We start from the raw sequence: 72,089 nt of genomic DNA, 5'->3' as shown, positions 1-72,089 counted from the left end.
TTTGTTTAAATCAATGGGAACTGAGTCCAACGCACAGGTATTTTAAAATAAGTCATCCAATCTTTGCAGAATCCTATTTGCCCATCCTTTACCACCTTTCAGGGTGTTAAACAGGGTGGGAGACTGAGAAAAAGGTAGAAAGGAATTTCCTTTAAAGAGGATACAGGTATGTATGTATGTATGTATGTATGTATGTATGTATGTATTTATTTATTTATTTATTTATTTATTTATTTATTTATTTATTTATTTATTCCCTCTTCTGCAAATATGAATCAAGGCAAAAATAATCCCTCTTACAGAATTCATGGATTCCTTTTTTTAATCAAGCCAACAGATCACACAAACAGCATTTATCATAAATAAATCTAGGTTTATACCGAATAATCTATTTTCACCACAAGATGAGACCTCAACTCTAAGCAAGGTCACATGCCTGGATGCAGTTGTAAGTTAAATACCACTGCTGCAGTATCAAACAATAAACCATTTTGGCAGGGGTCTATTCTCCAAGCTTGCTATTTAGTTTCCAGATGTTTCATTACCAAACTAGGTAACAAAATCCTGCTGAAGATGTTGAACCCCACTGTAGATGTTACCTAGTTTGGTAAAAAAATGTCCAGGAGCTAAACAGCAAGTTTGGATAAAAGACCCCTGCCAAAACCTAGAACCTAAGCTACAAATATTCTCAACAATTTCTAATGAACCATTTATTTACTTATTATTTATATTGCTTTTTAATTAATAACAAGAAAAAAAGCAAAATACAAAACATGATAGTGATACATTGTCAAAAAGTATAAAAGTGCTATAAAAAGTGAAAAAATATGATACACCAAAAATATGATGTCATTATAACAATAAAGTTACAATTCTATATATACTTGCATAATGCAAATATTATTCAAAATAAGCAAACATCATACTTAAAAGTATGTTATCAGATCAGATTTAGGCTTTAGTTAGCATTAACAGTGATTTATCACCATTGTTTGCTTCATAAAAGAATCATCTTTTAGAAAATTGTTTAAAAAATGAGCAGTATTAAAACATCTGTAGAAACATCAAAGATGGAAATAGGCATGTCAAAACAAGAAAAGTCTTCCAAAGTTTCTTTGTACTTCGAAGGTTTTCCAGCCACAAATTGACATGCTAAAAAATGGCAATGAAAAAGCTAGTGGTTGATTTAATGAAAATCAAACAGATGGAAGCAGTATTCTGAAATTGTGTACAGTAAAGATGTCAACATTCGAGATTCCTTAGAAAATATTACCTATTTACAAAAATCTCTAGTACCAGAAGATTGAAGTTAGATCAGCATTTTGGTCACTGCCAATTTGGAAGGCTACGGAAATTGATGGAATTTCTACCAAAATTATAGCAAAAAGCAGAAGAATTTGTAAAGGTTCTAATCAAACTATGTCAGGAAATCTGGAGATTGGCATAGTGGCCAGTAGATTGGAAGAGGTTTGTCTATACACCAATGCCAAATAAAGGAGGCTTTCAAGAGTGTACAAACTGTTTGGTTCTGATAGACGAGGACTCAGAGTGGTTTAACAATGAACGAGTTTATTGAATACACAAAATTAACTCTCAACTGTCAAATGTTGCAACCTTTTATAGGGGTAGTGTTTGAACTGTAACCAATCAATGGAGCTTATTTTCCCGCTCCTAGGTTATTGCAACCAATGATTGCACCTGGATCTCCCGCTCAAAACCCTGCTATTCTGCAATCAGCTAATTCCCTTATTAATAACTATTTACATACACAACACCCCTTACCCCCCAGTTGTTGTTATTTCTTTACAAAGTCCTTTAAATATTTTGGTGGCCTATGTATTCTAGAAGGGTATCTATTACTCTGGCTGCTAGGGACCCCTTTTCCTGATTGACTGCTTGGCTGCTTGTCTGTGTTGGACCTAGGCTCTGGGTTACTAGACTCTGATGTTTCCCTGTTGCTGTTTTGTGCATTGGTTTGTGTTTGATACTCAGTAGTCACTGGCCTACCTCGCAGGGGTACCTCCCAGTCTATTTGACTAGATTGTTGTTGTTGTTGTGGGGTAGCAGGGGAAGAGATGTTTTGCCATTCCTCTACCACACTCTCTGGCATGTTGTTATTACTGAACCTGGATGTACTTTTTTCCCCATATGTGCTTTGGCCCCCCTCTACTGGCAAGCACCCACTGGATCTCTTCCTCAGCTGATCTGTGTGTCTTTTACAGATCCTATTCCCTTCCCCCTCAATAGTGTACGACAGGGGGCCTAAAATTTCAGTCACCACCCCTGGAATCCATTTGTCCCCTTGGGCGTAGTTCCTGGCCCAGATCAAATCCCCCACTTTAAATGTTCTGTTAGGAATGTCCAATTCAGCGCTTGGTAGAAGTCTGTCAGGGTGAAATCTGTCCAATTTGGTGGTTAGTCTCCTTCCCCACCTCATTTCAGCTGGACTTTTCCCTGTAGCAGAACATGGGGTCGTATGTTGGGCCAACAAGAACTCGGCCAGTCTCTGATGCCAGTCGCCTCGAATGATTCTTTTTAAGGCGTCCTTCGTGGTCCTCACATTTCGTTCAGCCAAGCCGTTGGTGGATGGGTGGAAGGGTGCTGATGTCCTGTGCTTAATCGAGTTGGCCTTGAGGAAATCCTGAAATTCAATAGATGTGAATTGTGGCCCATTATCAGACACGATTAAATCCGGCAACCCATGAGTGGCAAAGAGGCCCCTTAATGCCTGTATGGTTCTACCTGAGGTTACTGAACTGACTGGTACTACCTCTAGCCATCTAGAGAAGCTGTCAACCACTACCAGAAATGTTAACCCTTGGAAAGGCCCAGCAAAGTCGATATGAATCCTGGACCAAGGATTTCTAGCTAACTCCCACTTATGCGTACGGATGTGTTGTTGTTCAGGCCTAGAGCGTTGGCACAGATGGCAATTGGCAACACATTCCTCAATGTCCTTGTCCAGTCCTGGCCACCACAAGTGACTCCTAGCCAACGCCTTCATCCGTACTATTCCAGGGTGTCCTTCATGTAATTCTAGTAAAATGGCTGATTTGTGGATTCCTGGAATAACCACACGATTTCCCCAGAGTAAACATCCCAAATGAACTGACAGTTCATCTTTCCTTCTAAAATAGGGAATGTATTTTTCATCCGGGTTGGCGTTTGGCCACCCACTCAGGACCCAGGCCATTACTCTCTTTAAAGTGTGGTCCTTATTTGTTGCCTCAGCTATGTCTTTAGCAGTTAGGGGCCAATCGGGAATATCCTGTAGGGACATTATTTGTCCCACAGGTGCAGGGTCTTCCTCTGTTATGTTTAGGGGCAATCTGCTAAGGGCGTCAGCATGTCCCATGTCCTTGCCCGGTCTGTATTGGAGGGAGAATGAGTATGCTGAGAGGAAAATGGACCACCTCAGCATTCTAGGCGACATTATTTGGGGAGTCTGTTTATCCGTGGTAAACAGTCCCAACAGGGGCTTGTGGTCTGTCAGTATAGTAAAGTTCCTACCATAAAGGTAGTCGTGGAAGTTTTTTACTCCTGCCACTATTGCTAATGCCTCCCTGTCTATCTGAGCGTAATTCCGCTTTGCTTTGGTTAGTGTGCGTGAATAATATGCAATTGGTCTTTGTATTCCTTGTTTGTCTAAGTGGCTGATTACAGCCCCTACACCATAAGGCGAAGCATCGCACGCCAGGTAAATCGGTTTGTTTTCTATAAAGTGGGTTACAGTTGATTTACTGGACAGAATGTCCTTTAAAGTTTGGAAACTTACTCTGTGTTTGTTCAGCCATTGCCAAGGAGTCTTCTTATCTAAGAGTCTGTGGAGGGGTTCTGCAATGGCAGCCTTGTGGGGCACAAACGTGTGGTAAAAGTTTACCAGGCCAAGGAAGGCCTGTAGTTCCGCCTTATTCCTTGGTTCTGGGGCCCATTTAATTGCTTTAATTTTGTCAGGGGTAGGGTGGATTCCATTTTTGTCAATCCTAAACCCCAAAAAATCAGTGGATTTAACCCCTATGCTACATTTTTCCCTTTTTAGTTTCAATCCAGCCCTCCTAAATCTACCCAGTACCTGTTCCAGCCGCTCTACTAACATTTCCTCATCTTTTCCAGCTATCAGGACATCATCAAAGTAAGGGCATACTCCAGGTATGCCCTTTAAGGTCCTCTCCATCACTTCTTGGAAGATGCCTGGAGCTGCTGCAATACCAAATTGCAGTCTGTGGACTCGGAACGCCCCCTTGTGGGTAACAATTGTCTGTGCCTCTGCAGCCTCTTTAGAAACAGTCAACTGTAAGTACGCATGCGCCAAGTCTAGCTTGGCAAACATGGCGCCGTCCTGGATCGTGGCGAGGACCTGCTTCACCGTCGGGACCGGGTAAGCATGCTTTTTCATTCCAATGTTCAGGGTGGCCTTGTAGTCAGCGCAGATTCTCACATCCCCATTGGGTTTGAGGGGTGTGACAATCGGCGTTTCCCACAAACCACCCTCAACAGGTTCTAATACCCCTTGGCCTACAAGCCTGTCGAGCTCGGCCTCGATTTTTTCCTTTAGGGCGAAAGGTACCCTTCGGGCCTTAAGCCTGATTGGTTTTACAGAGGGGTCTAGGTTAAATTTAATTGGGGGCCCCTTGTACCTACCCAAAGACCCATCGAATAAGTCTGCAAATTCATTGCAGACTGATTCGAGGGTCTTATTTTTAATTACTGAATTTATCCCCCCAATCCAAATGCCCAGGGCAGGGAACCAGTTAACCCCTATTAAGCTAGTCCTATGTCCCTCCGTAACTATTAATTCTAAGACCCCCTTAAATCCCTTAAATTTAACGCTAAGGCTGATCTTTCCTTTTATTTTTATGGGGCTTTTTTGGAAATCAGTTAATTGAATATTTGTTGAATTAAGTGGAATTTTCCTTCCACTTATTTGTTCGATCCTCTCAAGGGTTTCAGTGGAAATTATTGACACTGAAGCCCCTGAGTCTATTTCCATTCTGCAAGGGACCCCTTGCAGGTGGACTGTGATTTTTAATTTTCCTCCAGGAAAATTGTAACCTTTTCCCTATCTCCTCCGGCTGACACGCGCCACCTCCCCTAGATTTGGAATTTTAACCCAGGGTTTAGGGGTCTCCTTGCCACTGAAACAAGGGGTTACCTTACCCTCGGCCCACACATCGACTTCGTGAAGGCGGTTGTCACGAACACGGCTCCTACAGATGGCCTGGATGTGGCCGGTCTTGCCGCATGCCCTGCACTTTGCAGTACGGAATCGGCAAGAGGCGCGGGGATGGTTGCCTCCGCAGCTGCCACACCGGTTCTGGTTGTCCATGTCGCGCGGTCTGGTTGTGGTGTCCCGCCAAGGTCGTTGTGTCGCCGTCGCTTGTCTTTGCGGAGTTGCGGGTTGTTGACGACGGGCAGGTTCAGGCCCTTCACTTCTGGGTTGTCTTGGCGCCAATTTTCCGAACCGCCTGGAGATTTCAGCTATATCTTCTTCCCACTGCTGGTCCGCCTCCCCGCAGTCCACATAGCCCTCTTGATTGATCTCGGACGCCGCTGCCATGCTGCTGCGGGGGGGTCGCGATACCCGGTGGACTCGTACATTAGAAGTTCGTCGATCACTTCCTGCAGATCGCCAGTGGGTTTGGCGATTATTCTGTTTTGAAGCTGCTCATCACGCAAGCCCAGTACTACTCGGTCCCGAATTCTTATTTCTAAATTATCGTATTTACATCGTACTGCGGCTTCCCTGACGGCAGCGACAAATTTTTGTATGGATTCTCCCGGTCTCTGGTTTCTCTTCTCAAAGATGCGCCGCCAGAAGAGTTCGGACCTCCTTGGTGTAAAGTGGACCTTTAGTTTGGCTAGGAGGTCGGCGTAAGGCACGCTTGAGACTGGTTGCGGTTGACACAGTCCAACAGCGATTCTGTAGCGGTCTACATTTGTGTGCCACAAATCGTCAATAGCGCTGCCGCTTTTTTACGGTCGTCTGTGATTCCATTCACTAACAGGAACCCTTTGACTTGTCCTATGTATTCTTCCCAATCCTCGGGAAAGTTTGGGTCGAATTCCTTCAATGACCCAATTTGCGCCATTCGGAGAATTTTCTTTTCTGCCGCGGCCGCTCGGTTGACTGTGACTTGTTCTGACTCTGCCGCTTTTGCGCAACGATTCCGCCAATTCTCTGGTCTTCTGTCTATCCCACCTTCGTCGCCAATTGTTTGGTTCTGATAGACGAGGACTCAGAGTGGTTTAACAATGAACGAGTTTATTGAATACACAAAGTCAACTCTCAACTGTCAAATGTTGCAACCTTTTATAGGGGTAGTGTTTGAACTGTAACCAATCAATGGAGCTTATTTTCCCGCTCCTAGGTTATTGCAACCAATGATTGCACCTGGATCTCCCGCTCAAAACCCTGCTATTCTGCAATCAGCTAATTCCCTTATTAATAACTATTTACATACACAACACAAACCATCATAAAATATCCTTAATTACACATGCTAGCAAAATAATGCCTAGGATTACTCAGTGGAAATATATGCTAGATGTTCAAGCTGGCTTTAGAAAAGGTTGAGTTACTCAAGATATTACTGCTGACGCATGCTGGATAATTGAAAAAGCCAAAGAATACAAAGTCAGTATAGAAAAGCCTTCAATTGTGTCGATCACATAAAACTGTGAAAAGTGCTTAGAAAAATGGGAAGTCCAGAACATTTTATTGTTCTCATGTTATGCATAGGTAAAGAAACCACAGCCCAGACAGATCTTGATGAAACAAACTGGTTGCAGATAAGCAAAGGAGTAAAACAAGGTTGCATACACCCCTTATTTATTTAATGTACGTGCTGAATATACAGTGAGGGAAGCTGGATTAGAAGAAAATGAATGTATTTTCAAAAAATGGAGGGAGAAACATGGGTTGACTATGCAATGCTGATCAGGCTGCTCTCATAACCGAACATGTAAATGACCTGACAGAAACTAAGATTAACAGAAACTAAGATTATACAGAATATCAAGCTACAGCATTCATTAGTTACAAGCACTGTTGTCATTAGGGCCAGCAATCAGACTTAAAAATCAACAATAAAGATGAAGAAGTATTGGATAGCTTCTGCCTTTTAGGAACCAGCGGTCAAGAAACATGCCACATACTAGCAATTATTAGAGTAGAAATGAAGGTCTAGGAAAAAAAAATTATGCGGCATGAAGTGTCTTTGCCGACAAAGATCAGAATTATGCAAAGAAATGTTTTCCCTCTGATACCCTATGGAAGTAAAAACTGGACTTTGAAAAAAGGGTGATAGAAAGAGTACTGATGCTTTTGAACTTTTGGTGTTGGAGAAGACTCCTGAGAATACCATGGATTGCCAAGACGAACAAATCAATCTCAAAGGTATAAATGACCAGGCTCAAATGACCATATGTTGCGATATATTATGTGAAGAGTTGCTTCGAACTGAGATGGGAGGCAAACAAATCTAATGAGTAAATAAATTAGCTTTCTTGAGAAGTCCATAATGCTGGGAAAGGGGAAACAAAAGAGAGGGGAAAAAAGGATGATTAATAGCAAAATAGATGAATTCAGTTGCAACAGTGATGGATACACCATTGAAAGACTTGAAGAACCAAGTTGTGGACAGATTATTCTGGAGGAAAGCTATCTATGTGGTCATTAAGAGTAAAAATCTTAGTAGTACACTAAGACTCAATAGCATAAAATCAATCAATTAATCGGTACGTTTAGAGCAGGGGTCTTCAAACTTGGCCCTTTTATGACTTGTGGACTTCAACTCCCAGAATTCCTCAGCCAGCTTTGCTGAGGTGAGGAATTCTGGGAGTTGAAGTCCACAAGTCATAAAAGGGCCGAGTTTGAAGACCCCTGGTTTAGAGGAACCCTTTGATTTACAAAAATGCAAAGTAACTTTATTTTAAAACTTTAACAATGGACAGAGAGAATGGAATGAACTGAAATCTCCTGGAAATAACAATGTTCCACGTTGAAGACTGCACTAATGCACAATGTTTCAGAATGTGATTGAAATAAAAATAGCATTTGTGCCATATGTGTGGCCATACAACATGTTCTATTTCATGGTGGACCGTTGTCAATTGAATATTTATTGATCTAATTTATTTTTCCAAGGATACTCATTGCAATGCTCTCTCTTTTTTTTTATTGAAAAGTTTTAAAAATACAGTTTTCCTTTAAAAAAACCCCTTCCCCCTCCCTCCTCCCCTCCCTACCTCCCCCCTTGCCCCCCTCCCCCCCCCCCGGACTTCCCAGAGCTAAATACAAGGTATATATATATAAAAAAGCAATCATAAACAACCATATACTAACAACTATAAATTCTAAAATCCATCACTCTCTAACTTATATAGGATCAAACAAAACTTAGCATTATTAAATATATATAGAAGACAAAATAAAAAAAGAAAAAAGAAAACGAAAGAAGACTTATTCAAATGCTAGATAAAACTTCTTGACCCTATACTTATTCTGGATAAACTCAATCCATTTTCTCCATTCCATAATATAATGTTCTTGCGAGTAATCTTTCAAATAGGCCGAAATCTTCGCCATCTCTGCCAAGTCGGAAACCTTTAAAATCCACTCTTGTATAGTCGGCAGTTCCTCTTTCTTCCAATATTGACCTATCAAAAGTCTTGCTGCCGTAACTAAATTCAACATCAACTTAGAGTCCACAACTGTAGCGTCAACAATTATTCCCAACAAAAAAAATTGCGGACAAAACTTTATCCTCCGTTTAAAAATCTTCTGCATATTCCACCAGACTTTTATCCAAAAAGCCTTGACCTTTTTACATGTCCACCATATGTGAAAATATGTTGCCTCTTCATCACCACACCTCCAACATTTAGGCTGATAATTCGGATACATACTTGCAAGCTTTTTAGGATCTAGATGCCATCTATAAAACATTTTGTAAAAGTTCTCTCTTAGACTTTGAGCTTGAGTGAATTTTACATTCCTCACCCAGATCTTTTCCCACGTGTCCATTGTAATAACTTCCTGAATGTTTTGGGCCCATTTTATCATACAATCCTTAACAAGCTCTGTTTCTGAATCGATCTCTATCAATGCAAGATATATCCGTTTAATATGTGCTGGTCCTTGATTTCTAATTTGCTTTATCAAATTTTCATCAGTCGTTGCAAATCCATTTTTTTGGTCTTCTTTCCACCTGGCCTGTAACTGAATATATTGAAACCAAGTCTGAACAACCTTCTCTTCTCGCAAGAAACTATATGATTTCAAGCACCAAATATTCCTTTCCAAACTTAAAATTTCCTTGTAAGTAGTCTCATCATGTTTGAAACCAGCATGTATATTTTCTATTGCGTGTTTTGGGATTGCCCACAATGGTATCTTGCTGCTTAACTTATGTCTATACTTCTTCCAAACTCTCAGCAATGCCTGTCTTAAAATATGCATCCTAAACACAGTATCTACCTTCTTATCATACAACAAATATGCATGCCAGCCAAACAACAGATCATGGCCCTCAAGATTTAATAACCTCGATTGTGTCAAATTAATCCAATCACTTATTCCTACTAGTGCAGCAGCTTCATAATATAATTTAAAATTAGGCATTTTAAGGCCACCTCTCTCACGAGTATCCTGCATAATCTTAAGTTTAACTCGTGGCTTTTTCCCTGCCCACACAAATTTATTGATACCACGCTGCCATTCCTCCAAGTTAGAGTCTTTCTTAAGAATCGGTATCATTTGAAATAAGAATAAAAATTTGGGCAGGACATTCATTTTCACTGCTGCAATCCGTCCCAACAAAGACAATTGCAATTTTTCCCAACTCTCCAGTTCTTTTTGAATTTTCCCCCATAACTTTTCATAATTATTTTTATATAGCTTTGTATTAGAGGGCGACAAAATCACCCCCAAATATTTAACCCTTTTAACAATCTCAAATCCAGTTAATCCTTCTAGGAGAGCCTTCTGCGAAACTGTCATATTTCTAGCCAAAATTTTAGTTTTTGTTTGCAATGCTCTCTACATGGGGCTGCCCTTGAGGACCACTCAGAGGCTTCAGCTGGTGCAGAATGCGGCCGCACGAGTTGTGATGGGGGTTTCCCGATACTCCCATGTAACACCTCTACTCCGCGAGCTGCATTGGCTTCCGGTTGCCCTCCGGGTGAGATTCAAGGTGCTGGTAATGACCTATAAAGCCCTAAATGGCTTGGGTCCGAGATATCTGAGGGAACACCTGCTGCCAGCATCAAGTTCCCTTCGTCCAGTGCGCTCCCACAGGGAGGGTCTTCTCAGGGTACCGCCGGTAAAATATTGCCGGCAGGTAACACCCAGGGGGAGGGCCTTCTCAGTGGGTGTGCCTGCCCTCTGGAACCAGCTGCCCGTGGAGCTGAGGACTGCCCCCAACCTCCGTTCATTCCGTCGGGACCTGAAGACCTGGCTCTTCGAGCTTTCTGGCCCAGGCTGAGAATTTTAATTTTAATTTTAATTGGGGGCTTTTACTTTTTCAGGGACTGTTGCAATTTTTTTAATCGTTTTTAACTTTTGTATTTCTTGTTTTAATTACCCTGTAAATCACCCTGAGTCCTTCGGGAAAGGGCGGTATACAAATCTAATTAAATAAATAAATAAATAAATGTCCTCAACTTAAAGGAAAGTTTAGTGCAAATCTAATTTAAAGATCAAGAAATCAGAAAGGCGATCAGTGGCCTTCAGGTGGCCAATCGAGAGATAGTAAGTTTGGTAGGTTTATGGGAAAGCCATAAATCATAGTCTGGAAGTTGAGTCATCACAACTGGATTTCTTTTCTTGTTGGTTCAAAATGTTTTGTTGCTTATCCAAGTGGCTTCTTCAGACTTTCCAGTTGCTATGACTCATCTTCCAGACAACTCTACCTGGGTGACTGACAATCTTCACTGACACATCAATCATAGTCTTTGGAGAAATATAGTATACAGCAATCTGAAGTGTAGCAATTATTTCTAAATTTCAATCTATATACTTTAATCAGGACTTATCTTATTTTACAGTGCTTTTACCTTTCTTTAGGAGACAACTAAGCAGGCAGAGAACCTGACAATGAAACCCTTTTTTTAAGTAGCCTTTCAGCAGACAATAGTTTCTATGGTGTTTTGAAGTACATCTTACAAATACCTGGCTTCTCAGCTTCTAAAATCAGGAGGAAACTAATTAAAACAGCATCCTCCCTATCTTTCAGAATCATTCTAAGATTATCACATTTCCTAGAAAATTGGACTCCGTCCTTTTAAAAAAAAATTTATCAGAAGATGTTAGAAGATACGTGCAGAGCAATGCCCTTTGTATATCTATATCTCAGATTTAACCAGATCAGAGGCATTTAATGAAAACTGCATTGTACTTTTATGGACCTTCAAAATCTATTGTATCAATGATTTGTGAGTCCACAAAATTACAGTTATTGCTCATGAAAAAAAAATGAAAAATAGTAGCCTTCCTTCCTTTGCATCCTTCTTGGTGTTGTATTATAATCACTACAATAACTATATTAACATCAGGTATTTTTTTTATTCCCCTTCATGGATTACTGCCTTGTCGTGGCGAAGGGGCTTGCGTAATTCAATGAAGCTATGAGCTATGCCGTGCAGGGCCACCCAAGACGGAAAGGTCATAGCAGAGAGTTCTGACAAAACGTGATCCACTGGAGAAGGAAATGGCAAACCACTCCAGTATCTTTGCCATGAAAACCCTATGGACAGTACCAAAAGGCAAAACGATATGACGCTGGAAGATGAGCCCCTCAGGTCAGAAGGCGTCCAATATGCTACTGGGGAAGAGCAGAGGGCTAGTACTAGTAGCGCCAGAAAGAATGAAGCGACTGGGCCAAAGCCGAAAGGACGCTCAGCTGTGGATATGTCTGGTGGTGAAAGGAAAGTCCGATGCTGTAAAGATTTTTTCTCCATAGGAACCTGGAATGTAAGATCCATGAATCAAGGAAAGCTGGACGTGGTCAAACAAGAGATGACAAGACTAAACATCGACATCTTAGGTATCAGCGAACTAAAATGGACAGGAATGGGTGAATTTAATTCAGATGACCATCAGGTATACTACTGCGGGCAAGAATCCCTCAGAAGAAATGGAGTAGCCTTCATAGTCAATAAAAAATAGGAAAAGCAATACTGGGATACAATCCTCAAAATGACAGAATGATCTCAGTTCGAATCCAAGGCAAACCATTCAATATCACAGTAGTCCAAGTCTATGCCCCAACCACCGGTGCTGAAGAGGATGAAATTGACCGGTTCTATGAAGCCCTACATCACCTTATAGAACTAACACCCAAAAATGATGTCCTTATCATCATGGGGGATTGGAATGCTAAAGTAGGAAGCCAAAAGATAACTGGAATAACAGGCAAGTTTGGCCTTGGAGTACAAAATGAAGCAGGGCACAGGCTGATAGAATTTTGTCAAGAGAATACGATGGTCATAGCAAACACTCTTTTCCAACAACCCAAGAGACGGCTTTACACATGGACATCACCAGACGGTCAATACAGAAATCAGATTGACTATATGCTCTGCAGTCAAAGATGGAGAAGCTCTATACAGTCAGTAAAAACAAGACCAGGAGCTGACTGTGGCTCAGACCATGAGCTTCTTGTTGCAAAGTTTAGGCTTAAATTAAAGAAAGTAGGGAAAAGCGCTAGGCCAGTCAGGTACGTCTGAGGAAGCTTTGCAAATAGCTGAGGAAAGGAGGGAAGTGAAAGGCAAGGGAGAAAAAGAAAGATACGCCCAATTAAATGCAGAATTCCAAAGAATAGCTAGAAGAGATATGAATGCCTTCTTAAATGAACAATGCAAAGAAATAGAAGAAAGCAATAGAATAGGGAGGACCAGAGATCTTTTCAAGAAAATTGGAGAGATGAAAGGAACGTTTCATGCAAAAATGGGCATGATAAAGGACCAAAATGGCAGGGACCTAACAGAGGCAGAAGAGATTAAGAAGAGGTGGCAAAATTACACAGAAGAACTATACAAGAATGAGCTTAACGTCCCTGATAATCACAATGAGGTGGTCACTGACCTCGAGCCAGACATCCTAGAAAGTGAAGTGAAGTGGGCCTTAGAAAAGCTGAGCAACAACAAAGCTAGTGGAGGTGACAGTATTCCAGCTGAGCTATTCAAAACCTTAAAAGACGATGCAGTAAATGTGCTACACTCAATTTGCCAGCAAATTTGGAAAACTCAACAGTGGCCACAGGATTGGAAAAGATCAGTTTACATTCCAATTCCAAAGAAAGGCAGTGCCAAAGAATGTTCAAACTATCGCACCATTGCACTCATTTCTCATGCTAGTAAAGTTATGCTTAAAATTCTACAAGCTAGACTTCAGCAGTATGTGGATCGAGAACTACCAGAAGTACAGGCAGGATTTCGAAGAGGCAGAGGAACTAGAGATCAAATTACTAACATACGCTGGATCATGGAGAAAGCTAGAGAGTTCCAGAAAAACATCTACTTCTGCTTCATTGACTATGCTAAAGCCTTTGATTGTGTGGATCATAACAAACTCTGGCAAGTCCTTAAAGAGATGGGCATACCAGACCATCTTATTTGTCTCTTGAGAAATCTATACGCGGGCCAAGAAGCAACAGTGAGAACTGGACACGGAACCACTGATTGGTTCAAAATTGGGAAAGGAGTCCGGCAAGGCTGTATACTGTCACCTTGCCTATTTAACCTATATGCAGAGCACATCATGAGAAAGGCAGGGCTAGATGAATCAAAAGTTGGAATTAAGATTGCCGGAAGAAACATCAACAACCTAAGATATGCAGATGATACCACTCTAATGGCAGAAAGTGAAGAAGAACTAAAGAGCCTCTTGTTGCGGGTGAAGAAGGAGAGTGCAAAACTTGGGTTGAAACTAAACATTAAGAAAACCAAGATCATGGCATCTGGCCCTCTCAATTCCTGGCAAATAGATGGGGAAGAAATGGAGGTAGTGACAGATTTTATTTTCCTGGGCTCCAAGATCACTGCAGATGGGGACTGTAGCCAAGAAATTAAAAGACGCTTGCTCCTTGGGAGGAAAGCCATGGCAAATCTAGACAGCACACTAAAAAGCAGAGACATCACCCTGTCAGCAAAAGTGCGTATAGTCAAGGCTATGGTCTTCCCAGTCGCAATGTATGGCAGTGATAGCTGGACCATAAGAAAGGCTGAGTGCCAAAGAATTGAGGCCTTTGAACTATGGTGCTGGAGAAGACTCCTGCGAGTTCCTTGGACTGCAAGGCGATCAAACCGGTCAGTCCTAGAGGAGATCAACCCTGACTGCTCTTTAGAAGGCCAGATCCTGAAGCTAAAACTCAAATACTTTGGCCACCTAATGAGAAGGAAGGACTCACTGGAGAAGAGCCTAATGCTGGGAAAGATTGAGGGCAATAGAAGAAGGGGACGACAGAGAATGAGGTGGCTGGATGGAGTCACTGAAGCAGTAGGCGTGAGCCTAGATGGACTCCAGAAGATGGTAGAGGACAGGAAGGCCTGGAAGAACATTGTCCATAGGGTCGCGATGGGTCGGACACGACTTCGCAACTAACAACAACAACAGACAACTCAAGTGACTGCTTTAAGAGAGATCTTACATAAGAGAATGCTATGCACCTTTTCACTCCAAAAGATTTGACAGTCTACTTGGGTTTTCTTAATATCCTAGGATTTTGTTAGTTAAGTTATATAATTACATTGTTATTTCATTGCACATGTTTTTGTGGCAGTTGCGCTGTATTCACACATTGCTCCGAAGACTTATTTCAGTTTGGATCACTAAGCATAATGGAGCTTGTAATCTTAAGAGCTTTACAAACCCATCATTTCTTCATCTGCATAATACTGACCGCAGAAATATCATGACAGTGTGAAATTGGCTGAGATTAATAAACTGTGCAAATTGCAGAAATATTGCACATTGTAGGAATATTGTGATAAAGACTGTATAATGCTCCCTTTTACATAGGGACTTGCTGAGAACCTTTTTGCATCGGTATTAGCTCACAGAGAATTTTTTAACAGTTGAGTCATTTCAAATGGATGTGTTTGATATTCAGGTTCCCACCCATTGATGCATTTATTGAATGCTGATCATCAACTGGTTTAAATGTTGCTCAAGATAACTTTGAAAGGTGATTTGATTTTGCCTTTTTCTTGCATGGTTTTTCTTTATTAATTGTGCGTTGTTTTTATTACCCTGTGGGTGACAGCTATGTGTAATTATTTTAAATAAGATTATATTGATTGTGAAAGGCACAAATACACTATGAAAATCTGAATAAAAAGCCACCAACTGGTCAAAGCACATTGCACCACCATACCACTATGAGTTGCGGCAAAGAACTGTCATCATTTCTTCAAGTCATTCCAGGCTCAAGGGCAGCTCTAACTTTTGCTGGAAAACACAGTTTGGGGCAAAATTTTCAATAAGATGGATCACTTCCCTTCCCAAAAGGGGAATAACATGCTATATTTTTATAGACACCCATCTGAGCACCAGAGCACATGAAGGCAGAAGACATGACATGAAAATTATGAAAGGATGGATTGCAAAATAGCATAATCACCAAGCATTCCAGTAAACCCAGTGCACTTGCAATGTTTGAAGGGAGCAGCACATACCGGTAGTAGCAGCTCCTGAACTGAATTTTACTTTTCTGATTTTGTACAGTAGATAAATGATTGGTCAACTATACTATTTAACTTTATTGGTAACGTTCCACTTCAAGTGAGGATAGCAAGGCTGCTGAATAATAGTTTATTTGCATCACTCTATCTCCAAAACGCTTCCACAACTGAGAACAGGGACTAGATCACCCTGTGAAATACTCTTTTGCTCTGTTAAGTATCACGTTTCTCCCTTCTTCTACCCATAGAATGCCAAGAGCTTTCAAAAATGCATTACCATGCAAATATCTCGGGTCCCTTTACTACACATTTATATTGCAGAGTAATCAATAAATTATTGTTTCAATATTTATTGGAATCCCAGAATAAGAAAGAAGACAGATTACACAAATCCATCTTGGTTGATTAATGGTTCCTTTAGCAACAGGCATACGCTGATGGAGTGGGCCAGTATGCAGACTATATTACTGAATATTTCAGCTGGGTTGTAAATATAGTATCTGTTTCTCTTAGGGACTGTCACACTGAGTGCAGTATAAAAGGCTATAAATTCCAACAGATTAATTAACTCTTTGGTTACTGGGCTGCGTGTCACCTATCCTGGCACCTAATAAAAAATCCTTTAATGCCACGACATAAAGAAGGGCCTTTTTGGAAATGAGTTATTAACAGCATTTTGTGAATAGATGGAGAAACTGTAGCCCAGCCATTTAAGTGTCATAAAGTGCAGCAAAGGCTGCTGGAGGCCTCAGAGGGATGCCCAGCAATACCATAACAATCAAATCTGAGATGGAAGAGGGATTGAGCTGTCCACTCAGAATTTTTATATTGTCAAAGAGCAGCGAAGAAATAATGTGATCAAGAAGTGAATTAACCTTGTGTGTGGAAAGAAAGGGGGATGATCTGATGGAAAAGGCAGTAAAGTAAAAATCACTCCATAACATCGACGTTGCAAGACGGTCATGAGGGACTTCTAATGTCTGCAGGCTGTCAGAGAAGAGATCCAGTCCTCTAAGTACCATAAAACCATTACGTACATCAGGGGACAATTGGCATCCATTCATTCATGCTTTATAAAATGCTTAGGGGATCCTGCTGTTGTACACCGATCACAGATTAATTTCCACAAACGGTTCATCTTCAAAGCCCATGAAAGATTGTAGGAGGCATTCTATGCATGGCAATTAATATTCTATGATGAATGAATGATGTGCCACACCAAATGGTGAATTCATTAGGCCCTCACACCACAGTTTTAATCTAATGTTCTAGCCTTCGTTGTTTATCCCCTCCAACCCATGTGCACTATCTGCCAGTAATACCTAAAGGGCCATGGCTACGATTACTTTGATAAATTTGCATGGAAGAGTTGGAACGATGCAACAGATGTCAACTTCATAAAGTAGCTTTCATTTGGGTACTTCTGTAAAACAACTGTAATGAAGTCTACATTATTAAAGAAATACTACTACTACTACTAATGAAAATTAGTAGTATCCCATTAATTTCTTTTGGGATACAGTCTAAATCAAGAATAATCCTATGCATGTTTGTTTAGAAGTATTGCCTCAGATTGTTGCTTTTTTTCATCTTCTTGTACTCTCAATCAATAAAGCACTTTCTCTCTCTCTCTCTCTCTCTCTCTCTCCACACATACACATTAGTTACAACTATGGATCAATCAATGGATTGTTCAACCCTTTGTTATCCTTTATTATTATTATTACTATTATTTTAAAAATCATTTGTTCCATGGGGCAAAAATACTCCATTTTTAAAATTCTCCAGGCCCTGTCATTGAATCAGAAAAGGGTATTTATTTATTTATTATTTTTATCAATTTCAGTTTTATTAAGCTATGAATGCTTAAGTGTTAATCTAGAGCACCTAAGATGGCGGACGTGTCGAGCTGAGCTCCGTGAGCTCCATGAGTTCGGCTTTAATTGGTGGTCTTTGGGGTGCCCTAGGGGGTGCATTAAGCCTCCGTGTTAGGGCTGGGGTAGTCAGACTGCCTTACCATCGCTGCTTTTTGGGGCGTCGGTGCCCTCCATGTCGGTGAGAGGCGGCTGGAATTCCTGCCAGGAGACTGTGGTTGCGGCTCCGGCTCCGGCTCCGACTTGAAACGCCGCGGCTTGAAACACCCCGATCAGCTGGTTTTCGGGGCAGATAGAGCCATGGCTTGGAATGGCTGGAGGAACCGTGGCGTGAGTGAGTGCTGCTGGAGGAGCCATGGCATGGGTGTATTGGAGTGCTGCGGTTCGTCCAGCGCAGAGTCCTGCATGTCGGTCCTTGCACGACGGTCCTTGTTGAGTACTTCTGGGCGGTGTGGACCATCTTGGTTTGGGGCCTGGCGGAAGATCAGTGGGATACTCCTATCTACTCCCCGCCTGTTTCTATCTACTACCTACTTCTATCTACTCCCCGCCTGTTTCAAAGCAGCCATTGGAGACCATCGAGGAGGAGACCAGGACGGTGGTGGAAACCTATGTTGGTTAAGACCTGCTGCCTTCAAGGGATCTGAGGCAGCTTTGGCTGCTTCCCAGGTTCGTGGCTGGTTGGGTGGTGTACTGGACTGTTGGCTAGCAACAGCCTTCCAATCGCGGCCTGGAGTTATGGCTTCCAAGATCCTCCCCTTTGTGGGGAGGTGTCTCGGTCTCATGACAGTCGGCACGGCATGGGCCAGGGCCGGGGCCGGGCTCGCTTATCACCTATATGGAAATGGACTCCTGCATTCTGTTTCTCTTGTCCTCCAAAGACTCAGAAGGACCCGGGGTGAAGAGTCGCTGTGAGAGGGTGGCTCAGTTGTTTTTCCATCTGCTACCTCTCCGGAAGTGAGAGATCCGTGAGGGTATGCTGTTTCCCCTGGATGGGGTTTCCATCTGCCTCCCAGATCATTCTTGTGGTCGGGGTGAGAGAACGACTACTGACTTGTTCTGGGGATACCCAGCGCGAGTGAGAGTGGTGCTGGATTGGCGGTTTTGGACTCATACACTCCTTCTGATTTGATATCATCTTTATCCAACATCTGACTGCCTTTTGCCGAACTCACATAGCTATTTATGGCACACTTACATTATTCTGGCACAGACTTGTATGCCCTCAGGGGTGCCCCCCCTTCCTGGGTGAGACCCGCCTTCTTTTCTACCTCTCCTCTTGATGACAGGCCCAATTGTTGGGACCCTGAGAGATGGTTATGCATGGATTGGGGTCTCCGGTTTATCTCTAGGAAGAGACCCCTGATCTGTTTTTTAGCTAAATTTTTTAAGGGTTAAGGGGGAGGGTTGGATTGCAGTTTGGGTTGGAATTTGGGGGGCTTCCACCAACCGAGGTTCAGTCCAGGCTTGTGACAGGTCGCGGTGGGATCAGACTTGGATTTGCCCCGTGTTTCCAGGAGCAGGGATGAGCAGGCCCCTGAGCTCAGGCTGGTGTACTTTAATGCCAGATCAGTAGTTAATAAGGCTCCCCTTATCCGAGAGTTAGTTGAGGAGGAGTGTGCTGATCTGGCTTGCATCATGGAGACCTGGTTGGGCCCAGAGGGAGGTGTCCCTCTGAATGAACTTTGCCCACCAGGTTTCCGTGTGCTTCACCAGCCTCAGGCTCAGGGAAGGGGTGGGTGTGTTGCGGTGGTTGTAAGGGAGACCTTGTGTCCATGGGAGGCTACCGTTACTTAGATATTCAGGTGTGAGTCGCTCCTCCTGAGATGTGGCCCTGGGGCTCAGTTGGGTTTGTTGCTGGCATATCTTTTGCCAACCTGTGTAGCAGCAGCCCTGCTCAAGCTCCTCGACACCCTCTCTGGGTTGGCGGTTGAGTTCCCCAGACTTATGGTTCTGGGGGACTTTAACCTGCCATCCCTGGGAGGTTTGTCGGGGTTGGCTTGGGAGTTTATGGCCTCCATGACGGCCATGGACCTGACCCAAGTAATTCAGGGCCCAACACTCGATCTTATTTTTCTATCTGGACGGTGGCTTGATGATCTGGGAGGGGGATCTCCAGTTATTACACCCCTGTCATGGACTGATCATCACCTCCTGCAGTTGGCCTTCCGCGTCGCCCCCCTCCATTGCAGGGTTACGGAACCGACCAGGTGGTTCTGTCCCAGGCGCCTGATGGACCCTGAACAGTTCCAGGAGGTGCTTGGATCTGTGTCTGACATCTTCGCTCACAGCCCGGTCGATGCCTTAGTGGAAGCCTGGGAAAGGGCGGCCACGGAGGCACTCGACCGCATTGTTCCCATGCGGCCCCTGACCCAGCGCAGATCCCGGCAGGCACCATGGTTCTCCATGGAGCTCCGGGAGATGAAGCATCGGAGACAGAGCCTAGAGAGCTGTTGGAGATCCAGCCGGTCTGAGTCTGATCGATTGTGGTTAAGAACCTTTACGAGGACTTATCTCAGAGCAATGGAAGCAGCGAAGTCCAATTACTTTGCTGCCCTCATCACGTCCGCAGATAATCGCCTGGCCGCCCTGTTTAGGGTGACTCGCTCCCTCCTGAATCAGGAGGTGAGGAAGGAGCCCCTGCAGGGTCGTGCCGAAGAGTTTAGTCAATATCTGGTGGATAAAATCGCTTGGATTCGGGCCGGTCTGGACTCCGACTGGGCGGAGTCTGACGATGGGGAATCGAGCGGTCTTGGGAACATTACTTGAGAAGAATTTGATCTTGTGACTCCGGAAGAAGTGGACAGGATCATGGGGAGGCTGAGTTCCACCACGTGTTTATTGGACCCGTGCCACTCCTGGCTGGTTTATGCAGCTCGGGAGGGGACACAAGGCTGGCTCCAGGCGGTAATAACTGCTTCTTTGAGAGAGGGTAGCTTCCCTGCCGCCTTGAAGGAGGCAGTGGTGAGGCCCCTCCTCAAGAAGCCTGCCCTGGACCCAGCCATTTTGAATAACTGTCGTCCAGTCTCCAACCTTCACTTTTTAGCTAAGGTTGTTGAGAGTGTGGTGGCACATCAGCTTCCTCTGTTCCTGGAGGAAGCGGATTATCTGGACCCCTACCAATCGGGCTTTAGGCCTGGGTACAGCATGGAGACGGCATTGGTCGCACTGGTGAATGATCTCTGGCAGGCTCGGGACAGGGGTTGCTCCTCTGTACTAGTCCTATTAGATCTCTCAGCGGCTTTTGATACCATCGACCATGGTATCCTACTGCGGCACCTCAGGGGGTTGGGAGTGGGTGGCACTGTTTTACAGTGGTTCTCCTCCTATCTCCTGGGTCGTTCGCAGTCAGTGTTGACAGGGGGGCAGAGGTCGGCCTCGAGGCCTCTCATTTGTGGAGTCCCTCAGGGGTCGGTCCTTTCGCCCCATCTGTTCAACATCTATATGAAGCTGCTGGGTGAGATCATTCATGGTTTTGGGGTGGGGTATCATCAGTACGCTGATGATACCCAGCTTTTTATTTCTACCCCCAATCAACCCAGTGATGCCCTCGCCGTGATGTCCCATTGCCTGGAGGCGGTGAGGGTCTGGATGGGGAGGAACAGGCTTCGTCTAAATCCCGACAAGACCGAGTGGCTGTGCATACCGGCATCTCGGGTTGTCCACTCTATTCCATCTTTAACTATAGGGGGTGAGGTGTTACCACCCGTAGATAGGGCTCGCAACTTGGGTATCCTCCTTGACTCACAGCTCTGTTTAGAAGTTCATATAGGAGCTGTGACGAGGGGGGCTTTTGCCCAGGTTCACCTGGTGTGCCAGTTGCGGCCCTATTTGGACCGAGATGCCCTACGCACAGTCACTCATGCGCTCGTGACCTCTCGGATAGACTACTGCAATGCTTTCTACATGGGGCTGCCTTGAATACCACTTGGAGGCTCCAACTGGTGCAGAATGTGGCCGCGCGAGTTGTGATGGGGGTCTCCCGATACTCCCATGTAACACCTCTGCTCCGCGAGCTGCATTGGCTTCCAGTTGTCTTCCGGGTGAGATTCAAGCTGCTGGTGATGACCTATAAAGCCCTAAATGGCATGGGCCCGGATTATTTACAGGAGTACCTTTTGCCGGCATTAACTTCCCATCGTCCTGTGCACTCCCATAGAGGGACTCCTCAGGGTGCCGTCAGTCAGGGAATGTCGACTGGCGGCCCCCAGGGGGAGAGCATTCTCTGTGGGTACGCCTGCCCTCTGGAACCAGCTTCCTGATGAGCTCCGGATGGCTCCCGACCTTTGATCTTTTCGCCGCGACCTGAAGACTTGGTTATTTGAACTTGCTGGCCTGGAGTGAGGGATTGGGGTTTTAGATTTTAAATTCCAAATTTTAAATTTTAGAACGTGTTTTATTGCTTGGGCTATTTGGTTTATTTTAATTTTTGTATATTATGTGCTGTATATTGTGTTTTAATTGCCCTGTACACCGCCCCGAGTCCTTCGGGAGAGGGCAGTATATAAATCCAATAAATAGATAGATAGATAGATAGATAGATAGATAATAAATAAATAAATAAATAAATAAATAAATAAATAAATAAATAAATAAATAAATATTTTTAGAACAGCCCACACAGCACCAGGTCATAGAATCCCCAAAGGACCTTGATGTTATGACATGACATTGAATAGGTGTGAAAGTTAGAAATGTACAGTGCTTAAGCTCTGATGTGCTTGTGAGCATGGGAATCAAGGTTGCACCTGCCAGAACCTTCTCAAGGAATCTGTCCTCTCCTGGTCTCACAAATGCAATTCTGCAAAAGATACATATTTAAAGAAAGAGGGGCATATAGTGCATCAACACCCCATTCCAAAGCACCTTTCCATCTTTGGATGAAAGAGCTATACACCCCTAGAGAAACCCCTAAGAAAATATATATTGTGGGTATAGAACAGTGGATGAATGGAATGCCCCTCTTGTGTTAACCTTAGAGAAGGTAGATCTAGCGGTCCTTTCTAAGGAGACCCCACGCTGTCACCTGAGTTACACTGGGGAAAGAGGAAAGCCAGTTATCTTTATTCTAGGTACTGTGTATGTATTCTTAAAGTTCTTATATAGGCTCACCATTTTTTCTTAGCACATCTAGCTCTGTTGGATCAAAATGTACAAAATGGGATGACTATGTAATCTGAATTTTTTTTACCTTTATGAAGAATGCCCAGAAAGGACATTTATCTACATTTCTGAATAAATAATATTTCCTCCTCCTACTGCCCCCAAATCAAATAACTAGAAAGAAACTGGTTAGGGGATTCAAAAGAAGTGTGCAATGTAAATTTTCCAGGACTCCACAAAGAATTAATCATTTACAGATACGTGGTAAACTAAGACTGATTATGTTCTTTTATTCTGGATAGGCTGAAATTCCTGCTCAGCTCCTTTCATGCCTATTTTCTTAAGGATCAATCTAAATTTTCATCCACCCACATAATCATCCCTTCGTTTCCATCCACTCTTTTTCTCGGGCCCCAACATTTGAGGAAATGGACATGTTGAATTTGTTTACTGTTTTTTCTAATCACAGAAATCAATTTTGGATGACAGTCCATATTTTGATGTTGCAAGCAAGTAATTGCGGGGGGGGAGGTAAAGAAAGTCAATCAATCATTCTGCCAATCAAAGAGTAGCAATGGGCAGTTGGGGGAGAAGGAGAGGAGACAAGATGGCTGCCTGGGAACTCTGCCACCATGGGCTTTATAAAGAAGAGACTGAATAAGGAGACCAAAACCCAGGAGTCAAATGAAGAGGCAAAATAAAAGATAGACTGCCCTGATGAAAACAGGCCACCAGAAAAAAAGGCAACAAGAAAGAAAACTGGGGAGCGAGGAACACTTATATCCTTCGCTCAGACCTGTCATCAGGGAAAAATTTCTTCAAACCACTGCCCTGAATTAGACCAAAGATTTGAAAGAGAAGAATCAAGAAGCTCAGCAAGGAACAAACAATGAGAAAAGATGAACAGAAACTTTAAAAAAAAGATAAAAAGGCAGCACAAACTCTGTACAAAAAGGACTACAGTTCCACAGAGAGTGCCAACAGAGATGAACAGGGATGAAGGCAGCAAAAATTTAAACGTCAGCAATATATACCGTATGAGGTATAGAATAAAAAAATATGAAAATACAGTGAAATTGGACTTTGAAGAATACAACACAATCAGCTTATAGAAAAATCAATTTAATTGAAAGTTTTATTAAGATTAATTTCTGTATTAGTTGAAGGCATTTGTAATTTACAATTCCTTTTTTAGGTGCAGGCTTTCCTTTTCTAAAGTCAAGTCTCCTGCCCCCTTACCTGTAAGTCACTAAGAGAGATTTTTTTAAAAAAACAAACAATCACCCAACTTTCCAGGGCTTTATGTCTATTGAATCTGAGTAAATCTGATTATTGACAATTCAAAAACAGAACCCACAAATCATTGCCACCATCTTGACTTTTTTGACCCCTCATGGACACTCCTGCTCTGCAGAACCAGTAACTGCTGGCCTTAAAGTGCCCTTATATGTTCTTGTTAAGAGAAAAATGAAGGTTTTGGGGAGCGGGGGCTTAGACCTATATCCCAGGGGTGGTGTGGAAAAGTGATGGCAACAAATACTGGCAAAAATAAATATGTGTCATGTGGAGAAGACACTGTGGTGTGGTAAGTAGTATCTGGCTGACCTTAACTGCAGGAACAGACTTGGACAGAAAACTATTGGAGAATTCTAGGATTGTAAGCTAAAGAGAATTTAAAAAAAATCCAGAAGGTAGTAGCAACTTCAATTATATATTTGCCAAGGAAACTGCATAGATGCGGCCATATATTCACCATGAGTGAATATTCTCTATATTTTATTAGTTTTAAAACATATTTTTCTGTCACAAAATATTAGCAAACTTATAAAAGCTTATTTATCGTGTTATATTTCTTCTGACTAAACACAAATACTGTATAAATTAACAGACATTATTTTTGCTTGTTTAGTCATAAATATAACGCATTGCTTTTGAATGCACTTTTGAATGACTTAATTCCCACTAGTAAAACCTGTTTTCCACAACAAGAGAGGTGAATAGAATGCATTGACCCAAAATATTGACTAATGCAGCAAGGAACTACTGAAATGTAAAAACCACATCAACATTTCTTCAAGACAAAGTAAAGGAAGGAGGTGAGTTTTAAAAATCTAGAAATCATATCCTTCATAAGCAATTGTAAAATAATCTTTACAGAAACTAAAAAAAAACTTCACAAATCAAGATAGGAATTCTGCTTATTTATTCTTCTTTGCCAGTCTGCCATATGGTATCACCTTTTCTGTTTCCGAATAAGAATTTCCTATTTTCTTCTACAGAAAGCCCTCAAATTACAACGTCAATTGGAACCTAACTAGTCAGTGGGTAAGCTGGTAGGAAGTTGCAAGTCTCAGCTTGGCAGGTAGGTAAGTTGCCAGGTGGGACAGAGAACAAGGGGATGTGCAAGGATGGGCCAAACAGGATACACAAGGTGAGTGAGGGAAAGAAGGGTGTGCAAGGATTCAAGGGAGAGGGCTGAGGAAGTGCATGAAGTTGCAATGGAGGCATGGAATCAGGGACGATGCACAAGAAGCCTCACCCAGATCAGAAAGAATGCACAGGTGGCTGGTACAGGCAAAGTCTCAAGGTTGCACAGATGGGGGAAGACTTATCCCAGCAACTAGCCACCTTCCCTGCTGGCTTCCCCACTGACTTTCTGGGGAAGCTAGCAAGGAAGGTTGCAAAGAGTGATCACGTGATCACAGGAACTGTAACGGGTTGTAAGTGTAAATCAATTGCCAAAGGCCCAGATCATGATCATGTGACCACAGGGGTGTTGGGACAGCTGGAATTCCAAGGACTGGCTGTAACCACTTTCATCTAGTACTGTCATAACATTGAATGCTCACTGGATGAATGATCGTAGGTCAAGGAGAAAATTTAGGGAGCACTTTTGGAAAGATGATGCAAGAAACCTTCCATTGGGAACAGCTTTATTCTCTGAATCAGGTTTTTAAAAGAATAGTTAATAGATTTTTTTTTAAATCTGAAGTCACAATGTTAACATTTGCAGCAAAAAATAAAAATAATAATCTTCCTCCCTGCACTCCCTACTCTGTTATTTTATATAAGCAGTAATATATTTTATTTTGATACAGTAATTGGAAAACCACCCCCATTTGAAAGCTCTAGAGTAACAGGTATTTACTAACATATGTGGAGAGATTCGTTTCCAGTGGGATAACACAATCTGTATCACTCTGAACACAAAACCAATCCCGTCCTCATACTAGAAACCTACCGCCTAGTTGGAGAAATGGGTGGCATACAATTCTTATAAATAATAATTTTAGGGGAGGGTATGAATGAAATAATTTTTTCCAAGCTTCTATAATTGCTTTAGGAATAATATATTGGATTATTGTACATTGCTCCTTTTGTTACTGTTGTCTCTAGAGGGATGGTTCTTTTTTTAAAAAAATTCCTGTATGTTCTGCTTTTGTTTTTCACAACATTGTGGGAATTTCTAAGTACAAATGCTAGAATAAATGTTTGAATAAATGCAAAGAAAAATATTTGACTTGATATATCCTTAAATATATATCAGTGTTTTGGAGTTTGAAACGAGAGAAATTTCTGTCTTTGGCCACCATTCCTTAGTTCATTAAACCATATACTGTTTTGAAAGAAGAGATATTTTAGTACTACAGCTTTACTAATAGAGAAATGTTAACTTTTGAGTGTTTGCTACCTGTTATGGCTTCTATATATTTAATCTATGAAACCCTTTTTTTTCTCTTATTCAGCAGCCAAAAATAAGTTGGCAGCCCTAGCGGATAAACTGTTAAAAATTTCAAAATATTCAAGCTGACAATCTATGGATAAAAAAACGAAAATAAATGAGATAGATGATACGATTACCATGAGAACATCACGGAAATGCTGTGAATAACTAGGGATGTCCAATTAAACCTTAGCCAATTGATCGTGTACAGTTAAGTCAATCGAATGATTAAAGCAACATTAATTATCGTTTCCCCGCGAGTCAGTTTCCACAACTGGCACTACATATAAAAGATGCGAAGATAAGCAGAAGGGCATCAAACCTATCTTCTTTGAATTTCCTATCTAACTATAAGCGAAGATCAAGGCAGCAAAGCAGGCAGTATATCCAGTAAACTCCACAGATAGATAATTAATAAATAAATAAATAAATAAATAAATAAATAAATAAATAAATAAATAAATAAATAATAAATAAATAAACCTTTATTGTCAAAGTACAACATGTGTACATTGAAATTAGCCGAGCCTCCCCCTGTGCTCTCTCTCCCCCCCAACACACAGGGACTACATAATAACTACAGACACTGAAGAAGTCACACGAGTATTATGAAGGAATGGGCGAATCACTGGAAGCCTGCAGCGCCGGCTGCGGCTGCTGCCATTCCTCTCCCCACCTCCCGAAAGAGAAGATCGGGGTTTGCGGCAGCCGCAAGATCGATCCACTTCGGTTGCCCAGAAGGAAGCGAACCAGCGAAAGGCGCGCCGACTCCGAGCTTCCAGGCCAAGCCGAGCAAGCGCCGAGTCACGGATGTCAGAGGCGGGTAGTTCGATGAGCTCTGCGCTCCCCGCCATTTTGGGCGCTTGAGCGGGGAGGGGGGGGGAGCGAAGCTGTGGCGGCGGCCGGAGCGCTCCGCCTCGTCCCGGCTGTCTCCTCTTCCTCTTCCTCCTCCTCCTCCTCCTCCTCCTCTTCCTCCTCCCCCTTTCCTGATTGTGGCCAAACCGTCTCTCCGGACTCAGGTACTAACGCCTCCTCTCCCAGGCTTGATCAGAGGGGAGGGCTAGTTGCGGTGCAGCTTCTTGCGTGGCGGATCTTCCCGACAGCTGGGAAGAGTAGGACGAGGCTGGGCTACGCCGGCAAAGGGGGGCTTCTGGCCACTTCGCCCTGTTACCCGGTCCCCGATGACAGCTCCATCGCTTGACCGGGGTGCATTTTCATTCTCTTTTTTTTCTTCCGGCTTGGCCCCTTCAAGCTGAGTGAAGCCTATTCTTTCCCCCCACCGTCATCCATCTTCATTTCTCCCCTCTTCTTTTCTCGGGGTTGATGCACTCCAAATCCCGCGTCCCGTTGCAGCAACCCCATTTCGGAGGATGGAAGGGCGAGAGGAAAGAGTAAATGCAGCTTCCACATTTAGTAAGAATGCAGCCCGGTGCCCAGCTTTTCCTAACTGATGTTGCTTTTAACCTGGTGGGGCAGCTCAAAGAGATTTCCCGCCCCCCCCCGCCCCCCAAAAAATCGCTGCATCTGGACAGCGAGGGAAGGAAGAAGAGTGCTCGGGGGTTAAGAAGCCACCTGTGGCTGTGTGGATGGCGAGGAAACTGCTAAGGGTTGCTTATTGGCAGCTCTAATATCTGAACTCCTAAATGCAGGTCATCCTCGACTTAGGACCACAGTTCAGCCCAACATTTATGTTGTTAAGTGAGAAATTTGTTAGGTGAGTTTTGCCCCATATTACAACTTATCTTGCCACGTTTGTTAAGTGAATCACTGCGGTGGGTTAAGTTAGTAACACGGTGGTTAAGTGAATCTGGCTTCTCCATTGACTTTGCTTGTTAGAAGGCTGCAAAAGGTGATCACATGACCCCTGGACACTGCAACCATCATAAATATGAACCAGTTGTCAATCATCCGAATGTAAATCACGTGACCATAGGGGGATGCTGCAACAATTATAAGTGTGAAAAATGGTCATAGGTCTCTTTTTTCGGCGCCGTTGTAACTTTGAACGGTCACTAAATGAACTGTTGCAGATTGAGGACTACCTGTAACATGTAAAGATGGAGAGTCAAGATAGGCTATTAGATGTGAGGGCTGCCTCTCCCTCTGTCAGTGAACAGGCATAACTGACCTGGTGGCACATGAATATTTGGTGGTACTTTACTGACCTAGAACGTGACCTTTCAGAAGTTTTGATGAAATGTTACTGTTTGTGCTCCACATATACTTTCCTATTTCAGTTTTTCACAGCTAGTTTTTCACAGAAGGGACACATTTCCCTTCTCCTTTTAGGAACTCTAAAAACAACATGAACCTTAGAGATTTCTTGCCATTTTGGTATGAGAAACATTCAGAGATTGTAAGGAAGATCCTAAAACAGGCTTAACATATTTTTTTATTTATGGGCCATAAACTCTGGACAGTGTGCAAAATAAGTTAAGATTAGAATAGCAATACTGTTTTAAAAATGAAACAATAAATAATAACAAAATTGTATTTCCATTTTAATGCGGTTCTTTCTGTAGGTGCTTAATTTTCAAAGAAATGCCCCATTCTCATCATCACCCTACCCTAGCAGACATATTTGACACACAACACCCTTTAAAGACAATCTCATCTATCAGAAGTTTGTCTTTTCTATATTGGTAAATGTTTAGAAGAGTAACAAAATATATTCGCTCCAAAAACAACCTGTAAATTGATAAGATACAAATCGATCCATTAAATTTAAAGGATGTGTGTGTGTGTGTGTGTGTGTGTGTGTGTGTGTGTATACACATTTAAATTTCCAGTTTAGTTTGTATTTTAGTTTTGGTTGATGCAAGTTTTTGTAAGACATGGGAAATAAAATTTATGAGTAAAATAGACTAGTCTAGGATTTTCGTGTGTCTTTTAATCTTATGGCCCAAAGAAACAATTCTATTTTACATAACGTTGTTGAGAAAAGCCCATTTCATAAGTGTAGGGAGAGGGGAGTGTCAAATAATACCACATAAATGACATGACATATACTTGGGTCAAATATGGTACAGTTACATTATTATTTGACATCATGACACTTGTCATTGTTATATCATCTGACTTGTTATGAATGCTGACTCATCTGTTCAATTTTTGTTTGTCACATGAAATCCAAGAAATTATTTGTACAAAAAAAGTACTGGAAACAGTATTTTGAAAAACAATTTAATTTCTTTCATAAGACATATGAAAGTGATAAGACATGTTTGGTTCAATCCTTGCTGCATTTATTAGGAAGTAAGTATGTAAGAAGTGTTCCCAAGGCATTAAATTTAGGATTGCAATTTGTTGATTTTTAAAAAAAAATATGTTAAGTCCATATTCATCTGTAGGCACTTGTATACAAGTGTATGCTTATAGACAAATAGAGGATAAAGAGAATTGAATTAATAAATATGAAATTGCAGTTACGCTTAGTGCATCTGTTTTTATTTTTGTTTTAGAATGCGTGCAATTTGAATTTACCAGAAATCCAGCAGATATAAAGCTAGTGACAAGATTTTTACATTCTATCTTCCACATTAAGAAAAGAGCTGGTTACGTGCTTATCACCAATATGTTGTTCCCAGAGCTCTGGAATTCTCTAAGATGTCATTATGGGAAAGAAAAATGTAGGAAGAAAAGGCAGTCATCACAATTATGACCCTTCCCATACCTGAAGGTCCTCTACTGAATTAGGGTCCCTCTGTTTGTCCAGTGGCAAGTCTGGATCTAAATCTATGAGGCTATGATTTGAACTCAGGTTTGATTAAAGTTATTTTTACTGACAGAGCGATTGAAGGCACAAACTATACCAATAGAAAAGATATTTGTAGCTCAGGATTGAATTGTGGGGTCCTTGGTGCTCTCCGAGTTTGGTTGTTTTCTTGCAGATGTTTCATTACCAAACTAGGTAACATCATCAGTGCTAGAAGGGAGTGGGGTTTGCTCTCTTTTTATAACCCACACCCTTCTAAGTGCTGCTACCTAGTTTCATAATGAAATGTCTGCAAGAAAACAACCAACCTCATGGAGTACCAGGGACCCCACAGATTAATTGTGTTAAACCAGGTGCATTTCACATTGCACATTTTCTATAACATCATTTCAAGATATATTTTTTCTCTCAAAAGTTAACGAGGTACAAATGTGTGGAAGCTTCTGTAAGAATTCTGCCATAGGGTAAGATAATGGATTGTAGTCAGGCTTTACAGGATAAAAAGTTGTTCCAAGCATTTTTTTTCTATATAGTAACAGATGTGTGCATATGGCATCAGTAACAATGTATCTCTTTATAGAATTACAAAATGTAGACAAAATTCTCCTTTTTTAAATGCAATACTAGCAATGACTCATACATATACACATACATATGTATATGTATACATATATACATGTATACATAAATAAGAAACGAGACAATTACTTGAATTTCTCTATATTAGGGAAGCTATAGCCTTCCAGCTTTGGCGTCTAGTCATGGTGGCCACATGACCATGGAGACGTCCTCGGACAAGCGCTGGCTCTTCAGCTTTGAAACGGAGATGAGCACCAGCCCCTAGAGTCGGAAACGACTAGCACGCATGTGCGGGGGACCCTTTACCTTTACCTTTAGCCTTCCAGCTATTGTTGAACTACAGCTTCTAGCCAAAGACATTCCAAGTTAGTCCCTCTGATGCCAAAGTGATGAATCATGTCACAACATCACGATACATTGCTTCTAGGTTTCCATAGGTCTCTGAAGACCTGTTATGTCAAAGGGCCTAGGGACCTCAGCGGAAGGGGGAACTGATGAGAGGGCTCCATTACGATTAAGATCCCTTTGCCTACTTTGTTTTAACTCTTTTTATATATTTTAAAATGTTTTATTTTGTGTTATTGGTAATTATTTTTCATACTCTTATAGTCGGGTTGTATGCCTCCCAGAATTGCTTGTGAGATGGGCAGCTATAAGAGAGAGAGAGAGAGACCACACTTTTCTACTTGTCACCTCCCCTCCCCCTTCTGTGGACAAGGATGTTTCCAGGATTCTTCATCCTTAGATGATGGGGCTATTCAAAGTTGTAGCACCTGGACATGACCTGTAGAGTTCTGCGCAATTTGTCTAATGTTTAGTTTAGGTGTTTGTTTTTTTTGAAGCCAATTGTTTAAAGAAAATATATTTTTTGAAAAGCATTAAAAGACTAGCTGAAATGTGGTCTTTCATTAAGGTGCATTAATTTGTAGGTATTAATTACACAACTTGCTAAGAAAAGAATTCATTATGGAACGTTAGAGAAACATGTTCAGCAAAAATCTGAACAGAAGGTATAATTTGCTAGGGAAATACTTAAAAAAATAGAGCAAGGGAAAGCCCAGGAAAAAACCTGACAGAATTAGTATTAATTACATTTATAGCCTTTTGTATGAGTCTTCTTACAACACAGAGCTGCACAGTAATGTTCTTCCTTTAATTGGCAATAGCAGCCAACTGATACATAATTACATATATAAACTATTTGGGAATAATTACTATTTATTAAGGAAAAGTTTCCTTAGGTAAATGCATGCTAACAATTAAATAAAGCCCAGTTAACAGAAATTGATACCATAGTAGAAACTTGCTAACAGACTAAAGAAATATTTGCTATTACAGCCAGGCAAATAAAAAATATTTCCTAGCTCCCTGTTAACTGAATTGCTAATAGGAACATTTAGGAAGCTTTTGGCTAAAAAGTATTATTTTGTCTGAAAGAACAAGTGTGGGAAATAAGGGGTGGCAGGGAATTAAGTTATCAGTTCCATATTAAAAGTTTGAAACTGGGTTTAATTGATGTCTAGTTAGGTTTCTGGTAATTGTTTTTTGTTTGTTTGTTTGTTTCTCTTGCATAGTATATCCTATTTATCTGCCTTGAGAGCAATCAGACACTTGCAAATCAGTTTCCCAGAAGCATAAAATGCAGTAATAGGAGCCTTGGTGGAGCAGTGGGCTAATGCCTCCTTAAGTAACACCAGCTGCCTGCAATTAGTGCAGGTTCGCGTCCCACCAGGCTCAAGGTTGACTCAGCCTTCCATCCTTCAGAGGTAGGTAAAATGAGGACCCAGATTGTTGGGGGCAATTAAGCTGACTTTGTAATAATGCCGCTGGGGGTGTGTGAAAGCCCTAATAAGCAGGCATATACATAGAATGAAGGCTACTGCTAAGCTTGTAAGCCGCCCTGAGTCTTCGGAGAAGGGCGGGATATAAATGGAATTTTAAAAAAAATATTTAAATATCTCTTTGGTAAATTAGACTGAGTTAAGCATTTAATTTTAGATTAATAAAATGAGGAAGTGGAGATAATTTTTATACATAGCATATGGAGACCCTGTTCGCCCATCATTCTAATTTGGGATAGACAATCAACAGTTCTTCAGCAACTTTCATGTAATTCCTCCAGCTCCCTCTGGCTACACTTGACATTAGATAGGAAATACATAAAAACAATATTAAACTATAATTTAAAAATATAGTATAAGAGGAATCATGAAAAGTGTCTAAAATGTCACATCTCATAGTATTTCAGCAATGCCACCCAAACTTCTTGGTTCATATGTCACAGGTTTTTTACTAGGTCTGTTAAATATGCTCTGCTGTTGGCCCCCAATGTAAGACCTGAAATAAATTTAATCTGGTTTAAACTTATCCTGTCCAACCCGCCCCCAAAATCCCCCAAAATCCCTAATTTACCCACTTTGTACTGCCTTGCCATGTGTAGCACTCTTCCCCTCTAACACCCAAATAATACATATTTTGGTCACCAAAAGGTTGCCAATTTTACAAGTGTAAAGTATGATTGGCTGCCTTCTATACCACACAGTAATTAATGAAAATGTCTTTTTAAAATAATTTTTTTAAAAAGTTGTACACATAACAGAAAAACTAACAAAAACTAATAAAAGATAATAAAGCAAAGAAAGAAAGAGAAAAAGAGTCCCTCTCTGAGGGGGATGTGTAGTTCATAAATGTGAAAAATAAATAGATATATTAAATTTAATATTTATTTAAATTTTATTATTTAATAAATATAATATTTAATATTTATTAATAAATGCAGAAAATGAATAAAAATAAATAGATTATTCTTCTGATTTCTTTCTCAGGAAATGCAAGTACAATTACAATATTGATCCCTAATATAAAATTACAAAAAGTAGCTCACTTTTTTCTACTATCCAATTTTTTCTAATAATCAAAACCACAAATCATGAGTGTATTTTTTTCTATATCATGCAAAAGTGTATAAGGGATTTTCAGTCAGCCGTAAACACAGATGTTGTTTTTTTCTCTAATCAAAGCGATTAACCATTTCTGTAAGTTCCATCATCTTCACCAATCATTCCTCTGTTATGGGTAATGTTGAACATTTCCATTTCAGAACATAGAATAGTCTCACAGCAGTTACATATAATAACATTTTTATATACTTTTTTCTAGTTATTTGTCCATTAGTCTTCCCCTACTCCCCAAAAAAGGTCTCTTTGTTATCCTTTAACCTTTAAAATCTTCTGGATTAATGTATCCAAAAATTTTAGCTTTTTGCATGTCCATTAAACACAGTAAAATCTCTTTACATGTTTTCCCATGTTCAGCAAAGTTTCAGAGTACATTTACATATTCTAAACAATTTCTCTGGTAATCTATACCAACAAAACATTCTGTTTAGGTCTAGAACATGAAGTGAACTTTAATCCTTTCCACCACATATTTTGCCATTGAGCTATTTGTATATTATAATCAAAGTGTTTACCCCATTGCAATCATACATTCTTTCATTTTTGTTCTTCTTCTGTCTCATATATCAACAAAATTTTACACATTTTAGCAATACCATGATCATAATTAGTAGATAATTTTATCTCAAACTCTGCTCAAAACCATAAAATCTAACTAATCGGAAGCTGCTTCTTGTTCTTTCTCTTTCTTTTTGATCTTTTCTTTGTGTGCTTTTCTCATTTTCCTTTTGTCTTTATTTCTCTTTTTAGAATAGAATAGAATAACGGAGTTGGAAGGGACCTCGGAGGTCTTCAACCCCCTGCTCAGGCAGGAAACCCTATACTTTTTTAGGCAAATGGTTGTCCAGTCTCTTCTTAAAAACGTCCAGTGTTGGAGCATTCACCGCTTCTGGAGGCAGGTTGTTCCACTGATTCATTGTTCTAATTGTCAGGAAGTTTCTCCTTGGTTCTAGGTTGCTTCTCTCCTTGATTAGTTTCCACCCATTGCTTGTTGTCCTGCCTTCAGGCACTTTGGAGATTAGCTTGACTCCCTCTTCTTTGTGGCAACCTTTCTCTTCATTCTGTATTAGTTTGTGTTAGTTTTTATTTTTTTCTGTAAAACGTTTAATAAAATTTATACCAAATAATGATTTACATAACTATTGAAATTTTTAAAATTGCCTTAGAGAGTCCGAGTGAAACAAATTGCAACTAAATGACATAATGAATACATAAGGTGCTCTCTTAACTGTTGCTATGATTAAATTTAACCTTATTTGTTTCAGCTTGCAACCAAACAGGACTTTTATCTACCGAATGCAGAAGACTAGAAATCATGGATATGAAATTCAATTCCTCTCGGAAATACGTTTCTATCAGCATACCATCAAAATCCCAAGTTATGTCACCACACATCAAATCAGTAGATGATATAATTGTCCTCGGAATTAATCTCAGCAAATTTAACAAACCTACACAGTTTTTTATTTGTGTTTTGGGAGTCTTCCTGTTTTATCTTATTTATGGATATTTACAGGTATGCACTATCATTTGTGTGTGAGTATAAAAAAATTACCAGAAAACAATTTTCATGACTTAAAGCAATTTTGATGCAGCCATAAGCTTTATTAAAATAAGAGGAAATTCTATTCTTATAAAGATAAACAGGTATTTGCACATTTGAAGGAAAGTGGGAATGCCCACTCATTAATGAACTAATGAAGTTTTGCAAGGTTCAGAATCCATTGAAAAATTTCAGGTAGACAGTATTAGAAAGTTTTATTCAACTGAGCACTAAGGTAATTTATTAATCAAGAATTAGCAAGAATTTAAAATTTTGTGGTGATCTAAAAAGGATCATTACATCTTTAATAGCATCCTTGAATATCTAAAATATAAACCTGGAAAATACATGTTTTGTAAATATGATTTTTCATTAGTTTTATTATTTTCTGAAATGTAATTTATTATATAATCCATCTAGCACCTTGAAAATTGTTGAGAAGAAGAATATAAGTAAAATAGCTAATAGTTATGCTAAAGCTAACATTTAGATTTAAGTAACACCAGCTGCCTGCAATTAGTGCAGGTTCGCATCCCACCAGGCTCAAGGTTGACTCAGCCTTCCATCCTTCCGAGGTAGGTAAAATGAGGACCCAGATTGTTGGGAGCAATAAGCTGACTTTGTAATAATGCTGCTTGGGGGGGCCCAAAAGCCCTAATAAGCAGGCATATACATAGAATGAAGGCTATTGCTAAGCACATTGGTTTGTGCTTAAATTGTAAGCCACCCTGAGTCTTCGGAGAAGGGCTGGATATAAATGGGATTTAAAAAAAAGCGGTTTTAAGCATTATTTGTTACGAAGTGGAACTTTGGGTTATGCCAGGGGTAGGCAACCTTGGCTCTTTGGCTTGTGGACTTCAATACCCAGCCATGCTAACTTTGGAATTCTGGGAGTTGAAGTCCACAAGTCATAAAAGAGCCAAGGTTGCCTACCCCTGGGCTATGCAGTTATGGATCCTATAAACATGCAGTGAGAAAGGTTTCTTAGAAAAACAAAATCAGATGTCAAGAAAAAAGGGCTCTAAGTTTTCTCCCTACGTCCCTAACTAGCTGCTGGGATTTTTTTTTAATGGAATAGTATTCAAGGGAGTTGTCATCTGGAATCTGAAGTGTCAGTTTGAACCGAACATACAATCATAATGTATGTTCACTTCATAATGTTTATAATCATAATGTATGGGCTGTTGGCTTGAGCTCCAAGCTTGGCAATTTAGTTTAGTTTACTTTAGTTTTATTGTATTTGTATACTGCCCTTCTCCCGAAGGACTCAGGGCGGTGAACAGGGCATACATAAAAATACAGGATACAAAAATTAAAAAGAATTAAATAATAGCCCAGCTAAAACAGTTGATAACAGTATAAAAATCCCCATTAAAAACCCCAACATATCCCCATCAGGCCAGGCCAGCTTGTTCAAAAAGATGGGTCTTCAGACCGCGTCGGAAGGAGCGAAGGTCAGGTGCCATCCGGAGCTCGACCGGCAGCTGATTCCATAAAGCCGGAGCGCACACAGAGAAGGCCCTCCCCCTGGGGGCCACCAGCCGACATTCTCTGACCGGAGGCACCCTGAGGAGGCCCTCTCTGTGGGAACGCACAGGGCGGAGGGAAGTTGACGCCGGCAGCAGGTGGTCCCCGAGGTTGCAAACATTTCGTCACCATTCGAGGAGACATTGTCAGTGCACTTTGAATTGTGTTCGTCTGTTCGTACACTGCCTTTAAATTGGTATGAATGTTATTTGTTCTGATATTTCTGAGTCATGGTCTGGTTTCGGACTGTTTGATTGGCTGATTGTTGTTGCCAGGCCATGGTCTTTGGTGTTAAGTACCCTTGTGATGCAAATTGGCATTAGTGTTGTTTGTTCGGGTGCTTCTGAGCCGTGGTCTGGTTTCGGATTGTTTGGTCGGGTGGCCGTTGTTGCTGAGATGTGGTCCGATTTCTTGTGGAGGTTATGATTTTTGTTGGTGTGTGATGAGGTGCCTGTTCGTTTTTAAATGCTTCCTTTGGGATCACAGTTGAAGTAGTTCTTTAGTTCTCAGCAGTTGGTAGACTGCGTCAATGTCAGTGTGTCTGTTAATATAGGTAATCCCCAAGTTACGAGTGTTCATTTAATGCTCGTTCAAACTTACATGATGAGCGCCCCCTAGTGCTTATGAGCAAGTCCAAAAATTACAAATATTGCAGCACCATGGCAGTTGTTCGCCCTTACGAGTGACCACAGTGGCTTTGCAACATTCACCTTGGTTATTCTCTCCACCCCCACCCTGGGTCTCTCTAGGCACCAGGCCTTCAATACTCTCCCTGTGAAGATCGAGATCCTTCGCTTTCTTGGCTGCTCCAGGCCTTTGGTGTGTTCACAGAGAACGGAGGCCTAAAGTAACACAAGCTCTCACATGATCTCATGGTACTTTAGGCCTGTGTTCTCTGCAACAGAGAACAAAACCGAAGCCAGGGTATGCTTTCATGTTCCTGCGGAGGCCGGATCGGGGTGTCGAAGGCCTTTTCCAGGCCGCTGCCACATGGATCTGAGGCTGGGGAACGCTTCAGTGGTCCACCGGATGCCTGATCCGGGTGTGGGAGGCCTTTTCCAGGCCACTGCTGCCCAGATCTAAGGCTGGGGGACGCTTATGTAGCCCTCTGGTGGCCCATTTCTGGGTGACAGCGGCCTGGAAAAGGCCTCTGGAGCACAGATCGGGCTGCGGAGGGGCACAGAAGAATTCCCAGGCCTTAGATCTGGGCGGCACAGCCTGAAAAAGATCTCCGATGCCCAGATGAGGCATCTGGTGGGCCGCAGAAGTATTCCCTGGCCTCAGATCCAGGCAGCAGCGGCCTGGAAAAGGTATCCGGAGCCTAGAACGGGCCCCGGGGGGGCACAGAAGGGTTCCCCGGCCTCAAATCCAAGTGGCAGAGTCCTGGAAAAGGCCTCCAGAGCCCAGATTGGGGCATGGAAGCGTCCCCCGGCCTCAGATCCAGGTGGCAGCAGAAACCGTGGGAGAGAGGAGACGGATCTTTTCCAGCTGAGTCCAGTGTGGCAGGAAGGGAGGAGGAAGCATGAGGTATCTTAGTGGGTCGGGGAAGCCTTGGGGGCCTGTTCCATTACTAGGCCCTTCCCCACCCTGAGATACCCCATGTTCATTTAACGTTGCATGCGTTTTAACAAGCAAGGGAGTGATCTTGTTCGAGGTATGAGATTCACTCTATGCATTTCCGAGTTACGAGTCGAATGGGCAGCTCCATTACACTTGTAACTCAAGGACTACCTGTATTGACTTGGTGGAAAACCAGTCTTCAAGAAATTCTCTTTCTCTCCTTGATTTCCCCCGGGTTACAACTGTGGTCCTGGTTAGATCGAATTTGTGTCCTTCTGAGTCTTCATAGTCAGACATGCGGATAGTGGGGTCATGTCTCTTGATGGCCAGAAAGTGTTTGTGCAGTCTGGTTGGTAGCTTTTTTCCTGTTTGGCCCACATAGTTCGGACAGACAAGCTTAATTCAAAGCCCCCTGACGATGTCTCTTCAAATGGTGATGAAACGTTTGCAAATTGCCAAACTCGGAGCTCAAACCAAGCGCCCAACTACCAACCCGAGCTACTAATATTCAAACACATTTCAGTCATAATGTATGTTTTCAATGGGATCTTTTGGTTATCTAGTCCCATTCATACAATTTTTCACATAAGAGAAAAGATAAGATTGTCCAGGTACAGATAGTTTGCCCGTGCAAAATAGGGCAAACCAGAAAAATATATCTGAATAATGGACCTATAGGAGAAGCAACAAGTATAGGTTGTGCTTTCTGCCAGGGAATTTCTTCAGGATGAGTGAATAAAAGTAGTTGGAGATTCCCTATAAAGAGAATAATGAAAGAAGATATGATTCAAGAACTTGGTGCCTTGGTGGCGCAGTGGGCTAATGCCTCCTTAAGTAACACCAGCTGCCTGCAATTAGTGCAGGTTCGCATCCCACCAGGCTCAAGGTTGACTCAGCCTTCCATCCTTCCGAGGTAGGTAAAATGAGGACCCAGATTGTTGGGGGCAATAAGCTGACTTTGTAATAATGCCGCTTGGGGGGCCCCAAAAGCCCTAATAAGCAGGCATATACATAGAATGAAGGCTATTGCTAAGCACATTGGTTTGTGCTTAAATTGTAAGCCGCCTTGAGTCTTCAGAGAAGGGCGGGATATAAATGGGATTAAAATAAAAAATTAAAAAAAATAAACTCTACTGAGTGACCAAATGATCACTTAACTGGTCACGCATACAGTTCCCATTTGAAAACCACCACCAAGCAGTCTACCACTATTCTCAGCATACTGTTCCATTGGTTAGCACTGTTCCATTGGTTATCCCTGTCAGGAAATTCCTTCTAAGCTTCAGTTTAAATTGCTTTTCTTTTAATTTCAACTATGAATCCTCGTCCTCTCCTGGTTGTCTGCCCACTCTTGCGCAATATATCATTTTAGAGATGTCTATTTCAGCTTTAACTTTTGTAAACTAAAATATGTCCCAAATCTTTAACCATTCTTTGTAAGGCTTGGTTTCTGGACTCTGGTAGTTTTCCTTCAAATCCAATCCTGGCTCACTAAGTCTTCATGTAGAACTGGAGGCGGTTTTCCAAGTGCATTCTAACTATGGCAGAGTACTATGGAATTTTATCTCCTGTTATCTGAATACAAGGTTTTTGTGGTATAACCCAAGATTCCTTTGATCTATTTAGCTGCTGCAGAACCATGCCTGTTCATACAAAGCAATCCTTTACAGTGATAATTCAGACCAGTTAGCTAGCTAGCTAGCTAGCTAGGCCCCCAGATGCTTCCTGCATATAGAGCTTCTAAGCCAAGTCTCCCAATGTTGTACCTAGGCATTTGATTTTTCGTACTCAGAATCATATTACTCAAAGAAGACACACATAATTTTAAGGCTTCAGTCCTGATGAACATGATAATGACTAAATTCCGTATTGCCAGCAGCAATATTGATGCAAGTAGAAGGCCCTGAATCTCCCTTGCGTGGATTAATTTCCATCTTCTGCATTAAAAAAAAAAGCACCAATTGAAATTTAAATTTCAGTAGAAATGACTTTTGTATATTTGGGTGAACCAGCAACAAAACGCATGTTGAGCATTTTATGAAAGTTATATAGTACCCATCGGAGCATTTTATGCCAGTTTCACATAGTCATTGATGAAGTTTGAACTAGATGTGAGCAGCTCAGTGAAAACAAGAAATGAATGTGCAGCTGCAGTAAAATTAGCAAATATTATGCAAAAGTTTGAAAATAAAATTGCAATAAAATGCAGCTGTTCTGAATAGTATTAAAGCAGGGTTTAAAAAAATTTTATGCAATGATGGCTTGCTTTCTATACTACGCTAAGCCATAATGAGTGAGTTTGTATATCGTACTGAACAAAAATAGCACAGTGTACAAATTCTGCCACAATCAACCTTTCGTATAAGTAACATTCCCATGTTTTGCTTGCTTTTGGAGTTGTTTGTGCTTTGCACTTGTAGCTGGCTCAGAGCTTGTATGGGAAGCAAGTCAAGTGACTGCTAACTGCAATTACCATGATGTTCAGTCAGTGATTGATAAAACATGAGTTTGTTTCTCTAAAATAAACCATGGTTCGTTCACTGATTCATTTGCGCATCATCCTAAATCAGAGATAAACAAACCATTGTAATGTGAGAAGACATATGGTTTCAAAAGTTAATTGGTTGATAAATGGGACATATTTGGGGGGGGAGGACTTTTTTCATGTCTTCTATTTATACTAATGATGCTTGTATTATACATATTGGTGATGTTCAACTATTAAGTGCATTAATTAATCCCAAATTAATTTGAAAGTTAATCAGTTCTATGTAGCCATTGATATAATAATGCCATGGATTATACCTGATAAAGACAACAAATTTCTCGTCCAAAATTAAATTGAAAGTTGATATTACAATTCATAGAATATGATTACATACCGTATTTTGCCATAACTTTCTGTCTCCTTTATCTCTAGGAACTAATATTTTCAGTAGATGGTTTTAAATCCTTTGGCTGGTATCTCACATTAGTACAATTTGGCTTTTATTCCATTTTTGGACTTATAGAACTACAGCTTATTCAAGACAAGAGGAGAAGGTATGATATTAATTTTTATAATCTTAAAATTTGATACTTCAAAGCTTGATTTTTATATGTAGTTTTACTAGGTGGACAAGACTTATACAAAAATTCAGCTCCAGTTTGTAAAATAAAGAAGACAGCTTAGGACAATATTCATAAGTAAACTAGATGTTTACTTATGAAACTGTCGAACTGATTTTTCAGAATACGAGTGATTTTTAAATATGATTTTTCCCCCATTCCATTTTAAAATGTAAAATATTTATATATAAATCTAATTTTTGGATCCTCATATCAAATATTAGTGCAAAAGTACAATTTATAAAATATTTTTTCAGCAACATGCACAACTTTCACATTTAACCTATAATTAAAAGGAAACCTATATTTTGTTAGTTTATACATAGCACTTCTACACATAAAATATATGAAATAAGAGATATTTAAAACTTTCAAAAGAATTTTTTAATTGGCTTATCACAGAGGGAAAATGCTTCTTAAAATCTGGAATCCAGTGACCTGAGTGGTTTCCATGTATAAAGTAGACTAGGAGAGCAACCTCTTCCTAGACTGTAACGTAAAAGTAGTCCTCATTAAACAATTGTTTTACAATTGTTCAAGGTTATAATGGCCACGAACAAGTGCTTTATGACTGATAAATGGACATGCTGTCCCCCCATGTAATTGTCTATCAGATTAATCAGCTTTACGGTCCATCACAGTGTACTGCAGTCATGTGATTGCAATTCACAATTTTTTTTGCCAGTTTCCAGCAAAAAAAATCCTGTTCAATTGAACTGTTTTACTTCAATCATGCATTTGCTTAACAATAGTGTAGTCACTTAATGACTGTCACAAAAAAGGCCAGAATATTGGAACTTCCGGTGGCTCCGCGGTGACGGAGACAGCCTTCCCGGGCTGCCCGCAGCTCAGCTGTTGTTTTTTCGCCCGAAACAGCGCCGATCAGCTGTTCGGGCGAATTTGAAGCCCCCTCCTCAGGAGAAGAGGAGGGGGCGAGCTCCCAGGTAGGGGTAGAGTTCTCCAGGGCCGCCTGAGCTTATGGCTTGGGCGGCTGAAGGATTGAACTCCCCCGTAGCCTGGGCTGCTCCCAGCTGGCCGGCGCCTCTGCTCCTGATTTCTTGGAGCAGAGCCAGGCGTCTGCGACCACCCCTGCCTGAAGGAATGACTATGGATTAAAGGAGCAGGCAGAGCGATACAAGAGGAAAAGGTGAAGAGGATTATTATATTTTACTCTCCAGCTTGATGGACTTTTTTGGATTATAAATCTGAAGTGAAAGTGCGTCACATTTGGTAAAAGATGGCAGCTAAACCACCCCCTAAAACTCTTCGGAGTGCTGGAACTTCTCCTGTGCAACAATCATTACTGCAGGCGCTGCATCCTCCTGATGTATTGACATCAAAGGACTTACAAGATGCTCTTGAAAAACACACCCAGGTAATTTTGGAATCAATTAATGATAGATTTATACAGATGGAGGAGAAATTGGAGAAATTGGAGGAGAGGATGGAGGAGAGGATGGAACAGAAGTTCAGAGTGATGAAGGCAGACATCTTGTCTTCAGTGTGTAAAGTGGCTCGCTGTGTGGAAGAATTGGAGGAAAAGCTAGAAGATTTGACTCAAAAGAATGCTATATTAGAAGCAAAAGTATTGGAGAATGAAGATAAAGTGGAAAAAGAACTGAGTCTTGCTCAATATTACCAGATGCAGTTTGCCATTAGAGTTAGAGGTTTAAAGGAGAATACCAAGGAAGATCTAAAGCAGCTGGTTTCTGAGGCTTTTGAAGTAGTGTTGAAACAGCCAGCATCTGAAATAAAAGGAGGCATGGATAAAGTGTTTCGTGTGAATTCATGGATTGCTAGACAGAGAAAGTTGCCTAGAGATGTGGTGGTATATTTTGCAAAAAGGGAAACTAGAGATGAAGTTATACGAGCTGCTTATGATACTAAAGTTGTGATTGCTAATCAAGAAGTTTTGGTCTTAAAAGAAATTCCTCCAAAGATTTTAAGGAGAAGGAAGGATTTTACATTTCTTGTGCAAGAGCTCAAGCAACGAGATATAAGGTTCAGATGGGAGATCCCAGTTGGGTTGATGGTGACGCACGAAGGTAAAAGGTACCGTCTGGTTACTGTGATGCAAGCGCGTGATTTCTATAATAATGTTTTAAATGCAACGCCATTAACACTTCTGGAAGCTGAAAAGGGATCTGGAGAAGGAGTGCATCAAGAGGTCGAAGGTGGTCAGATAGAAGACAACGGTGTTGGAGGAGATCAAGATACAACTTCGTCGGATGATTCTATAGAACAGAGGGTGACGCGTGCTGCTGCAAAACGATCTAAGAAGAGAAAATAGCAGGATTTGCAGAAGTCTATGGAATTTCTACGACGTATTCATAGTCAAGTATGGGAGGTGGGAAAAGATCTGGGTGTAGACGCACTATATTTTTTATATGTGGTGGTTTTGTGGAAAGGGTGAGTTTTTTTGGATTAAAGTTTGGTGGAATATATAGAAGATTTCCAAATGGAGGTTAAAGTTTTGTTCGCAATCTTTTTTATTGTATGGAATAATTATAGATGTGGTACTGGAAGAGGAACGGCCGATTACAGAAGAGTGGACTTTAAAGTTTTCTGATTTGGTTGAGGTGGCGAAGATTTTGGTTAATTTGAAAGATTAGTTGTAAGAATGTTATATCATGGAATAGACAAAATGGATGGAGTCTATTTAGGACAAGTATAGGGTTGAGAAGTATTATATAGTATTTGAATAATTCTTTTTTCCTTTTTTTTCTGTTTTTTTTTCTCTTTCTATTTTGGGGTTTTTTTCTTGTTTTTAATGTATATTTAATATTATTAAGGTTTGTTTTATTATATATAAGCTAGAAAGTGTTTTTTTTATTTTAGTTTTTATATATATTTAATATTGCTAAGGTTTGTTTTATCCTATATAAGCTAGAGAGTGATGGATTTTAGAATTTATAGTTGTTAGTACATGGTTGCTTATGTTTGCTTTTCTTTTTTTTCTTTTTATATATATACCTTGTATTCAGCTCTGGGAAGTTGGGGGGGAGGGGGGGAGGGGGGGAGGTAGGGGGGGAGGAGGGAGGGAGGGAGGGGGGAGGTAGGGGGGGAGGAGGGAGGGGGAAGGGGGGTTTTTTAAAGGAAAATTGTATTTTAAAACTTTTCAATAAAAAAAAAGGCCAGAATATTATTTCCGGTCATGTGGGTGTCTCGATTTATGACTTTTAAACCTTCCGACTGTAATTCTGTGGCTATAAGTCAAGGACTATTAAATCTTAAATTTAAAATAAAATCTAAATTCCTAAATATGAAAGAACTGTCTGTTCAACCATTGGACTTTTATTCCATCTTTCTACCAATGAAATTCACTTAAAGCAGCTGCGGAATTCATGGGGCAGATTTTATATGAGGCTTTCTTATGAGAATTCAAAGGGTGAAATTGTCAGCACAGCTGTTTGAGAATTATCCTATTGATTGCTGTAAAAATGAAACAATCCTTGCTCTTGAGACCACATTCTTTATTTTTCACCATGTTAATGTGGGAGAAAGCATAAAGACATACATACACACACACACACACACACACACACACACACAGATATATATATATATACATATACAGACACAGACCCGAATACTATGTGTGTGTGTGTGTTTGTGTGTGTGTGTGTGTGTGTGTATGTATGTATATGTATGTATATGTGGGGAAAAACCCGAATGACCAAAGATCTACATACAAACACCCGCAAAAACCTCAGAAAACACACATACAATATATATATGTATGTATGCTTTGCAGAAAAAGCCACCAACTTCATTCATACTTTTTACTTACCAAAATAATTAATCCTCTCTATAGTGTTGCCATTTGTTCCTAATATTAGAGCTTCATTTATATTTTCCAGGATCCCAGGCAAAACCTACATGATAATAGCTTTTCTAACAGTGGGGACTATGGGTTTATCAAATACCTCCTTAGGATATCTGAATTATCCTACACAAGTAATCTTCAAGTGCTGTAAACTGATCCCAGTTATGATAGGAGGAATCTTTATACAAGGTATGGCTTATTATTGTTATTGATTGCTCTTCATTTCAAAAAATAACCTTGTACAGCCCCTGTATTGGTTTCTCCTTCCACCTTGCCAACCTCCACTAAAAAGAAATCTAGAGGGCTTAATTTTGATCAATAGGAAATGTACATGAAAACAAAATCAGAAACAAGGCCTCAAATCCACTTATGTTCTCCAAATAATTTTTATACATCTTGCATATCTTGTTGTTAGCAAGAATTGCAAACTATTTTCTGCTACCTTTAGGCCAGGGGTGTCAAACTACCGACCCGCGGGCCGGGTGCATCAAGACAAAACCGCACCTGCCCCACTGCCAGCAATGGGGAAAAAGCTCCGATATGTCACGTGACGTCATGCGACATCACGAGTTTGACATGTCTGCTTTAGGCTGTTGAGATAAATTTTAATATTTGATTGGTGAAATATTTGAAACTGCCTTATTATAAGAATATCTGAAGAAGAAGAAGAAGAAGAAGAAGAAGAAGAAGAAGAAGAAGAAGAAGAAGAAGAAGAAGAAGAAGAAGAAGAAGGAAGAAGAAGAAGAAGAAGAAGAAGAAGAAGAAGAAGAAGAAGAAGAAGAAGAAGAAGAAGAAGAAGAAGAAGAAGAAGTTGTTGTTGGAAGGGACCTTGGAAGTCATCTAGTCCAACCCCCTGGTCAGGCAGGAAACCCTATACCATTTCAGACAAATGGCTGGCCAGTCTCTTCTTAAAAACTTCCAGTGTTGGAGCATTCACCACTTCTGGAGGCAGGTTGTTCCACTGGTTAATTGTTCTAACTGTCAGGAAGTTTCTCCTTAGTTCTAGGTTGCTTCTCTCCTTGACTAGTTTCCATCCATTGCTTCTTGTCCTGCTTTCAGGTGCTTTGGAGAATAGCTTGACTCCCTCTTCTTTGTGGCAGCCCCTGAGATATTGGAACACTGCTATCATGTCACCCCTCACTCTTCTCTTCGATAAACTACACATACCCAATTCCAGCAACCGTTCCCTATATATTTTAGCCTCCAGTCCCCCAATCATCTTTGTTGCTCTTCTCTGTACCCTTTCTAGAGTCTCGACATCTTTTTTACATCGTGGTGACCAAAACTGGATGCAGTGTGGCCTTACCAAAGCATTGTAAAGTGGTATTAGTACTTCACTTGATCTTGATTCTATCCCTCTGTTAATGCAGCCTAGCACTGTGTTGTCTTTTTTGGTAGCTGCAGCACACTGTTGGCTCATATTGAAGTGATTGTCTACTAAGACTCCGAGATCCCTCTCACAGTTACTACTATTGAGCAAGGTACCACCTATACTATACCTGTGCATTTGATTTTTCCTGCCTAAATGTAGAACCTTACTTTTTTCACCATTGAATTTCATTTTGTTAGATAGCGCCCAGTGTTCGAGTCTGTCCAGATCCTCCTGTATTTTAAGCCTATCTTCTGGAGTATTGGCTAATCCTGCCAGCTTGGTGTCGTCTGCAAATTTGATGGGTTCATCTATCCCCTCATCCAAATCGTTAATGAAGATATTGAAGAGCACTGGGCCCAGAACAGCCCTGGGGCATCCCACTACACACTTCCTTCCATGTAGATGCAGTTCCATTGAGGACCACACGCTGAGTACGGCCTGTCAGCCAGCTACGAATCCATCTGGTGGTGATGCTATCTAACCCACATTTTCCTATCTTATCAAGTAGTAGGTTGTTATCTACTTTATCAAATGCCTTACTGAAGTCCAAGTAAATTATATCTACAGCATTCCTCTGGTCCACTAATTTTGTCACTTGGTCAAAGAATGTGATAAGATTTGTCTGGCATGATCTGTTTTTGACAAACCCATGTTGACTTTTAGTGATGAATTTGTTTGCATCTAGGTGTACGATGATTTGTTGTTTGATTATCTTTTCCAGAATCTTCCCAGGTATTGAGGTCAGGCTGATAGGTCTGTAGTTTCCAGGATCTATTTTTTCCCCTTTTTTGAAGATGGGAACTACATCAGCTCTCTTCCAGTCCTCTGGTAGTTCCCCAGTGCTCCAGGATCTTTGAAAAATATAGTTCAGTGGTTCTGAGATCACGTCTGCCAGTTCCTTGAGAACTTTGGGGTATAATCCATCTGGTCCTGGTGATTTGAACTCGTCTAGGCTGGACAGGTGTTCACTTACCATTTTTTTGCCTATCTTAACTTGCGTTTCTATTCTGTTTTTTATGGCACTGGTTTTGGTAGGTTGGACTGTTTTTTTCCCTTTGTGTAAAGACAGATGCAAAAAACGAGTTAAATAGTTCTGCTTTCTCCCTATTGCTTGTCACCTTCTTGCCACTTTCCCCCACTAATGGACCAATCATTTCCTTAACTTTTTTCTTGTTTTTTATATGTTGAAAGAAGCATTTTTTGTTATTTTTGACTTTGGTCGCAAGCCTTAGTTCATTTTGAGCCTTAGCTTTCCTCACTATTTGCTGATATTCTGACTTAGTTATGTGCCCCTCTTTCCAATTCTTATACTTGTCCTTTTTATCTTTCAATTTATGAGAGAGTTCTTTATGCAGCCATGCTGGTTTCTTTTGAGAACTGTTATTTTTCTTCTTTGTTGGTATTGTACTAGACTGGGCCTTTATTATCTCACTTTTCAAAATTTCCCAAGCTTCTTGAGTTGTTTTCCCCTTTAGGATTCTCATCCATGGAATTCTTCCCATGGTCTCTCTAAGTTTATTGAAATTAGCTCTTTTAAATCCAAGACTCTAGTTTGGCTGTGTTCTATTGCTTGTGCCTCCAGAATGTTGAATTCCAATATTGCATGATCACTTCCCCCCAAGGTTCCTGTGGCTTCGACGCCTTCTATCATTTCATCTCTGTTTGTGAGAATTAAATCCAATATGGCTAATCCCCTAGTTCCCTTCTCTACTTTTTGGGAGAGAAAGTTGTCTGCTAGGTTTGTCAGGAATCTGTTTGATCTTCCACTTGGTGCAGAGTTTGTCTCCCAGTTGATATCAGGGTAATTAAAGTTCCCCATTACTATTGTGATGTGCTTCTTCCATACCTTAGTTAGCTTGCTAGCAAAAAGTTCATCTATTTCCTCCGCTTGGTTGGGCGGCCTATAGTATACACCTACGGCAATGTCATTTTTCCCCCTTTTATATTGACCCAATTGCATTCAAAGTTTACAGTTTTCGTCATTGTTGTGCTCTATTTCTGTAGAGATAAAGTTATTTCTTATATAGAGAGCAACTCCACCTCCTTTTTTGTTTAGTCTGTTTCTTTTAAATAGTTTAAATCCCTCTAGCTGTGGTTTAGCCTGCCTAAAATATAGAGAGAATAGACATAAAGTACAAATAATGTGTTAAGTGCTTTGGATTCATTTAAAATCCCATCACTTGTACATATATGAGCATCCAAAGTATGTTGTGAAATGCAAGAAAAGAATTAATCTCAGAGCACAGCACCATGTTCCTAACCCTTTTGTGTACTTGTTGATCATGCCACTTATGAGCTATTTCAGTGATAATACATAGTTAATTGACTGATTATAACTATGAGGAGAACAGAGTAGAATGCTTATGAATCATTTGAGAACTCTTGCACAGGGGAGACAAGCACAAAAGTATAATATCCCCTATTAATAAAATTCACCAAGTCCCCCCTTTTGCTTCACTATAATAACCTACGGAAAGAAAACTGGTGTATTTTTTGTGGAAATTATTACCTGTGAAAAACTTCCTTTGAACTCCATTCTTAGATTTACTTTTTTTTTAAGCAGCTAGTTCTGCTCCTGAAATTTGACTGCAGTAAAGTTATTTAGCTGGATTAACCACAGAACAATAATAGGTGGATTAAGTGATAGCAATTAAATTTAAAGTCAAATGTTAAAACGATTTCAAGGCTGAAGTCCTCTTTACTGTTTAAATTGCAAATTTCAGACTTAATGTCTTTTCCAAATACCTAAAATGGCGCAAAACGTGATGAAGTGTACCATTTAAACATGCTTATGATAGAAGGATTTAGATGGCGTGCAAATGGCAGTATAAGCCAGGCAGAGAATGCACACAAGCCCTCTGTTGTGATATCGTGTCAGGACATTGACACAAAAGGACTGCTTCATGTGTTACTTTAATGCCATAGTAGTGAGTGCTTCTGCTTTGCTCCTCACATCAGTATGTACATATATACATACATACGTACGTACGTGTGTGTGTGTGTGTGTGTGTGTGTGTGTGTAATAAGAAAACAGTGTGGAATGAAAAAGTAACAGTACAGTCCCGGAAGAGAGCTGCACCAGTTTGCAAAAAAAAAAAAGTGTTTCATCTGTTCTTGTCATTATATATAAAAATACCCCATTACTGCAAAACATTTTGAAAATGTATATAAATTTTTAAATGCCACAAAATTAACTGTTCTTTTTACTGTAAAAATATAATAGATGGCTATCTTATTGTTAACTACTCCAGAGTGTGTGTGTGTGTGTGTGTGTGTGTGTGTGTGTGTGTGTGTACAGAGAGAGAGAAAAAGAAATATTGTACAGTGTGGAAATAGCCCACATAAAAAGAAGAATATTAATGTAGCATCATATGAATGGGCTAAAGTAGTCTGCCTGAGATAGTATCAACACTGTTTCTTCTCCCCTCCCCCTCCCCTTTTTTTATTTTAACAATACAGGAAAACGTTATAATATTGTAGATGTTTCTGCTGCAGTATGTATGAGCTTGGGCTTAATATGGTTTACTCTAGCTGACAGCACAGTTGCACCAAATTTCAATTTGACAGGTAACTTTTATGTTTTGGAATTTTGTTCTGTTTTTTAAACTTGGGAATACATGCTGTTTACAAAAGTAAATATATAGGTAAAGTGAAACTATTGACTGGTTGAATTCCTGTAAGGACATGGACAGTTACACAAATCAGGCTCTCTTGTTTATTGAGGTCTAGTTAACTTGATAGTGGTCCAGGAGATATTTCAGGTATTCCTCAGTTTAGAAAGAGTCATTTAGGAACAGTCATTTATATACAGAGTTACAACATCTTGTAAAGGGTGCCTTACAACCCACAGGACATTTCTGGCCATCATAAAACTTAATCCTGCATGCGCGTCCGCACACACATACCCTGCATCACATGACTGTGTCGCCTTAAAATTGAGGGCATAGCTGGAAAGCTTGAACTACACACAATTCAGATACTAAGTTTTGGATATCATATTACTTCCCTGTTTCATTAACTTGGTATTTGAATTTGAACATTTACAGTGGATTCAGAAAGTGTACAGACCCCCTTCACTTTTGTCAATTTTGTTATGCTGCAGCCTGATTCCACAGTTGTTGGAAAAACATTTGTCATTAAATCTCCCCTCAGTACCCCATAATGACAAAGTGAAAACAGAATTTTAGAAATGTCCGTAAATTTATTAAAAAGAAATCTCTGAAATATCACTATTTCATGCTAAACAGACAAAACTAATTTCCTATTTTTCCTTGAAGTTTTTACTAAGTCTCCAACCAATTCATAACCAACTACTTTGAAATCTTTTAGTATTAGCTTAATTTTCCTCTTTCCCCCCCTCACAGCTGAGAACAGAGTATAAGTGCTATATATTTCTGACCAGTGAATATTAATCCCTCTGATTGGACTGTCAGATTTGCTTATTATTACAAAGCTGTTATATTCTAGACATTTTCATAAATAAATATATCCTTTAAAATTGTAATTGTTGGCTATGTATGTCTATTGTTTAAGTATATTTACATTATACCTCTTTTTATTTTTCTGATTATTTGAAGGAGTGGTCCTTATATCCCTTGCCCTCTGCGCAGATGCAGTTATAGGAAATGTGCAGGAAAAAGCAATGAAGTTGCACAGTGGCTCAAATTCTGAAATGGTAAGTCCTCATTTTTTTTGTAATGTCATTTAGTTGATTGAGAAACATAGGGTTGAACTGTAGGACTTTTGTTAGAAATCATGTTGTTAAAAATTCAGATGGAAAAATATTAGAAGAGATACTAATGGTTATATGGTTTGTATTCTGTTGCTCTGATCTAAAAGAAAGATAAAAAAAATCTTTTGTTAAAAAAATGTATCAGTTTTTCAAACATTCAGCTTTTCCAGATGGATTAAGTATATTCATAGTATGTTATTTTTATTTTTTATTTTTTATTTTAATTCCATTTATATCCCGCCCTTTTCCGAAGACTCAGGGCGGCTTACAAGTTTAGCAGTAGCCTTCATTCTATGTATATGCCTGCTTATTAGGGCTTTCACACACACCCCAAGCGGCATTATTACAAAGTCAGCTTAATTGCCCCCAACAATCTGTATTCATTAGCCTCTTTTTTATTGTCCTTCAGTTAGAAAGAAGGCCACCCAGTGCTTTTTTTGTAAAAGAAAAAGGTGCCGGAACTCACACATGTCATACAACCCGCCTTGCCTACCCTACAAGGTTCCATCCAAAAAAGGTGCCGGAACTCCGTTCTGAGCGTTCTATGAGAAAAAAAGCCACCACTACCAGACTTGTTTTAACATTTACTCCGTTAAATGTGGCAATAGCTCTCAATAGCTGACATAGATTGACACATTGGACTGCTGTTTTTAAATCTGTTTTCTTTATTTATAAATCGGGTATGCAGAAAAAAGGAAGAACCTGTTTTAAACATTCAAATTGTCTCAAGATGTTTGATAATGGATTACAGTCCCTAACAATTATAATTAGCCAGACTGTAATATTAAATGTTACATTTGTAAATAGTACTGAAGCATAAGGTCCAGTAGCCACATTAGCACAGCTCAGTTTCAGTACCTTTTATTGGACCTTTTGATCCCTGATATCCAGATTATGGAACTAGATCTGTCTGTTCAAAATATGGTCACGCTAGTTAAAAATAACTTTTGTACGTAATTCTAATTCAGTTTCTCAACCATTTATGTCTTATCACTAAGTTAAAATTAACATTATTCTTCCACATAAAAAGTTTGAACTTAATATTTTAATATATATTTGATATTCAGTAATGTCAGGATCTTTTTAATGTATTAAGTCAGAGGCACCTTTCAGCTTTCTGACGTTCTGTCTCGAATAAAAACAACATGCCCTTTAATAGAAGGAGAGAATAGTGCATTTTATTAATGTACTACCGAAAACAGTAGGCATTGATCAAGATATAATGACCCATTGATTTTGATGGAGATTTAAGAATGCATTTCACGGAAATTAGTGGGTCTTAAACATTTCTGACTTTGATTTCCCATAATGTACTGTGTATAGCAAGGATTACAGATCACAGTTCTTCACCAGTATACTCTAGAGAGAGCCAAATTGTATTATCCGTGGAATATCCATAGTTTAAACTTTTGCTGCTGGATTTCTTGTCTGATTCAAATAATGCGTGTTCACAAATTAGCTGTTTCAGGAGAAAAATAGCAGCCAATGCACGGGAATACAATATAATACCAGTAAATAGTGTCTTGAGATACAGCAAGTCTTCTGTTTTAGTGAAAATGTTGGACTACAAGTGTAAGTCAGTTGAAAACAGTGGTTCAGTATTTTTCAGAACTGAACCGGAAAATTTTCTCTACTACCAAAACATTTTAATTTTTGAAAATTAATATAATACATCTCTTTTTTTTCTTCCATGCATTTTTCCCATGAGTAGAGGGCCCACTTTTTTTGGATAGACCAAATGTTGATCCATTAGTTGAGACAGGTGTTGCCTGCTACACTTGTCACCTGCGCCTGATATTGTGGGCCGAGTAAAGTGAGCGGCGCAAAGTTAGCCATCTGACTAAGGCAGGATTATAACTCACAATCTCCTGGTTTCTAGCCTGGTGCCTAAGGCTCTTAAACCAAACTGGCTCTGTAGGGCAACGCATGACACCATTGCATAATTTTCCCAGGGCTGATCTTATTTATCTCATTTGTTGACTGCCAAAATATAAGTTAGTTATGTGAAATGCAGATTACTTAAAATAATTGTGAGTCAAGTTCAAATTATTTAGAAGCCGACACCCTAATTATGTCAGAATTTGCTTTCATCCAATTTGAAAAAAATGTATTTAAAAAAAGGATATTGCATTACCTAAGGGAATGTTTGCAGATCCACAGAGCAAATTTGTGACATATTTGAAACAACAGAAGTTTAAATAATTTGTTTTTGTAATTATTCTAGGTTTTGTATTCCTATTCAATAGGTTTCCTGTACATTTTATTGGGACTGACATGCACTGCTGGCCTAACTCCTGCAGTAACATTCTGTTCAAAGGTAAATGTGTTGATCCTATTACAATTTTCATTATTTTAAAATGTAAACTTTGCATTTATGTGCTGTTGGGGTACTTGTTGGATGAATTGTTTAATATTTTTTTCTATTTGTGCTGTTTATAAATACAAAATAAGAAAAATAAATTGTATTATTCATTAAGGCTGAAAGATAGTCCCCTTCAACCGAACTGGGAATTATTTCTCAGTAGATACATTTAGCATTGTACAGTAATACAACAAAGCTTGAAAACGCTTATATGTAATCACCCTCATCAGAATTACTTTGTATTCTTTGAAATGTCAAGGAATGTTTATAATTTAATTATTGCTTTATCCATTATTCATCAAAAATTAAATACAAACTTTGAAGGCTTTAAGCACTTTTACTTTAGTTCAGGCAGCATATTAAAGACATTTATTTCATTTTGCAATACCTCAGGGTTTGTTTAGCATTTTACTAATAATGTTGTTATTGTTCTTGCAGCGCCCAGTTCAAACGTACGGCTATGCATTCTTATTCTCCTTGACTGGCTATTTTGGAATCTCTTTTGTCCTGGCTTTGATTAAAATCTTTGGGGCTCTTTTAGCTGTAACAGGTATTATTGAGTTTATACATTTACAGGAGAATTGAATCAGACACCATGTTTGGATGAAATTTGTAAACTGTGTAATTTCTAGATGTTTGAAGTAGGTTGATGAAGGTCTTCTACTACAGCTACAAAGCGCTCTAGGTTTGCTCTGATGCCTGTTCATTTATTCTGGATTTTTTTAAAAAAAATAATCAGGTGGTAAGAGTGCAAATTAAAAAGCATGCAATGTTTTCATTTTGATATAGATATTATTGGAAAGAAATTGGCATAAATTCAAATTCATATAAGAGGTTCGTGAAATTCCATAATGAGCTATGGAAAAGAATAATCATTAATATATATAAATAAATTATACATTTAGCTATTTAGAAATACGTTTTCAACTGTCTTTTTTTTAAAAAAAAGTTTAATAGGGTTTCAATGAAAACTGACCCAGAAATCTTCCAAGGGGGTTGAAACAGGTGATATTCACCACAAAAAAAATATTCTCAATCAATTGTAAAATAATTCAGCTGAAAAACCAAACATAGTCACTAAAATTCAAAAGACAAGAACAAAAGGCTGTAGAAGGATCTTGACTTATTCTCCAGCCTTGTCCAAAGGCTTTGACTAACTTCAACCTTACCCTTGCTTCCATATTTGGATTTAAGTGACAACTGAGGCAATCCTATGTATTACTGCTTCTTTTGTTTAGCATAGACTGTCTCAATAGCTGCAAACTAAGTCTCAGCTTGACTGGTAACAGCCACTGAAATGGCACCCAAAGTAAGGCTGCCCGGTTGTCAACCAAATTTGCCAGTAGGTTAATGTAATTAAACCACTTTTCCTCCTTGTATTTCCATTTGTCACTCTTTAAAATTACCATGATCATAAAGAAACCCTTTTGGGGGGGGGGGTGATGGGGGCAGATAAGTTCTGTTACTGCTGCATAATATTTCATAGGAAGACATTATGGCAGAATAACATCACAGAGTGTTGAAGGGTTGATAAGAGGTCCTACAACTACGAAATTGTACTGAATCAAGAAAGCTGACAAGCTTTCTTGGCAACATAATTTGCTGATATTGTGCCTACAGGGGAATTCCACTATAAATGCCCTGTGATATTTGACTATTCTGATACCTAAAGAGGTTGCTATATAAGCTAATAACTAGTATACCGCAGTACGCGTTAGATAGCCTTAGTCGCCTGTCTTCTACCAATTAGTGAAATTGCTTGTCACCATTAATAAGTTTCATTCTGAGATGAAAGCTTTCTCTTTAATAACCAGTTATAATCACTTACTTTTAAGACACTGCCTTTCAATATGTTTAATTACTTTGCATTCCCATTCCTTGATCCAACTTCTAACTGTTTCAAGCTTGAACACTACAGCGATTTTCGGGAAGAATGTTTGTTGGACAGACTGGTTAGAGCCTAGGGGCAATTGAAATCAAGCAGTACAGGATTGAAGAAGCTTCATATTTATATTTTCTACAGCGTTCTTTAAGAAGTTGTGTGGTTTTTTTTCATTTGATTGGAATGAATATATAAAATCCTTCTGTGTTTTTCTTCCCTTCAGTTACAACTGGAAGGAAAGCAATGACAATTGTCCTTTCTTTTTTGTTTTTTGCAAAGCCATTCACATTCCAGTAAGTATTTCTCTTGTATCACATTTTTGTTTAAAATTTGATACGTTTTATTCAAATACATTCACAAAAAAACATACAATTAAATCATACAATGAGAGATTTGCACTAGATCATACCGAACATATGGACACACAGACGTTTACCTCTCTTCATACGTTTGCTAAGAAGTCAAGTAGGAATAGAAAATATTGAAAAAACAGACGGGCAACTGAGCAAACGGCCGTAGACATTTCTGCTGAAAAGCACAGACGTGAAGATTGTTTAATGAAAGAGTAGCCTGGCAGGGACTCCTTGTCTAATGAACATCAACCCTTTTTTAGAAACACCTAAACAAGACGTCTCTCTTTTTTTCTTTCTCTCCATTTAGTTTTGTTTTACTCGCGCTCATCTCCCATTTCCATCCCCAGCATGCTTCTTCCCCTTTATTGCTGCCTCTAGGGCAGACATGTCAAACACAAGGCCCGGGGGCCAGATCCGGCCCGCGAACTGGTTTCATGTGGCCCGCAAAGCCATCCTGGAAACAGTGAGGGAACGGCCCCCACTGCCTTGGCCCTGGCCCAGAGACCCTCCTCCCGCCAGAGACCCTCAGATCTGTCCCACTCCTGCCCAGGCCCCCATAGGCACTCTTGACGCGAACGATGTAGAGCTGGCCACGCCCACCCAGTAGGCCATACGCACTCTAGCCACGCCCACCCAGTAGGCCACGCCCACCCTGGCCATACCCACCCAGCCCCCTGAGGGCAACCGCAATGCTGATACGGCCCTCAGTGAAATTGAGTTTGACACCCCTGCTCTAGGGAAACAAAGGAAGGGAATGTATTGTGTACCTTCATTTGTGCATGTGGGATGGGTTTGTGTTTGTGGGAGAAGAGAAGGATATTTGATATATGCAGATTAAGGATTGATTAACTTTTAAAATTTAAATCAGTGTTTATTGATTCAGTTGATTCTAATTTATTTTTGTGATTTTTTTTCCCCTTTTTCGGAGTTTACGTTGAGTCATGCATTTGAAAGGATGAAAGGAATCTCCAGGATTGATTTAGGCTAGAATTAGTAAGCCATAGTAGGTCAGGTGGGGAAGGTGGTTTGTGTTTATCTATTGTTGTTTTTTTCTGTCTGTTTTTACCTTGTGGTTGGAACAACTATATCCAATTTCGGGTGGTCTTCCTTGAGGTGAATGCCATATGTCTCTCTTTTCTTTACATGTGGATGCACTTGTAAGTTCGTCCGTTGGTAAATATCCATTGTTACACTTGAGACCTTTATCACGGTGATGTTAGAATTATTTAACGGAACAATATGGATAAGGTTTAGTTAGATCAGGGGTAAGCAACCTTGGCTCTTTTATGACTCGTGGACTTCAACTCCCAGAATTTCTGAGCTATGCCTACCCCTGAGTTAGATCTTCTGACAGTCATTCTAAAACTATGGCTAAAACAAGTATCTAATACTACATCTTCATTATTATCGTCAATATTGGAAATTCTGGGTCACAAGAAGGAAGCTATAATAGAAGTTCTATTCCATTCCAGTGTTGTCTATTTCTGGAAGGGGAAGAAGAGATGTAGAGAGAAACTGTGCACGAACAGTTCTCAAATTTGCCAAAATCTGTTCACTAGCTCAAACCCTGCATGTTTTAATTTTAATTGGTTTTTTTTTTACTTTTTCAAGGACTGTTGTAATTATTTTTAATTGTTTTTAACTTTTGTATTTCCTGTTTTAAATACCCTGTAAACCGCCCTGAGTCCTGCGGGAAAGGGTGGTATATAAATCCAATTAAATAAATAAATAAATAATCATCAGACCTGCTTCTTTAATCAGTCTCAATGAGCAGGAAGTAATTCTGTCCTACATCATCATCTGGTTAAGTTCCAACCTCAGTCTGCATTCTGAATGTAGAGATGCAGAACAACTTGTCTTAAAAAGTTAATCTGTTTTATGAGAATCTCAGCTTTGGTAACCTGGATTTATCAAGATACTTTAGACCACAACCCCGATTACATCTGTCAAGGGGTCATTTGAACAGATAAGCGATATAAACATCCGTGCGCGCCAGGTTGGGGCAGAGACCACTCTACACCGCGCTCCTCCTGATGAAACTCGTGCATAAGCCTAGCAATTGAGCTATTGTGATAACAGAGTTTTCCCATCCATCTTAAAAATAAACATCAGAATCAAATGTGCTCTCACTTGTAAATTGGGGGGAGGTAGGGAAAGTAAGTTCGGGAAACCTTGGTTTTATTATAAAAATTATCTTATTTGAAACGGTAGGAGTTCTTTTTGTTATAAAGAAGTGGAGGAAAAAGATGTAAAAGCGTATAAGCTAGTGATGGCGAACCTTTTAGAGACCGAGTGCCCAAACTGCAAGCCAAAACCCACTTATGTATCGTCGGGTGCCGGGTGGGTGTGACCAATTGGGTGGGCGTGGCTGCGGTGGTAACAGCAGGCTGGGTGGGACTAAAAAGTTCAGTCAACCAATTCCACCTTTGCGAGATCTTTTTTTCCCGTGGGAAGATGAAATTGATTGATTGATTGAATTTTTTTTTTTTTTGCACACGGTGGCGGAGGCCTAAAGCAAAAAGGTTTTATAAAACCCAGCTGAAGGCCTAGGACTGGGGCGATGGCATGCGTGCCCACAGAGAGGGGTCTGCATGCCGTGCCATAGGTTCGCCAACACGGATATAAGCTATTTTTTAAAATACTATATAAAATAAATACAGGTAGTCCTTAACTTACAACCACAATTTAGGCCAAACTTTCTGTTAAGTGAGACATTTGTTGAGTTTTGCTCCATTTTACATTTCTTTTTTTTTTATTGAAAAGTTTTACAATACATTTTTTTAACAAAACAAAACCCCTCCCAACCCCCTCCCCTCTCCCCAACCCTCCCCAACACCTCCCTCCCTTCCCCCTCCCCCCTCCCCGACTTCCCAGAGCTCAATACAGGGTATAAAAATACAAACAATCATAGTCTACCTTATGCAAACATCAATAAATTATTAAATCTATCGCACTTTAACTCTTATAAAATAACTACAAGCAATATAAATATCACATCAATACTTATTCAAATGCTAAATGAAACTTTTTAGTCCCATATTTATTCTGGATATAATCAGTCCATCTTCTCCACTCCACAATATATCTCTGTTGCGACTGGTCTTTCAAGTGCGCTGAGATCTTTGCCATTTCCGCCAGGTCGGAAACTTTTAAAGTCCATTCTTCTTATATAGTCGGCAGTTCTTCCTTCTTCCAATATTGCCCTACTAAAAGTCTCGCTGCCGTAATTAAATTCAACATCAGCTTAGTGTCCATTTTACATTTCTTGCCACAGTTGTTAAGTGAATCACTGAAATTGTTTTTTTTATTGAAAAGTTTTACAGTACATTCTATCTTTAACAATCCCCCCTCCCCCCACCCCTACCTAACCCTCCCTGTCCCTCCCCCCCATTCCCCCCTCCCCCCCAACTTCCCAGAGCTAAGTACAAGGTATAAAAACAAAAAACAATCACAAACATCCACATGCTAACAACAATAAACTATTAATTCTATCGCCCTCTAGCTCATATAAGATAACTACAAGCAATATTAATATTACATATAAAAAGAAAAAGAAAAAAAAGAAAAGAATGCTAAATGAAATTTAGCTAAATGAAATTTTTTAGTCCCATATTTGTTCTGGATATAATCAATCCATTTTTTCCACTCCATAATATAACGTTCTTGCGAATGATCTTTCAAGTAAGCCGAGATCTTTGCCATTTCTGCCAGGTCAGAAACCTTTAAAGTCCATTCTTCTATAGTCAGCAGTTCCTCCTTCTTCCAATATTGACCTACTAAGAGTCTTGCTGCTGTAATTAAATTCAACATCAACTTAATGTCCACAACAGTAGCGTCTGTAATTATGCCCAACAAAAACAATTGCGGACAAAACTTTATCCTTTGCTTGAAGATCTTCTGCATATTCCACCAAATTTTTATCCAAAAAGCCTTAACCTTTTTACAGGTCCACCATATATGAAAATGTGTTGCATCTTCGCCACCACACCTCCAACATTTTGGCTGATAGTTCGGATACAATCACTGAAATTGTTAAGTTAGTGACACGGTTGTTAAGCAAATCTGGCTTCCTCATTGGCTTTGCTTGTCGGAAGGTCGCAAAAGGTGATCACATGACCCCGGGACACTGCAGCTTGTCATAAATATGAGTCAGTTGCCGAGTCTGATTTTGATCACGTGACCATGGGGATGCAACTGTGAAAAATGGCCATACGTCACTTTGTCCAGCGCTATTGTAACTTTGAACAGTCACTAAATGAAGTGTTGTAAGTCAAGAACTATCTGTATATTCTGTAACCCATTTCACTTCTGCAGTGACTGTTTTGCATTCCGTATGAATCTTAATGTATTGGATTGCTGCACCTGCAGTTGCTAACGTGACTCTTTTTCTTTCATTCATCCCTTTTAGGTATGTGTGGTCAGGTTTGTTAGTTATCCTTGGCATATTTCTCAATGTTTACAGCAAGAATATGGATAAAATCAGATTGCCTTCACTGTGCCGTCCCTGGAATAAATCTCTGGAAGATAGAAAGCCAAGGACGTTATCCCAAACAGTATAGAAATGGCCTGGGCCCTGTGTTGCACTAAACTGTTTGCTTCTGTTCTTTCATTGCAATAGCCTCCAGCTGAATCATTTTCCAAAGGGAATGATGTTAAAACCAAAGGAATCGAAGGCGCTTTTGTCTACTTGCAGATAATTGGTGTCAACTTATCTGCAAAACTTTCTTTCAGCACTTGGACGCCCTTCTTGGAAGGGATGGTTGAATGATGTCATTGGACAAGGAACGTGGAAAAATAATAATTCTTGGGAAAGCTGCTATTGAAATTGCCTCTCTAAACGGAGCATTTGGGAGAGCGAATAATGTGATTAATCTGGGCATTTTAATTGTGTAAAAGGTGCTTTGGCAGTGGCTGAAATCAGTGGACCTTGTTTGACTGTTGGAATGTTTATTTAAATGTAATTTTGCGTTGAAACTTAATTGAAGCAAATCAAACTTGATTGATAAAAGTGAAAGTTTCAACCTTCAAGGTTGAGATCTTTATGCCATATTTTTTTTCTTTTTAAATAATAAAATCTATCGCAGATTGTTTTTAACCTTTGTTCTCGTTTTAGCACCGTGGATTTCTTCTGAGAAAAACTAGAGCTCCTAAACCAAGGGTCCCCAATCCCTGGGCCATGGCCTCTTTGGAATCGGGCCATACAAGAGGCAGGCCAGCCCACACGTGCGCACGCAGCTTGACTCACACGGGCAGTAGGCTGGCATGCATGCACATGCATGTGCAACTCAACTTGTGCAAGTTGACCTGTGTGCATATACGTCTGCACACTGGCCCACCGCTCGGGCAAGTCGAATTACACATGCACTCGTGTGTGCCAGCCCACCGCTCATGTGACCTAGTTCCCCTCCCAGCTGGGCTGCCAAGCTGCAAAGATTGGGGACCACTGTCCTAAACCATAAGGGCTTTTAGAGAAGAGAGCAATCTGCTATCTATGCATTTTCTATCATACAACTGATTCTTTTTATGAAATTATCTTTCAACTAATGTTACAAGTAGGTCTGCACAAATGTTCTGAGTTCAAAATGGTCATTAGAGTGCTCCAAGCTTGAAATAAAACGGAAGCACGCTGAGACTACTCTTTCAAGATTAAGTCAGTGCAAATTTGTCAGCCTCAAAGCAAAAACTTGGCTATTTTGAATTGTCATATGATGAATATTCTGATCATAAAATATAACCTTGAACAAACCAATGCAACCTTATGTTCCGACTTCAAAATAGAAAATTTCGAATATTCTGAGCTCAAAAGCAAAATTTAAATATTTTGGTTTTGTTCTGATGGAACATTGTAATGGAATGTTTTAAGGAGGATCATTTGGTTCTGAGCTTGAAAAAAATGCATTTCTCATTTTATTCACATCCCCCTTATAAAAGTATTCAGAAAGGTTTGATTGCCAGCCAACTTACATCATTCCACAAAATACTGTTTCTTGTTCCTTCTGCACATTGAAATGAAAGAAGACAAGGCTGGGGAAATAGCTAGGGAGTAGCAGGTGAATTATTTTGTACCTTTTTTGATATTGTAATTAAGTTATAAATTTGATCATTCTGTGAAGTTTTCTGTAGTGTGCGTTTTTCTTAAAGCAAATGCTAAAATAATGTGCCACACTAATTTTATAGCTAAATAAATTATGCACATGAGTGTATACTTGCATATTTTACCTACATTATTTTGTTTTTGTAATAATCATGAAGATCCAGAACACTTGTGCAAGATAATAAAGTCTTGTGCAATGGAATTAGTCTGTTTGAACAGATCATCAGAAGATCTCAAGCAAAATCCTTTACCCTAAGCAGCTGAATATTCCATTTCGGGAACAAAGCATATATTTTGAAGAACATAATATTGTACTTCCTATCAGGTGTTCCTAGATTTTGTAGGAGATAGCTATAGCAATAGGAGTTAGACTTATATACAGTTTCATAGTGTTTATAGCCCTCTCTAAATGGTTTACAGAGTCAGCATATTGGTCCTCAACGATCTGGGTTCTCAATTTTACCGACCTCGGAAGGATGGAAGTTGAGTCAACCTTGAGCCGGCGAGGATCGAACTCCTGGCAATCAGCAGAATTAGCGTGCAGTACAGAGAAGAGCAACAAAGATGATTAGGGGACGAGGCTAAAACATAGGGAACGGTGGCTGGAATTGGGAATGTCTAGTTTAATGAAGAGAAGGACGAGGGGCGACATGATAGCAATGTTCCAATATCTCAGGGGCTGCCACAAAGAAGAGGGAATCAAGCTATTCTCCAAAGCACCCGAAGGCAGGACAAGAAGCAACGGATGGAAACTAATCAAGGAGAGAAGCAACCTAGAACTAAGGAGAAATTTCCTGACAGTTGAGAACAACCAGTGGAACAACCTGCCTCCAGAAGCGGTGAATGCTCCATTACTGGAAGTTTTTAAGAAGAGACTGGACAGCCATTTGTCTGAAATGGTACTATAGGGTTTCCTACCTGAGCAGGGGGTTGGACTAGATGACCTCCAAGGTCCCTTCCAACTTTATTATTATTACTGCATTCTAACCAATGTGCCACCTCAAAGGGGTAGTTCATAGCATTTTATCATAATTTGACAAAGGGTTGCTTTATTTTACACAGAGGTACGAAAAAGATCAGTTGAATATATTTTTTCTTTGGCTAACCAACTGTCCTTATGCATTTCACATATAACAAACATTAATAATTTTTGGTTGGCAGCCCGCTCAGCATCCATTTTACATTCCAAAAGCAGAATGAAAGCAACTTACATTTTCTACACTTTCATTAAAAAAAGATAACCAGTATTGGCATCAAACTTAATTTCCCAGTTTCTTGGCTGAAATCATGATAAAAGAGCTCACTTTGGGAAAATGAAATCTATAGCATAGCACTGGCTTATTTAAACTTCTCAGCTGTCCTACTCTGAAAAGCTGAAGAAGAGAGTAGGAAAAAAAACACTTGAGTCAAAAGGTATTAATTAAAAAACATTTTTTTCCTCCTTTTTGTTTCTTTTAAGCATAGGGTATTTTGCTCCTCGCACTCCCTTTGCCCAGTTCATCTGGTTTGGCTGGCCTCTGCTATTTCCTGAGCCTTGTGCAATAAATAATGGGAGATGTCTAAAGCTCATCACAACTGCAAATAGGGTGGTGCAGAACCATCATCCTCTGAAAATTGCCACAGCAGGAATAGTTGGCAGCTCATCTATTACAACCATTACTCCAACACAACCCTTCCCTATTTGTCCTTGGCTATTGTAAGGCAGGCTGCTAAGGCAGAGATCCTTGACAAAGCCTTAGTCTTACTTGTATTTTATAAGGTTTTTTTCCCTCCAAGGAGCAAAACAGTCTTATGTATGTAACACATATAGCCCATAATTTGCCACTATACAGTATGTGCTCGTTCCAGGGACTGCAGCCATTCCCGGATGTCTGACTTCATCTTTACTCCCCAAGTCTAGAATATACCAGTCAAAAGTGCAGGTGTTGCATTGTTATATTTTCACAAAAGGCCATGAATGGCAGCCAGGACCACAAGATGAACTGCTTCCTTTGCATCCATCATTCTTGTAATTGCTGAGCCCAAATAGCAAATCTTACCATTTTCATTAGAGCTAAAATGATTTTGAAGCATTATTAAAATCATAAATAATGCATTGTTATAATTTAGTTGTGTGAAATAGAAAGATATGTTTCTTGGACATGGGTAACAATACATGGATTACCATACTATACATCACTATTTTCATTGAATTACTAGCAGTCTATTGACATTTCTGTAATTTTCCCAGACTTTAGAATCCTACCCAAGTTCCAATTTGAGTACAATTGCTACTTGGGCCAATTGCTCTGTCATAACAAAAAAACTAACCATCCTGATCAAGGCCACCTTTTTTCGGCATAGTCTCCCCAGATGCTTGTCAGATTATTTGTCAGATTATTTGTTCACAACCAACAGAGTTGTAGACCAATGCCAGACTGAAGAAGACATGTCTAGGCAGTTGAACAACATGTACTTGAAGAGAGCCCAGAAATTGAAAACCTGACCCCATTTTTTAAAAATCCAGAGCAAATTCAAAATATATACACCATCCTTACCTGCAGTGTTGTATCAGATCATTCTACATAACGAATCTGTTAATTTGCACTACATTACGAGTAAATCATCATAAAATAAACATTCCAAATCTTTGAATCATTTTTGAAGCTTCCATTTTCAGGGGAGAAAATATTAGATATGAAACAGATCATAATACTGATATCATTTATCATCTAGCAAAAATCAGAATTGACTGACTGGATATACTTGGCAATGAAATAGGCTCTTTTACATGCCACAGTGTTACAGCTGCTCTTGTACTAAGCAGATTATAAAACAAGGAAATGCAAAAATGCACAATAAAAAATATTCATGCAACTAAATTGCAGCATAACCTTTGTGAGCTGCAGTTCACTTCCTCAGATGTATAGAGTGCCTTATGCCTTTAATAACATTTGTTATTAAAAAAAAATGTTGCTACCAGATTCCTTCTGATTTTTGGCCAGCATAGACTAACATGGATTTCCTACAACATTTCAAGGAAATAAAGCAGAATGTGAATTTTATACATTTCAACCACAGACTCAGGCTGTTATAAAGTTCTCTATCTCTCCTTCCTATTTTGATAGAAACACAGGTATGTGAGCAGCTTGGTGGCCTAGCGGTGAAAATGCTCACCTCCTGCTCAGAAGGTTGAGAGTTCAATGCTAGGTAGCAACAGATTTTCTTTCCAAGAGCACAAAAAATATCTGCTGTGAACTCTGCATAGCATCAGGAAGGGCATCCACCCCAATTCTGCCCCAAATTAATTACAGGGCTGTAAAAAGGGAGAGGGGTTGTTGTTGTTTTTTTTACTTTACACAGGTGTGTCCAGCTGAACAGCTCAGATTCTTCCTTTTGTTTAATATCTGATAGAATCGTCAAGACATTTTGACCGAAAAACCAGTGTCATATTTTCCTGTCAACTACAAAAGGGACCGTATTTTAAATGTGGGTATTTGCTAAAACATGCTTCCAAGTGTTGAAGTAGTATGTAGGTGCTTTAGACATTAATCAACCACCCCAATGAGAATAAATTGAAACTGCACAAAATAATTTCTAGGTGGCTTGTGCTCTTAGATTTCATGGATTAGCAAGTGATCTGGAAAGCAACGCAGGCTGTTTTTTCATGCTTGCACAGTAGAGATTCGCCATCTCTTTCAGGTCCGTCTCCTTGTCAAGCCCGCAGACAAAAGGAGGAGGAGGAGGAGGAGGAGGAGGAGGAGGAGGAGGAGGAGGAGGAGGAGGAGGGGAAAAAGAGAGAATGACTTCCATGCACTCCATTCATGTCAGTACTCAACAACTTTAACAGCACAAATATTCTGCAGTCAGTCATGAAAAGAAATTTTTAATAATAAATATCTAACAATTAATGGGCTGGTAGCTGCAGTTGTCTTGAGGGCATAATATCTAATTTCCTTGCAGTGTCTCAATATCCTTACTTTTCACGCTGCAACAGTCTATCATTAAAACCGAATGCAGGTTTCTATCACTTTTATTTATTTTTCAAATCAACTTATAAATCAGTGCCAGGCCTTGTTACAGATGAGTTCCAATAAATTATCGGCTGTGGACAAATTCTGAATGTTAAACACTCCGTTCTCTCTCCTCACTCCTCCCCCCTCCTTTCCCCCCTCCCCTTTCTCTTAGTCTTAGTGGGCTTCTTTGTAGCCCTCTGGGCTTGGAATCCTAGTGCAGGCTGGATTTCCCTCTGTAGTAGCAACCAAGAACCTTGCTACTTAATTACATGCCATTTAAATAATGTAAAAGGGCATTTGTATTTCCGCAAAAATGAATACGTACAGTAACAATTTGAAAGTTCAGAAACAAGATTTACCTTTTTTGAACTTGGCTGCGGGTAGCATTTTTTTTTGGTATCATACATACACTCTTATATTCAACAGAGGGGGAGAAAATCTCTTTTATATTTCCATTAGTAACTGGAGAAGAGGAGTGGAGGATTTTTTTTCTTTCCCTTACCATAGATTTCAGACACTCCTGGTTCATTATTATAGTTATCTGTTGCAGCTGATTTGATTCCTATTCCTAATCTTAGATTTTTATTGTTCTTATATCGCTAGCTATTATATTCAGGTATGTTTCTCATTCCTCTACCCCACCAGTATGTCTTCCATCAAACCAGTATACAAAATTGTGCACATTTGTTTTCAGGGGTACTTATGACTTAGGATCCATTCGTGAAGGAGCAGAGAGAAGCATTCGGTCATCTGCCCATAGGCTATACCAATACTGATTAATGAATGGATTGATTGGTTTTAATTTGTTATACCCACTCACTCCCACTCAATTAATGGGCTTTGATGGTCCTGGAAAAGCAGATGGGAAGAAGAAAAGATGGGATGTCTCCCTTGGAAGCTCTCATCTGCAAGTCATCAATGCCAGACTAGGTTATTGTTTCATTAATGGTGGTTTCTTTCTAATGTGCATTTTTCTTCATTCACTATTTCACAATGTGTGAACCTTTTTCCTCAGGACAATAGTCCATGTAATGAAATAGCTCAGGATCTACCAAAAAAACCTCCACCCAATTATGTGATGATAATAACTGTATGTCTTTAAGGTGTTGTGGTGCTCTTCGCTCTTTGTCATTCAGCTTACACTTTTAAGAATCTGACTTAATTTAGTATCAAAGCAGGCGTGTCTTCAGTTCCCTGGTAGAAAATAACTGGTTGTTTTTTGTTAGTTTCGTTTTTTGTGTTTAGTTTGCCTCTTTTCATATCTAGAATACAGTAGACTATGCCAAAGTATTTTGGTATTTAGGGACTATCGGCTGCAATCGTAAGGTGCTACATCAAAAGAAATATTTATTTATTTATTATTTATTTTAATCCCATTTATATCCCACCCTTCTCCGAAGACTCAGGACTGCTTACAATCTAAGAAGCACAAATCAATGTGCTTAGCAGTAGCCTTCATTCTATGTATATGCCTGCTTATTAGGGCTTTCGGGGGGCCCCAAGCGGCATTATTACAAAGTCAGCTTATTGCCCCCAACAATCTGGGTCCTCATTTTACCTACCTCGGAAGGATGGAAGGCTGAGTCAACCTTGAGCCTGGTGGGGCTCGAACCTGCTCTAATTGCAGGCAGCTGGTATTACTTAAGGAGGCATTAGCCCACTGCTCCACCAAGGCTCTAGAGAGCGAGGGAAAATTTGAATATTTCCAGCAAGAGTTGTCAAAGTAATCTTCAGCCTAACTTCATGATGTCTCTAAACACAATTTGTGCAGCACATTTCTCAGGCCACGGGTTTACTAAAATCCATTTGTCCCCACTTAAACATTTGGAAGGTAATTTCTTTGTTTTCCCCCATTCATTATACTTCAAGTGGATCCCTAAAAACCACTGGGCTATGGAGACAAGGCAATTCCATGATGCACTATTATAACCATGGCACTGACCCGTTTAAGATGCTGTTAGTACAAAGAAAGCAATATTACTCAAAGAGCAGTGAACCTGATTTCCAGTTGCCATTTTCAACAAGCAAAATCCTCCCATCTCTTTTATGGAACATAGAATTGATTAAGCAGAACATTTCAGAGAAAATACGTTACCAAGTAAACTCTTATTGTCAATCCCCAGAAATTCTACACACCTAGACACATCCACGCTTCTTGTACCTTAGGTTAGCATTCAAGATTCTTTGGGTGGGCTGTATTAACATACAGAGGAGCAGATCACACCGTTATTAGAGCAGAACTCTTTTGCATGTTAATGACAAAATTCACACCAGTGGCCCCTTTTGTTCTCAGAAGTAATATAGAATTTGGATAGCATTTAATGAGAAGGAAAGTGCCAATGCAAAAGTCATAGATTGAAATATTAGATTAATACTGACACAAGGGATAGAGTCAAAAGAAAATGTACATGAATTCATCTTATCATTGGTGCCAGTTAATGAAGGATGTCCATTCTCTTCTTAAAAGCCTCCAGCGATGGAGCACCCACAACTTCTGAAGGCAAACCAGTCCTTTATCCAGTGGAATGGCTTCTCTTCAGAGAAGAGGGTGCACCACCGTTGGAGGTTTTAAGCAGAGAATGGACAGCCACTTGTCTGGAATGGTATAGGGCAGTGATGGCAAAACTTTTAGACATTGAGTGCACAAAAACCACACCGACCCCTGCCTGCCCCTGCTCCACCCCCACCCCATGCACCCTGCCCCGCTCTGCCCCCCACTCCACCCCCTTCCCTGACACCTACCACCTCCATGCCCCCCTGCAGATTGCCCAAGCAGCCCTGGAGCACCAGGGCGGCCACGCTCTCCGCCCACACCCCAAGGCATCATCTGCGCATGACAGGGCACTAGGATGGAGTCTTATCCCTGCTGCCCGGCTGCCATGTCCTTAGCTTCACTGCTCTGCACAGGCCGCACCCAGGGTCGATACTCTTCTGGGGGGGCTGCTGGTGAGGAATGGGCTGTGCAGGGGGGGCAATGGCATGTGTGCCCACAAAGAGGGCTCTGCATGCCACCTCTGGCACGCGTGCCATAGGTTTGTCACCACTGGTATAGGGTCTCCTGCCTGACCAGTGGGATGGTCTAGAAGACCTCCAAGGTCCTATCCAACTCTGTTATTCTGTAAAGAATCTGTAAAGGATAGTTATTTGTACAAAGATGGTATTTCTTGGAACTTGATCCTTATCTTTTTAACTTTGGTCTCCACTTCCAAGCAATACTTGCAAACAGCTTGATAAGGAAAGAGAAGCATTCTCGACAGAATACACAACCAAAAGACAGTTTTTTATATATATAATAATATGAATACTATCTTAATGTTGCTGCAAGTAACGCTGCCGGTGAAGACAGTTCAAGAATATCTCAGCTAAATCGAAGAAACAGGAAGAAGAGAATCTATTATTTTATTCTCTCTTTCTCTGAAGTCATTAAATAAAATTTAGGGGTGTGCATACAGAAATGCTGTCAGATTTGAATTAAGTTGCCAATAATTCATTGATCTTTAATAGCACGTGGTTATAATAAAAATGAATTCATATTTATATAGTACGTGTGACAGTGTGAGATGACATCAGCCCTAGGCAGGAGGATGTTTATGTGTTACAATACATCTAAAGACTTTTAATATAAAGGCCTGTAAAGAATTATCTGAAATCATCCCTTATCTGCAACCCTACTAACCCTACTTTTTCAGCTGTTATGTATAAAATGAAGAATGAGGTATGAGCAAAATACAAATGAAATTAAAAACATGCTTGTCAAGGCAGTGGGTAGTAACATTTAAATGAAATCTAGAACTTCCATAGTGTCAACTAATCATGGTAGATGATAGCGGCAATGATAAATTATCCTTGAGTTGATCCACAAACTTCCAGGGCTGGTAGTGTTAGCCACAGCATCTTTTCTAGTGGACATCTAGCTGAACACATAGAGGAAAAACCAGGAATTCTTGAGTTATTCTTTTTACTTTAATACTGTAGTACAGTACTTCTTTCTGTGACAAAATGTTGCAAATAAGAAATCACTGCCCATTCCACACTGCAAACCTTTGGAGACACTAGATGGTAGAAAAGAGAGCTAATTTTTAAGTGCCCGCTAATGGTTACCTGAAATTTTGTGCTTTAAGTCTGACAGCATTGTTTTTATACTATTGTGATATCCAAAATCCATTCCCAAATTTGGACTTCTCCGAGTAGGAAAAGAGGAATTTCTTGAGAAGAGTTTTTCTCCAGGAAACAGCTAGAATCTGAGGAAAGAATCTGTTCCTTACTGTCCAACTTTGGCAACTTTAAGACTTTGTGGACTTCAACTCCCAGAATTCCCCAGCCAGCATGGGAGTTTAACCTCTGGGAGTTGGAAGTCCACAAGTCTTAAAGTTGCCAAGGTTGGACATCCCTGCTTTACATGAAGCTAGGTCTGGAGATGAATCTTACTACTCCCTATTGGGACAGGAAACAGTGTTGCTGAAATGTACTGTATTTCCAGTCCAAAGTATTTCTCTTTACCATGTGGAAACCACTTTGAAATCTTACAGAGATGTCATCAGTTCAAAAAGAGATGCATTACTAGGAGAAGGGAACTTAAATATATTTCCCCTCTATATGTGTGCCTCTGTGCACAGACATGTATGTGTTTGATACTTAAAATTGTGCCTGGACATATCAAGACATACAAACTCTATTGAATAGAAATCCAGTTTTTTAAAAAAAAAGAATCTACCACTATTGTTTCAGCCTAAGGCAACCCTGATTTCCAGAAATATAATTCTGTAATCCCTCCTTTACGGACTGAGTCTTATTTTAATTGAAAACACACGCTAAATGCATATATGTTTTTGGATCAGGCTCAATACCTAAACAAACAGAGGTTTTCAACATGAGAAAGTTATCTTCTCTTGGTCCCCCAAAAGCAATTTAACGCGCCAGCAGCAGTTGCCTATTACTCAAACAAAACAAAACAAGAGTCTGGGACGGTGGATTTAAAAGCAAAAAGATGGTACTACATGTACTTCTTGCAGTTGAACCAGCAACATTGATGAAGTCCTTTTCAAAGTACAAGGCCTCTTTCATAAACTGTAAACATTAATACAGAAGAGGTAAATCATAGTAATGTAATTGATAAAGCCACTTCAACAATAAGCTAAAGAACATTAATGATAAGAACTTGTAGACCTTTTCGGAAGTGTTACGCTATCATTCTTGGATGCTGCTGACCATAGTGGGCACAAATTTCACTGATATAAAGAAATAACATTTTCATCAATTTTGCTATCTGACACTAATCCATATTATTTTTACATCGGCAATAGTTGTCTATCAACCCAAAGTTATCACTTGAGACACAAGTGACCAGGATCAGATGATCCTATTTTGGATCCATTATGCAAAAACCTAGCCCTCTGGAGAAGTCTCTAATTCTAGCACTGCAACCACTGCAATGCCATTTGAAGAGCCCAATGCCACCATCAAGAAACTATTGTGTCTGATGCATTCAGAGCTCTCTCTGGCTAGGCAACCACACAATACTTTTTGCCCCACCAGCAAGGGACAACTACTTTTAAATCTGGCACAGAGGGAGAAACCACTGCCTTACAAGGCACAACACTTCAGGCAAATTGTATCCAATGGGTTGCCCTCTTGGAAATATTTTTAGATAATTGGATAGGTTTTTTTTTTAAATTGACATTTAAATGGTTTTCAGATGGGCCTGATGATTTTGTATTAAAGTTATTTTCTGCATGCCTGGTGCAAATATGAATAATGCAATCCAGCGTGTAAAGCTTTGAATTTCCATAACAAATTATCAAGTCAGATAGTTTCCAAAAGAAAAAAGGGGAAAGTAACCAGTAGCTACACTCCTGTTTCTTTTTCGCTTTTCCACTCCTTCCTTCCCCCTTTTTTTTCTTCAACGTCTGCTTTCAGACTAGTGTCTTGTACCTCTTCAATAGAAAATTTGTAAGAAGAGATTGGACAACCACTTGTCTGAATTGTTTGAGGGGGTCTCCCGTGTAAGCAAAGGGTTGGACTAGAAGACCTCTAAGGTCCCTTCAACTCTATTCTGTTAATAGGCGTATTAAAGGGATGCCCTTCATGCTAACTTTGAATATG

General features: G+C 40.0%; 1 protein-coding gene across 3 annotated transcripts; it reads left to right on the top strand.

Annotated features, from left to right (window-relative positions):
* The first annotated feature begins 27,251 nt into the window (after positions 1 to 27,251).
* On the top strand, positions 27,252 to 62,101 carry SLC35B3 (solute carrier family 35 member B3). Of its 3 annotated transcripts, XM_083360493.1 has the most exons (11): positions 27,278 to 27,401; positions 29,844 to 30,142; positions 34,899 to 35,149; positions 41,184 to 41,305; positions 45,232 to 45,386; positions 50,029 to 50,136; positions 51,147 to 51,244; positions 53,526 to 53,618; positions 54,102 to 54,213; positions 55,769 to 55,838; positions 60,307 to 62,101. In XM_083360493.1, the coding sequence occupies exons 3-11, from the start codon at positions 34,949 to 34,951 to the stop codon at positions 60,455 to 60,457; spliced, it is 1,110 nt and encodes a 369-aa protein (XP_083216619.1). In that variant the 5' UTR covers positions 27,278 to 27,401; positions 29,844 to 30,142; positions 34,899 to 34,948; the 3' UTR covers positions 60,458 to 62,101. The 3 variants fall into 3 exon arrangements, with proteins under 3 accessions (XP_083216618.1, XP_083216619.1, XP_083216620.1); XM_083360492.1 differs by lacking the exon at positions 29,844 to 30,142 and having other exon boundaries at positions 27,252 to 27,401; XM_083360494.1 differs by lacking the exons at positions 27,278 to 27,401; positions 29,844 to 30,142 and adding an exon at positions 28,865 to 29,024.
* Positions 62,102 to 72,089: the final 9,988 nt, after the last annotated feature.

This window comes from Vipera ursinii, assembly GCF_947247035.1.
Source record: "Vipera ursinii genome assembly, chromosome: 3".
NCBI lineage: Eukaryota > Metazoa > Chordata > Lepidosauria > Squamata > Viperidae > Vipera > Vipera ursinii.
Note: the sequence above shows the minus strand (reverse complement) of the source record. Positions and strands in the feature narration are given on the sequence as shown.

Coding starts and splice junctions, on each gene's coding strand:
- SLC35B3 (XM_083360492.1), top strand. CDS start 34,949: ATGGATATGAAATTCAATTCCTCTCGGAAATACGTTTCTATCAGCATA. Junction 41,306..45,231: donor ATTCAAGACAAGAGGAGAAG/GTATGATATTAA, acceptor TATATTTTCCAG/GATCCCAGGCAAAACCTACA. Junction 53,619..54,101: donor CAGTAACATTCTGTTCAAAG/GTAAATGTGTTG, acceptor TTGTTCTTGCAG/CGCCCAGTTCAAACGTACGG.